Source organism: Cavia porcellus, unplaced genomic scaffold (genome assembly GCF_034190915.1).
Source record: "Cavia porcellus strain 051 isolate PalLab524CR breed Dunkin Hartley unplaced genomic scaffold, mCavPor4.1 scaffold_24, whole genome shotgun sequence".
NCBI lineage: Eukaryota > Metazoa > Chordata > Mammalia > Rodentia > Caviidae > Cavia > Cavia porcellus.
Window position 1 is genome coordinate 1,323,876 of NW_026947507.1, and position 60,948 is coordinate 1,384,823.

A 60,948-nucleotide genomic window follows, 5' to 3' on the forward strand; every position below is an offset into this window, starting at 1 on the left:
GCCTGGGCTCAAACCATGAGAGAGCCCAAACAATACCACAGACTCCGCCATGTTCTTGGTGCTAATGACCCTGACCCAAGATTTTGCAGTCCCAAAATTCCTTTCCCAGATATTTTCTCCACTGCTTCTTTGCAAAATATTTTCTTATAATGTTAAAACATATTTACACCAAATCAGTTTTAAATTCAATGTTTAAATACTTTAACCTAACATAAATGACTAACATTTTGCTAAAAATTAGTGTCTACTTGTGGATTTTCCAGATTATTATGCATTTAATTTTTTAATGTCTTCTTATAAAATGAAAGACAAATGTTACTTGGAGAATATTCCACGCCTGACCATGTTCTGCTCATTATACCAGTCTGTTGTTGTCTCTAAGGAAGAGTTGTGTTATTAAACCCAAGACTTGTGCTGACATGAAATTCATAAAGTAAACTCCCTGAATAAATACAAATTGTATAACCAACCATCTAAGGGTTATGAAATATATTGATATAAACAAATCAATTTGTCATGTGGCTTAAAAAACAAACAAGGACCAGGGAAAACACATTACCTTATTTCACAGGTTTGTGGATTTTTTTAAACTTCCTTATCTACCCATTGCCCTCCCATACCTAGGGTAAGAGGAAAACTTTTGTGCAGTATCATTACCCTTTGACTATTCTATTTGAAAAACTAAACCCTGCAGTTTTCCCTCCTCCTTACCTACCTCAGCATTTCCACAGATCATGCATGGAAAAGACATGGCTTCATCCAAAGCTCTGAAGAAATCAACTTGTTTTTTAAAAATCTGATTGATATATCATCATTATTATTATTATTATTATTATTACATTGGGAGGCACCAAAGTGGTATTGCTTGATTTAAATATTAAATGTCAGTACCATAAAATGCTTGCTGCTTTATGTCAGCCTGCTGAATAAATTTCCGGAACACTAGAACTGGTATTCATGCTGATATTCCAAACTGTCCCAAACAAGAAATTTTACCACCAACAACCATGGAAATCATGTCTGCAAGAGTTTCCTTCTCAGGAAAGCTGCGTTCATTTATCAATCACTTTCCCTGTTTTTACCCATCAAATACATCAATATATACCTATCAGCACAAAATGGTCACCATTTGGTCAAAAATGATTAAAATCCTGGAAACAGCAAGAAATTTTAAGATTTTGATCCTACCCACACTTCAAGCAACTGTCACAGATTCGTTTTGTTTCAGTATTGAAAAGTGAACACACTACCTTTCACTAAGCCACGTCCCCAGCTCTTTTCACCTTTTGAGACAAGAGTCCGCTAAATTTCTTAGGTTAAGCCCAACCTTGCCACCCACATGCCTCAGCCTCCCCAGGAGCCAAGATTAAAGGTGTGTACCACCTCACCCGCCAGTTTCTTCTTCATGGAGTCTTAAAGATTACGAGATGCTCAGCTTCCAGCCTCTGCTCTAGGAGACAAGCAAAATCATCTCCTACACAGCAGCCCCAAGACCACAACACAGCAGTGTGAAGAGCACGAGACAAAGGTCGGCTTCTAGCTGGAGCTGAGCTGTCACCTAACTTGGTCAACCTAGAGTGAACGCTTCACTTGGATTTTGATGTTTTATCCCCTTCCGTAATGTTCCCTTATGGAATGATTATGGGGGCAGTGTGATGACTTTTTCAGGCACTCTTTTACTTGATTTCCGTCCTTTCCCTTGTTCCCCCCGTTGTCTGAAAAGGGCCTTCTTTCCCATTTCCACTCCCCCTGCCATCCTGACACATAAAAGGGGCCTTTGGGGGTTTTACTAGGAAGAGGGGATCCTGGCAGTACCAAGCTAAGGTTTCAATGCAGTTCACACATGGATCATTTCCCCTGATTTGCAAGGGAACCAATATTTTTAGGAACATCTAGAGTCCGGGAGAGTAAGAATAAGGAAACAGAGTTAAATTAGAAAAGTGGACTTTAGGTAGAAAAGCTGTAATTTAATGGAAGAAGATGAGCTAGACCCTCCGCACCCTTCTGGAGGAGCAGCAGTGTGGCTTGAGAAAGCCTGGCTGTAGAACCTGCTGCTCCAGCATTCTAACTGTCTTGAGTTAAAGGCATTTAAAAAACTAGGTGCAAGATCACACTGGGTTTCCGTCTGCCTCCTAAAAGTAAGAAATGAGATTTCCAGGTGAAAGCTGCCCTCCATGAAGAAGGAAAAGTATCATTCGTATTTATCATCAAGGAGAAGGACCTGAGGCAGGAAGAATCCTCAAACCCTTCATCCCCCCATGGCAGGCACCCCTAGGGCCACGTCATTTACGATACTAGCCCAGCCCTTTGGCCTTGTTACATTTTTATAACTCACTACTCTTTGTGTAATTCTGCGTATGTGGGGAATTGGCTCCCAGTGTCAGTAAAACCCACAGATACTGTACTCAAGTCCCCTGTATAAAATGGTATAGCATTAGCATGTAACCTAAGCACATCCTCCCTTACATTTAAATGATCTCCAGATTACATATAATATATAATATGCATAAATGCTGTGTAAAGATTTGTGTTATTTGGAGACTAAGTACAAGACAAATATACTGTAACTTCCCCCTTTGTTTGATCAAAGGCTAGTTAAATCCACAAGGCTGACTACATTGTATACATGTTCAACTCTAACTGCATCTTTGAGTCCTTATCTCTTTATGAAGCCTCTCATGCCACATCAAAAATTGTACTAAGTAAATCTGTAGGTTTGTCTTAGTTACTTTCTTCTTGCTGAGACACAATACCTACCACCCACAATTTAAAGGAGGAGAAGTCTAGTTTGGCTTACAGTCTATAGAAGTTTCGGTCTATAATCTGCTGGCTCCAAGGCAGGGCAACATGGCAGAAGAGCATCACGGAGGAGAAACAGTCCATGGCATGCCAGGCAGGAAGCAGAGGGAAAGAGAGAAAAAGAGAGAGGGAGTAAGAAGCTCTCTCTTCCCTTCTAGACCATATTCCCAGTGACCCACCTCCTCTGACTAGGCTGCATCTTCCAACATCACATTTAGCTGTAAACTCATCAGTGAACTAAATCCCTGATAAGTATCATGTTGCCATGATCAGGTCATCTCCCAGAAGCTCCACCTTGGAGGACATAAGGCCTGGGGGGGGGGGGTCTAGATATAAACTGTAACAGAGTTCTTCTTCTGTTGATCTGTTTCATAGCATTTTAACTCTCAGGATGAAGGTAATTTACCTCCTCGGAGTAGATCTGACCTGGTCCCCCAGTGCAGGTATCCTGGCATCATGTCCAGTTACTGCACAGATCCAATACTTTTGAATCCATTTCTGCGTCCCAGACCTTCCCTTCATGTATCCAGATCTGCACGTTTAAGTACTTACAGCAACTGTACACCAAAGCGCCCCACAACTTTAACATATCCAAACCAAACTCAATGTCTCACCCCCCTCTACATTCCCTGACCTTCTCCCAGCAAACTGTATTTCTCCTATTTGCCTTCACTATCTGCTGACTGGTACATGATTATCAAAAAGTAAACCAAGGCTTGGTAGAGCTTTAAAAAGAAAAACTACATTCCTGAGAGGGAAGAAATTAGTGCTTATATAAAGGCTAGAAAGGAGACTATCTATGTGTAATGACTACCCTAATTTAAGATTGAAAATTAGCACCTAATGTGAACCAGCAAACAAGGCCCACTGTTTATCATCGGTGCATCATCCTCAAGGTCTGGTGCCTGGAGATCATTCTGAGTGCCTGGTCCTTACCATCTTGGGCTGATCAGAATCCTTGTCACTGAAATGCAGTGTTTAGCTTTGATAGCGCCTAGGGAGTCCTGTGTGCCTGTCTTGTTAGTGATTCTGCACCACAGTGGCTACTCTCTTTCCAGACTGGCAGGCAGGACATGATGCTGTGGGTCTTCCCAGCCAATCAGATGCTTTCTGTGATGAACCGAAAAGCAAGATAGAAGAGAGCTCTGTCCGAGGCTCTTTATCGCAGAGAGAAAAACGATGCAGATTTTAATTTTAAAATTTTAACTTTTTTAATATGCTGAAATCTAGAAGACTTGTTTTTGTACTAATTCTTCTTTTCCTGATGGGTAAAGGGGTCACCTTTCATCATACCTTATATGCAAAGTAACTCTTACAATTTAAATTTTTGTCATTTTTTTAAAAAAGGAGACAGCACTATGACATTTTTATCCATCTAGATATCTCAAGAATTTGGACATAACTTACACAACATAATGTTGCAAAAAATCCAGAACTAAGCCTCACTAACCATTCTCTGAAAGCGTGCTGAAAGTCTGAAGTTGGGAATGCCATAGTTTGGGTTCATAAACAACGGCAACCCACGATTTGCTTCCAATGGTCCCTCCACTGCTGGACTTCTGTTAATGTTACCATGTTACCAAAGCTATAACCATATGCCATGAGCACACCTAAGAATATTAACAATTATTCTTCTGATTCCGCCGGGGGATTCTCCCTTGAACAAGTTCCTCAGATTCTATGTATATCATGTCACTTCTCCCACTGCACATCGTGCTTCACAGCACAGAGGGGACCCCTGGAAAACTCCCGGGGGATCCCCTGACTCCGGGACTGATTCATGTCAAAATCACATTGCATTCTCCTGTCCCATCTTGCCCTGCCTGCCACTCTCTGGATAGAGAGGTCTTAATATTTTGATTTCTGCAAAATTAGGGCATGGTTTTTCTCTAAAAGAGAAAAAGCAGCAGCGGATAATCCTCTTGCCCTATTCTTGGGGTCCTCACACCCTGTAAGCAAAGGCCCTACCACCGAGCTACACACCCTCTCGTCTATTTCCATGCGGACTTCAGTCATTTCCTCTCATGCCTCGCCATGCATGCCCACCTCTGTCTTTTCCATCTTGCTCAGCCGCCTCCTCATCTGCCCCAGACTGATCATGTGTGGCTGCAAATACCAAATTTCACTCACATGCACTGCTTTGGAAAAACTTGAAATATGATTTTCAGTAACTAGGATGGAGAGTTTTCTTAATCACTCCACTCTCAGCCTTAGATATAGTCTATTAATTACTCCATTAGCAGTGATGAATCCCACTATGCCAGTTCCCCTCAGGAGAAGTCCGCTGAGCAGAGGATGGGCTTTCCACTGAGATCCATTTAAGGAAAAGGGGCACAAGTGTCCAAGTGGATTTCAGAATATAAAATAACACATTTACTAACACCAAATTAATTCTGTATGAGGATGTTCTATGCATTGCTGGAAAAATACCATTGCTGACAAAAATTCACAAGTCTTGGGACCAGTGGAGTCAAACTGCAAAAAATAGCTATTCACTGTAGACACAAACAGAAAATGTTTAGAATTCTACACCCAAACATTTATTTACCAATTTACTATGTCTCTATCAACCTTCAAAACAATAGATAGGTGTGGTTGGGCCCATTTTACAGTTTATGTTTTTGGGGAAGACATGTTCTCACATGTGCTAGGATCTTGCTAGGCTGGCCTTGCATTCACTTGGGTAGCCCAGACTGACCTCAGACTCACAGCAATCCTCCTGCTTCAGCCTCCCCGGTGCTGGGATTACAGGTGTCCTCTGGGTGACAAAGGTGGCTGGCAACAAATCTGATCCTAGGTCGTTGAACTCCGGCTGTGTGCCTCAGACTCTGAAGACAGGCCTCTGTGTTCCTTCTCCTTTCCCTTCTTAAAGCTGCGCGTACCTTAGATCTCCAGTGAATTCTGGAAACCTGAGCAGTATGTTCAGTTACTTGCAAATATTTACATCTGTTTTCACTTGTTTCTTTTTGTAAGAAAAGAATCCTGAACAGAAAAGTAAAAATTTAATCATCATGCATGATAAATATTCCTCTGACATGTGGGATATTAGGAAGATGAAGTTTGGCATAAGAACTAAAGTAACTAAAATATATATCCAAGAGAGACCTTCTTTTTCTGTCCCCCATCCCCACAAAGTATTGCCTTTAGAAATGAAGATTCCAAATAGTTACTCAGATAAAAATTTTATTACCTTTTCGGTCTGTTCAGAGGACAATGGCAATAGAAAGAGACTCACAAATCCTTGCCTGTGGGTTCATTACTGATTCAACAAACACTAATTAAGATACCTTTACTTTCACAGCCTGTGGGATTTTGTGCCATTAAAGCTATTCCATCAGCCAGACTGGGGTCCCAGAGAGAAAATAATTGCCCACCTGAGGAGTGCAGCAGCCAGAAAGGGGAGGAGGAGATTAAATCATTGAAACACAGCCCGGTAAAATAGAGTTACTGACAGTAATAGTTGGACACCAGAAGAAAAACTAAAATAAAATAAAAATAATAATAGGCCTCATGTTCCAGAATCCTGTAGTTTAAAAACATGACTGGCAAACTGAAAAGTTTAGAAACTGAATTCACTATTCACAACAAATTAGTGGCCTGGGGTGGGGGTGGGGGGGCTTGGTGGGGGACACATCTCAATAGATAAAGATAAAAACTATGAGGAAAAGATAAGAGACTCAGCAAATAAACCCAGCAAACAATGTATGAACAATGAGTGTTTCCTCAGGCAGGATATTTGCTACTAAGATGTGATAATGGTGTTGCATTGGTGTTGTGGGTGAGATTCATGTTGGTATTCATTTATACTCATTTCTTATGAATGAGATGCTAAAATGTCAAGGACTTGCCTTAAAATTCTCAAAAGAGAAAAAATGGGGAATGCAAGTAGGTGAGAGAAGAACTATGAGATATTGATAATTAAGCATGGATAAGGGTGTCAGGATTCATTAGTTTCACAATGGTTTATTTTTAAAAGGCAAAGAAAGGCAAGACACTGAGGCTGTCAGCAGTGTGTGGACCAGATGCTCTGAAGCCCCTACTGCTGCTAAAATGTAACTTAGTGTGCGTGCTAGACTACAAAGGAAGGGAAGTGCTCAAGAATCACAAATAAAAACACTGGATGCTTCGGTCTTGAGTTAGGAGTATATGGAGCCTACCTGTGGTGAGAGGATTGAGAAGAGCAGTTTCACTCAGGGACCTGCTAACACCCTAAATTAATGTCGTCACTAGGGTGCTAAGTCTCAGCTGCTCTGAAAACTGAAGAAGTTGCACAAAAGGAAAAAGTATTTAGAATTTCTACATAGTTTGACTGTGAGCAAAAATTCAGTTATATAAACGTGAGCACTGAATGTTAACTTCAGGAAATCAGTGTGACAATATTTGGAAAATGGGGGATGGGGGCAGGAAAGATATGCATGCGTTAGGGAGATATGGGAATTGAAACGGAGTGGAATTTCCACCTAGTATAGTGGGGAATCATTTAATAATAGCTACAGTTAAAAAGGGATGTGATGTTGTATGAAGATACTATAAAGTGGTATATCATTGTTGAAATTCTATGAGACTTGGTTGAAAAATTTGGAAGATTTACCCCCAAAATTCACACCAGCACAGCATCAGAGTTCTAGTTAAATCACATGCTTGCCAACATGGAAGAAGATTGATCTCTTTCATTTCAGCGGTTGCACTGAGTGTGTAAAGGTTTCAATTTGCATTTCGCCAAAGTAATAGTGTTGAGTATCTTTCCCTGTATTTATTCATCACAGTTAAGTGTTGGCGAATCTTCCCTCTACTTGTTAATGGGATCATGTATCCTCTTATTTTTGAATAATAAAAGCCCTTTTCATACTCTGTATATAAATCCTTCATCAGACAGGAGTCTGAGGAATTTCTCCTTATATGTGGATTTTAAGGAATCATTTTATAAGTGCTTTTGACAAGTAACTTTTCATGCTTTGTACTTTTTGTAGTATTTTTGTGTGTGTGTGTGTGTGTGTCCCTCGCAAGAAACTTGATGAATTCGTTGTCACAAAAATTACTTTATATTTTTTCTGGAGGTTTTATAATTTGAGCTATTATTTTTATGCCTACAAAATACTTTAAGTTTTCTTATGGGTGATATGAGGTGAGAGTCAGGTTTTGGGTTTTTTTTTTTTTTTTTTTTTTTATCGGTACCAGGGATCAAACTCACAACCGCCTGCTTGCAAAGCTGGTGCTTATGCCACTGAGCTAAATCCCCAGCCCTGAGAGTCAGGTTTAATTCTTCCTTAATGTGAAAATCTAATTATTTCAGCACTATTATTCAAAAGATTATCCCTTGGTCATTGAGTTACTTCAGCATCTGTGCTGAAAATCTTTTGGCCCTACCTGTGAAGATCTATTTCTGGATGGACTCTCTCTGCTGTTACATTGAGTGATATCTCTGTCAGAATACTAATATTGCACTAAGTTAATTATTATAACTTTATATTAAGCTACTTTATATTAAGTCTTACTATATATTGACTCATATAGTTAGGCATTAACTATATATAGTTTTATATATATATATATAGACTATCATTATAGTCTTACAATTTCATTTTTACTTTTCAAAATTGCTTAGACTACTAGTACTTTTTTATTTGTGAGCAATTTTTGTTTCAAAATTTTAAGTTAAAAAAGCTCGACATGATGTCACACCCACATAATCCTAGCTATAGATAGGCTGAGGCAAAAGGATTCTTTGAGCCCAGGAATTCCATATCCAACTGGGCAACATATTGGGACTGTATCACAAAAGTTACATAAATGAAAGTTTAAAAGTAAAAGACTACAAAAAGGAAAGAAGACTAGCCAAGAACATGAAGAAGATATTTTGCAATACATATAAACAATAATGGATCTTTTATCTGTAACATGTACGACGTTCCAGTCTGTTCATTGCATTTTATAAAGGACATTGGGTTAGACTGTCATCCAATGGCAAATGTCTTTCAGTGCTTCAATTCTACAGTGACAAGATAACTAAAAATCATTCCATTGTGCCCTAAAAGAATGAGCTTACCTTCCCCTCTTGGAAGCATTCAGCACTTCTTACAATTAGCACATGAACTTATGGGTTTGATTCAATTTATTTTCCAGAAGCTTACACACTTACCAAGTGCGTAGGAACGTCATCTGATGATTCCAGTTGAGCTCCACCACTGGCCCATGTTACATGATGAGAGTGAGTAGGAACATTCTCCTACAGCCTAGTGACTCTCAGCAATAATCCTAACAGAATTCAAATCTTTACTACCTAACCCTCAAGCAGTGCTTTTGCAAAAAAGAGTTGGAACAATATTATTCATCCTTTAGAAATATGGATTAATCCAAGGGTGCCAAGGTGATAACCCTTCTGAAGCATCCACCCTCTTACTCAGAGAACAACCCTCTAACCAATCTATGTGTGTGGAAGTCCTATGTCTTACTTAGGGTTCCCTGGAGGAACAGAATCAATAGAAAATACATGTATAATTATGAAAGAGAATTATGAGGTAGGGTTACATGATTAGAGGCAAGAGAGTCCAAAAAGATCTTCCACATGCTGGAAAGCAGATAAATCAGTAGGTGCTCAGCACGAGGATAAGAGGCTGCAGAAGAAGTGGGACCAAGGATGCAGCCAAGTCCAAGCTGAAGGCTTGGAAGACCACTGCAGAGTCACAGTGAGTCTGCTTTGGAAAACTGGTCATCCAGAAAAGGTCTGCTTTGGAAAAGGTCATCCAGTGAAGACTACAGCACTTCCAAAATACGGACATTTCTTCTTTTTCCTTTTACCCTGTCCAGACTACAAGCCTATTGGTTGGTGCCGCACACTCCTACAGTGGATCTTTCTCCCTCGGCTTGCAGGCGTATAGGTCAGTTGTCCTCAGAGACACCAGAACTGCGCCCCACTGATCCGCTAGTCATTTCTGCTAGCCTTTCGGGCTGACACATGGTGACTAATGGTCACATCTTATGTGCCCGGTGGAGGGGGTTCCTAAATTCTATCTGGACAGGAAACCATCTTGACATTTTTAAAGGGATCAGAATTAGATGTGATACTCATTCTGACAAGGCCCAGGGGCCTCTTGCTGTCATCATTCAGGATGAGTTTCTGATGAGAAGTCTCAGTCACAAGCAAGCACAATTCTTGAGGGTAGACTAAGCTTAATAATCACTGATAACCACAAACTGCTGTTCATAGTAAAAGACTTTTTTTAAACAAGTCGTTTCATTTGACCCCTACGTGTTACGGAGGTCATTAGTGCTATTTGCCAAATGCTTCTGCATACTCTCCTTTTCCAGCACATGACTGAGTTCACTTCCCGCTTCCTTTGTGGGACCACATGGATAGTTCTGATCAATGAGTTGTCAATAAAAGAGATGAGGGTCACTTTCAATTTAAATCATTTAGTTGCAGTGCAGGTAGAACTTGCAGCACAGGACACACTACCAACCTCCTGTCTTTGAGCAAATATGACATGCACGGTGGAGTCCTGCTAAAAATATATGACAGGTGTTGTGTTAGTCAGCTTTGCAACACTATAACAAAACATCTGGGACACTTAGTTACAAAGAGAAAGGTCTGTTTTGGCTCAAGATTTCAGAGATTCCCATCCATGCTCAAGCAGACTCCTTGCTTTTGGATCTGGAGGAAGGCAACGCATCATGGCAGGAATGTGTGGCTCAGCATGCAGGTCATTTCCTGTGGCTGGGAAGAGAAAGAGAGAAGGAGAAAAAAGGACTGGGACCCCACAGTTCCCTGGAAGGGCACATCCCCAGGAAACTGAGATCTCCCGCTAAGCCCCACTCTTAAAGTTTCCTCCACCTCTCAATAGCACCTCCCAGGAAACCAAGTGTTTAACTTGTAGGCATTTGGGGGACATTCAACACGCAAAGTACAGCGGACATCAAATGAGGATAAAAAACAGACGTATGTTTTAAACTGCTGAAATTTTGGGGTTGTTACCCCACTGTAACTTGGCTGATCTAATGTTTACTGCCACAGGCTGGAGGAGATGATACAGTTTCATTCATCCCTTTATGCAACACATGCTTACTTTGTACTAGGAATTGTACCACTTCTTGACATACAGAAATCAGGCATTATCCTTTGGCTTAGGTCTGTGACTTCAGCTGTAACAATGAGGATAAAAAACTTAACTCATTTAATTAATTTCTCTATTGGATGTGTACCACCTGTAATCCCAGCATTCAGGAGACTGAGGCAGGAGGATTGCTGCAAGTTCAAGGCCAGTCAAGGCAATATACAGATTTCAAGGCCAGTACAAAATACAGAGCAACACCCTGTCTCAAAAACTTTTTTTCTCTAGAGTCAGTTCCTCTATCTGTAAAGTAGACATATTATATACTTTGAAGACTTTTAGTAAAGATTAGTGCCTGAGATATGAGAAGACAAAACTAAACAACTATAAATATTTTCTTTTATATTTTGTGGCAAATGTTTTAGTTGAAGAATAAAAGCAGAAAATAAGACTTCAAAATCTTTAATCTTCAATTTCTGTTTTTACATTATTTTGGCTTCTGAGATGTCTTGTTGCCTATGTTCCTTTTTAACTTTAATAACCAGTACCTGTTTGTCATTTAGTTCCCTTCTATCTGGTCTAGGTAACATGTAGCATGGATTTTCCTTAGAGATGAAGCACCTCAGCAAGGCCCCTGGGTTGTCACCGGCTGAGCTGACTAGGGACAAGCACGTGGGGAACCCATCTGGGGAAGGAATTCTGATTTGTTGGGCTCTTTACTGCCTCAATTCAGAACAAAGGTAGAGAAGAGAAAACAGTTCCCAAATAATGAGGAGGATAGAGTGATAGAGTGACTTAAAATTGTAAAAGGTATACGAGTGTTCGTGAGCACATTTTCACAAGGTGACTGTGTCCCAGGAGTGGGCAACACGACACTGGCCAAGCCCCAGCACCCAAGGATGAAGCGGAGGTGAGAGTCTTCCCCACTTCCTCAGTGTCAAACAGAAAGTGAAAAGAGAAGAGGCCCATGGAGGCTGTTTTCTTGAAATAATCATCATCACCATCTCAGAATAGTCCCTCAACTGTAGAGGCAACAGTGATGACATTTGGACTGTCTAGAAAACATGCAAAATAGCTGTGAATCTACTAAATCTTTAAGAGGTGAGCAGTAATGGAAAAATAAATGTCAGGCACCCACACCTTGGAAAGCTAGTCAAGGCCAGACAGCTGTTGACAAGTGAATCTGAGGGATGAGCAGATCTTGGGTATGAGCGCAGTGCCTTCAGTTTGGGGACCTGTTGAGTTGTGGGTGCTTGTGAGGCAGTCAAGCAGGCAGTCAGGAATCTAGCTGGGTGCAATGCACCCTGACAGCATGGTGGAAATTTTGAGGTCAGCCTGGAAAACCTAGTTAGACCCTGTCTCAAAATAAAATAAAAAAGGCTAAGGTGGCTCAGACTTGTAATTCTAACACTTTGGAATGTTGAGTCAGGAAAACCAGAAATTGAAGCCCTGCCTGAATGACTTAGTGAGGCCCTTGTTGAAAAGAAGAAGAAAGAAACATGGAATTTAAAAAGGACTGGGGAACAGCTCAGTGCAAAGGCCTTTGGTTCAATCCCCAACATAAATACATACATACATACGTACTAAATACAAGCAATGCTGGCATGTAGCTCAGTGGTAGAAGCACTTGCTTAGCATGTGTGAGGCCCTGGGAAGCACAAGGTTTTAGAATTCCTAATACTGGGATTCAGGAGGAAAGAAAAGATATCTGCGCTGAGATGAAATGTTGGAGCTGAAGCACTTTCGTGTGAATGATAATCAAGTCTTTGGGAAACATTGAGCCATTCCAGATCCTAGACAATGAAAGCCAAAGTGGCAAAGAAAAGTGTGAGAATCACTGAAGTTACCCGGAGTTCTGGGTCTTCTTGATGCTGCTGTAAATGAAACTGGGAAAACCCAACTACAACCTTGTGGTGTGTCTTTGTCCTCTGTTTTATCCATAAAAGCTCAAATGTGCCAATGCCACAAGGCTGCAGAACATAAAAATTAGAAGCACTAGGTTTTAGAATTACATAGACCAAAATTTGCTCTATATATGACCTTGGGTAAGTAATTCAAAATCTGGGTGCAATATCTTCTGTATAAAGTATTTTGGTAGTATCTACAACAAATGGATACCTGTGAGAATTAAAGCTAGATAGTACATACACACACATTACAGTGCCTCAGGTTTGTGGTTTCAAAAGGTGCTATATAAAAATCTTATGATCATAGGAGAAAGATAGCTATATGTGCGACAAAAGTTTAGATCCCCCTCCATAGTGCAGATTTTTTGCTAGAGTCAGATGTGTTTCCCAGGCTCCCTTCATTTTGGTGACCATGGGCTGACCTCAGACAGGTGGAACGTGGGCAGAAGTGTTACAGCTCTCTTCCCTGACGCTTTCTTCCCTCCAGCTAGAGAGGAGGTGACCTGCAGGGTAATCTTGGGAGTCATGAGTTGGAAAGTAACAGAGCCAGCAAAGCCTGGGAGCTCACTCCGCTGAACTGTTTCATTGTCCACCTGTTAAGACAGAGTGAAATGAATCTGGGGTGTGTTGGAGTCACTATGCACTTGCGCACTGTGCATTTTTTATATCAGTGAGCTCACCTTAATGGATTTTATTATTCAGTAGCATGGCTGTTGAGCATCTAGCATTTGTAAATAGGAACCAGTGGTAGAGGATTAGGTTAGAGATTTACATTCTTGTTTGAGCTTTTTTTGGAAGGAGAAAAGTCAATAATGTTAGAAGACATGGACTATCTATCTACTCCATAAGACATGCTTAGCATACACAGCTATAGGGCACCACAGGAAGGCAAAGTGGGCTCTAAAAGTGGTACAGGACTTAGGGGTGTTCATTAAATCGCCTTCTACTTCGAGAATGGTCACCAGAGAGGAGGACAGGACGCGGTTGTCAGACGCTGTTCATCCACCAAAGGCTTTTTCACGCTACCTCAGGCATCTGGTCCTTTTCTGGGAGGAAAGGAAGAATTCACATTTGTGTTCACTGCCAATGGCTCTGTACCTCATTCAAAGACAAATATTAGCAAGGCTCTGTCATGATACAAAACAAATAAACAGAAACTACGATCAAAAAAAGCATCAAGCCTGGGCTGTTGTGGAGTCTGTCACTAAAAGACAAATTTTTGGTGGGACATGGCATAAGGACTTTTAAAAACATAGATTACAATATTCATTTGTAAGTTACTTGCACTGCAGTGTTGTAAGAATTGCTAACAGTCTTAACGAGCCATCACACACACACTAAAAACAGTAGTACTATGTTGAAACACCAGTTCCACCCACCGGGCCCAATGTCTAATGCCCAACCTCAGAAAAAATAAAGAAATGATATTTTCTTCTAATTTTTCAAATCACTGACCTGTGTCACAAGTGAAAAAGTAGGCAAATAAATTCACTGTAGTAACATAAATTAATCTGAAGGTATGCAGCTCTTTAGCCTTCAGAATAAGATTACCCATTAAGGGTTATATTTTTTAAACACACACATTCTATACACTTGTGCACACAACCTTAAATAACAACTAATTATGACTGAGAAGCTTTAAGGAAGCTACACTTTAACGCTGGTAACTTAGGGTCAGGAGAAGCACTTACTGAAATGTAAGTCTGTCTGCAAGACAGATTCAGTGAATGACATTATGCCCAGGAGGAGAGGAAGTGGTAAAACTGAAATCTGACTGGAGTAGAGGACAGGTGGGACGAATAGTTTGAAAAAAGGAAGAGGAAGGCCTGAATTTTTCAGTGTCCAAGAAGAAAGCCCGGGGGTCTGGGGGACAAGGCCTTACCACACACGAGAAAGTTCTGCACTGTAAGAGAAGGATATTTTACTAGAGTGCCCCATGCTAAGAACATACCGTCTCATTTACTTCATCAGTTTTGGTAACACCAAAAGATTATAAGCAACAGTTGTGCCCATTTAGTTATGGTATATCCATACAACGGAAATGTAAGACATCTTGGAAATATGTCCAAGATATAAGCGAAAAAGGAAAGTATAGAGCTGGGTGCACCAAGTCTTCCCATATATATACAATGAAGTGAGAATAGGAGAAATACACATGTGTGTTCCTGCAAGTGTAGAATATCTCTGGAAGGAAGCAAAAGAAGTTAGCAACCATGAATAGGAATTAAAGAACTGCAAATTTCTGCTGCATTTTTTCCCAGTGCTGGGGATGGAACCCAGGGCCTAGAGTATGCTAGGCATGTGCTCTACCACTGAGCTACACCCCTAGCCAGCTGCTTGAATGTTTTAGCATGTATATGTTTTTACTGTTACCTAAAATAGTAACAAATAGTAACTAAAGAGATAATTTAGTAAGAAATAGTAAAATCTTTTGCTTTAGATTTTACTTTAGCAATTCTGATACACACATATACACACACACATACACACACACACATACACACACACACAAACACACCTGTGCCCTAGAGAAAAAATGAGAGGATAAATAAAAATGGATATACATTTTAAATCTCCAGGTCCCTTGAGTTTAGCTTTACCAAGGCTGTTCCTAAAGTCATAACTGGCTTCACATACACATTTGTCTACAGGGAGGAAACAGGTTGGTCCGCTGTCCTCTGGTGACTTGTGGTTGTATTTTTCTTGTAAATTTATAGGCATCTCAAAGATTTGAGCATCACGATTATTATGTAACTTTTTAGCTCAGCAGAGTATCTCAATTCCAAAAGTTTAACCAGAAGGCCAGGTCGTGGGGTGCAGGGGTGGTGACTGTCCTGGAGGCACAGCTGGTGGGGTTCACTGGAGAGAAGACATCTGTAACTGACCTATCTAGAATATTTCATTGCCACCGAGATGGACAAGACAGGGCTGTCAGACGCCACATCCTGGTGTCTTCTTTTGTGTCCATCACCAATGGCTCTGTGTCTTATTTAAGGGCTACAGCATTAGCAAAGGCTCTGTGGTGAATGAAAACAAAGAAGCAGAAACTAAAAAAAGCAAGCCTGGGCTGTTTTGGAGACTGTCATTACAGATTATTTCATCAGAGCAGGCTGGCTACAGAGCCGTGAATTACAGGAGGCAGTCGACCCTCCTGGTGGTGGGAACTCATTTTTAATAAATGATAGGAAGTAGGTTGATTCTGACCTGTGACTATGAGTCACCGTATTTGAAGCCATATGATACACATCATCAAAAACAGCCAGATGACCTTGTGCATGGGACTTTTTCTCTCAGGAAAAACCAAGTGTTCTTCCTGACAGTGATACTGAGGTCTGAAAGTCTCAAATCAGATTGCCGAGGAACACGTGGGCCACTGAGAGGACCACACTAACCCAGGCCCCTTCATCCTCTAGCCAGTCTGAATCAGTGCACAGGGAGACCAGGCAGGAGAAGCAGCAGCATTTACTTCCGGCCCTGAGCTATGGTTGGGAGAGAGGTAAACTACTCTTTGGAAAATGTTGCAGCTGTGATTCATGTTGTCTTTTAAAATACAACAAATTAATACTGGGCTGAGAGCTGAGCAGTTTCTTTTTCACTATAGATTCCCATACCCTGGACCCAAACACCTTTTCCACAAGTGAAAGGAGGAGACTGTTGAAAGGCACTGGGGCTCTCCTGATGCACTGGGCTGTGGACCACCGAAAGGGAAGAGGAAACCCGTGAGCCCCAGCAGTGCAGAAGAATGGCATCCTGAGAGGCCATGAGGGCCCCTCCTCAGGGGATACTTGTCTTCCATAGTTTGTGTGCCACAGCTTCGAAGGACCGGAGGGTCCAAGGCAGCACTGGCCCACTGGCCCCCTTCCCCCGCCACCCCCCTTGTGCTGTGCACTGCTGCTTCTCACTTGAAAGCAGCACACTGTCATCTGGTATTAAAATGGAAGAGAAATGAGGAGAAGACGTAACTGTTTGGAGAATCAGAAATAAAGAGGAGTGTCGACAGGAAGGGGAGGAAAAGAACCAGCGGAGATTAGAATCTCAGGTGAGAAGACAGAACGCTCAGACCCAAGGGGAAAGCTAGGGGTAGGATGGGTATCTCACCCCAGGAGCACGACCCGATGCACACTTTATTTCTGGTCTTGTTTTTATTTTACTTTAACTGATATATGTGTGCGTGTGCATGTGCGTGTGTGTGTGCGTGTGTGTGTGTGTGTGTTTGCTTATATAGACAAGGAAAAATCTCTGGAAAAATACACAAGAAATTTATAACTGCTTGCTTTCCAGGGAGACAGCACTGGAGGCAGATATGTACCTGTTGAAGCTATATATAAATAAAAAATACAGCAAGCAGAATGCTTCTCAGCTATGAGAATAAAGAAACCAGTCTCCGCCCCATAAATAGTATCATGCTATAGGTAACTGTATGTATCAGAAGGAAAATATTCATTGTGGAGAGGAGAGCCACAGTGCTGGATCTGACAATCAGGTGTTGGCATACACATACACACACCACTTCCAATATGTGCTAGAAGATTTTAGTTTTGAGTCACAAAAATGTATTTTTTATTAATTTTGTTTTGTTTTGTTTTGTTTTGTTTTGTTGGTACTGGGAATTGAACTCAGGGTCTTGCTAGGCAGGTGCTGTGCCATTGAGCTACATTCCTGGCCCAATAAATTTATTTTTAAAATAATAAAAGTAACACATGAAATATAAAAAGGTTTTTAAACACTTGTCCCAACATGAAATTATATTGCATCAAACTACCAAATTTAACCACTTCAAGTACTCAGCTTGCCTCAACAGGATGGAATGGGGAGAGAGAAGTCACAATCTGAACCCACAATTTTGATTCTCTGAATTATTTACCATTAGAGTCTTTCATTTCTGCAGTAGGAGAGATTCTCTAGCATTACTTCAAGAGATTGACTGACTTTTCCAATCTGGGTAGGCAGATGCTGAACTTTTCCAGAAAAGAAGATGCGGGCTGCTCCATGCCTCTCCTGATGGAGAGGTTCCAACCTTCTCCTTCACCACCGATGTAATAGCTACACAAATTCTCCCCCAGTGAAATACAAATTCATCTTATTTTACTGTATTAGACTCCTAACGGCAATCTCTCTTTGGAGGGCTAGAGTCTAGTGAAGCCTGAAGACGCCAGACCTGGCATCAGCACTTCTTAGGGTGTGGTCCCCCACTAGGTCACACAGAGTACTCACAGTGCAGGGAAGAAACATACTTGGTTTCCCCAGCCGCCTTAAATTTAGAGTTGTGACACATTCCTGTAACAAAAGGTAGATTAACAAGAGAAAAACAAGCAAGCTTATCAATGCATACAGCACACACTGGGCAGCTGATACTTCAGTTCACAAGTCATTCTAAGCAGTGGTTTCAAGTCAGCCTATAAACTGTCTTCAACAAAGAACAGCAGGTCTTAGAGAAACCATGAGACAGCGGCAAAGCTGTTTCAGCCTCCCAAAGGTGGGAAAACTGTGAAGTGTCAGATTCTTCCGGCAGCAGATTGGCAGCATCTCTGAGCTGATTCTGGTTGTAAATGGAATTTACATTGTGTCTTCAGGTGGAAAAGGGTAGGGATGTAGGCAACTCTCTGCCTTCTGGGTCCCGCTTTTAGGCAAGCAGAGAGGGATGACAAGGTTCTCCTCTGAATCTAGAATGCCCTTCACTCCACAGCCTCATGTTTGGAGGCATGATGCATTGGTTTGATGGAACAGCACGCATGCACCTCCTGTTTATCCCAATATGGGGGAGCACCCCACTCACAAGCAGGGCGTCGGAGCCCAGCAGATAGAAATCTACTTACTGATGCTGTCAGGAGACTTTGAACAAGATTTTTAATCTCTCTAGTTATGTATTTCCTCATCCAGGAGATAAGGATAATAATATTTTCTTTATGGAGTTATTGTGAGCTTCTAATGGGGGAATATTTTAAAAACCCATTAACCCAATTAATGTTACATAGTGTACACCAAATAAACTAATTTTTTATCATTGTCCACCAGAGTAAAAACAAGACGGCCCCTCATGGGTAAACAAACATTGGTCAAAGTCTTTAGGGACCCAAAATCTTGTATTCTGTGTCCCTCCATTCTGGAGCCTTGACTCTCTTATTCAGGAGCCAGGAAATGACAGGTGATGTTTTTAGTTCTATTCAGTTTCATCTTTCTAACCCTGTTACTCACAACACCTTGAGTGAGGAAACAATGCACTGGCATAAAGGAATGGATTTTATCACTTAGGATTGGGCTACATCACTGGTAATTTGTCCTTAACAATGTAAAGCTGCTGGATATAAACATTTTTTCCCAACTTCAACCTGTGAAGCCTAGCAAAGAAAAAGCAAAGCTTTTTTTTTTTTTTTTTTTTTTTTTTTTTTAATTCCATTGGTCAATCCAGGCAGGTGGCGTACACTTGTAGTAAGGGTCATTTGAGCAGACAAATCAGGATCAGCCTGGGTAATATAGCAAGGTATATAAGAAAGAAAGCAAAAGAGAGAAAGAAAGAAAGAAAGAAAGAAAGAAAGAAAGAAAGAAAGAAAGAAAGAAAGAAAGAAAGAAAGAGCGAGAGAGAGAAAAGAGAGGAGAAAAACGAAGAAAAAGAAAGGTAGAAGAGGGAGGAAAAGATAAAGGGAGGAGAAAAGAAAAACTATCGATACTGCTTTAAACATGTTGAGGGCCGCTACAATCTAAGCAAGTGACTTCAGAGGCCTTGAGAGTTCCCAGACCTTTTTCCAAATTATTGTGCTGAAGGTCTCAAGGTTACAGAATTCAGAATTTTTTAAAATGGGAAACAAAGCTCACTTCCTATATCCCACAGCAGCTAGAAATATCAGCATGTAAGGCACTTGTGTTCAAAATGAAGGCTTTCCCACCAATACGAGGACGGAGCCATGCAGGTTGGCTACATTCCAATTTGCTTGATCTGCTCTGTAAATTCTTCCACTGTGTCCCTAAACGGAGTCTATGAGAATATGTACTATACTCCCACGGGGTTTTCCTCCCCCCTTCATTCCCACCCCACCCTTACCAAATAACAATAACTTTTTTAAAAAATTCAGAGGCCTTGCATTTGAGTGATAGCTTTTCCTAAATGTAAGCTGTATCCTGTTTATTTTGCGATAGAGAAATTAGAATGAAGTAGCTCAGGTCATTAATACCAGTCAGCATTGTACTGAATGAAACAAGGAATGTAGCTCTGAGAGCAGGTTATACCTTCAACATCAGAACATGGGAAGAATGACTCAAGGAGAAACACGCACAACCCAAAGGTCCAAGACATTTAAACCCAGGAAAAATGTTTTGAACTTTTAAATTAATACAAATCTGCACACAGTGAGCCAGCCACCTGCAGGAGTGTGTTTAAAAGGCAAAGCAGGTAGTTGGAGAAGGGAAGAATCCTGGGGAGCAAGGACCCTGGCTCAGCGGTACCCCCAAGTAATCCACTGGTAGCGTGACCATACATCCCAGGTTGCCTGGCACAGCCGTGGATTATGTCAGCAGCCCCAGTTTAAGGAATGGCACCTCCTCTGTCAGCCCCGCTGTTAACTCGAAGTCGTGCCTTAGGCAGGATAAACTAGGTTATTCTGTGATAATAGAACATGCTCATCCTGGGTTCTGTTCACTTCAGTAATCCAAGAATTCAGGATAAAGCAATACCCACTACCTAGAATGCTGCCAGTCACTGTGCCCTCAGGGAGAGAGGTGTGGAGGGTCTGAACTGGCAATTACATGCTCTGTGTGATATGAAAACTGGCCTGATTTGCCAGGGGCTGTACTAGTTTAGCATGTAAAATCTCACATGCTAGGGAAACCAAAAATTAGGATTATTGTTTATCTTAGCTTTAGGTCAGATTTGATGCAACATTTCTATGCATCATTCAGTGCCCAGATCTTGTCACATGACTGCACAAGGGGGACAGGGAAGTGTAATCTGGAAATGTGTCCAGAAGTGGAAAGATTCAGAAATATTTGGCAAGCAGCATGAGCAAAATCCTTTATCATAAACTGGTATCTAATTGATAAATCACTCTCTTATGAGTTTTTCCTCCTCACATTTGATTTTGAGAGAACTTGTCTATATGTGTCTTAGTCCATTTTTGCTACTATAACAAAAGATCAGTGATTAGATAATTTATAAAGAGCAAACATTTATTTAGCTAATTTTCTGGATGCGGGAGGTCCAAGATCCTGGCATAAACATTTGGTGAGGGTCTTCTTGTTGTATCATCCCCTGAGGGGGCAGAGGGCAAGAGTTAGAAAGAGCTCAAGCAGCTTTTAAAACAAACTCACGCCCACAATGATGGCATTAATCCATTCACAACTGTGCAGCCCCCTCGACCAGAGCATCTCCTTTTGGGCTTCACCTCTCAAAATTGTTGCACTGAGAATTCAGTTTCCAACTCACAAATGCTGGGCACACATTCAAATCACAGTAAAAAACAAACTCCAAATTTAGGCCAGTGTATTGAATTCTTATCTCTGGGCCCCAGTATGCAGGAGCTATGGGGGTAAGTAAGCTTTAAAACCTTTCTTCAAAGAGTTTGAATTTAATAGGAAAAATAAGGCACTAACATTAGAAGATGAAACTAGAATAACCTACAAAGGACTGAGATGGTAAGAGTAAGGAAGCATCGTGGCCATTTGACACACTGTTCGGGAGAATGACGCCAGGGAAGTCACACTCGCCATCAGAGACTTCGGCATCCACATTCAGCCCTCCAGAAACTCTTGCTCTGCTAATCAAACACTCTATCAAATTCCACAAACCTGTACATTTTTAACTTATTCTCAAGGCTTGGTGCTACATTTAAATGTTACTATTATCCTGGCCTTCATATTTGCCAAGCTTTTTACAAAACAGAGAAAAAAAATCACTCTTACATCAATAAATATTGTTGGAATGCTGTAGTGTTTTATCAGTATTGTTTTTTCAATGCTTTTACCAAAACTCCAGTAATCTAGAAACCTTCGATAAGAAGGTTCTACTTGTAAGGAAACGTTAATACTGATGTATGGGAATGTTTTGTCCTCTGACAAAATTCTTAATAAAAATGTCTACAAGCCAACATGTAGTTAACAGGGGACCCGTCCCATGTGCAAATTGACCAACTCGGGAGGGACAAACAGAGCTAAAAGAAAATGGTTACTTCATGTTTGTCTCTCGATAGGACCAGAAGTATGACAGCAGTAATTGGGTGAGATACGTTTTACATTCTGTCACCTGGTCAGCTAGCAGGTGCTTCCCCACCAAGGTTCAGGGCAGTGAGCTTGGGAGACAGGACCTACAGAGGGAGAGGCTGATGCTCCTCCGTGACTGACTGTAGGATCTCCAAAGAATCTGTCACGAGACACTTGACAAGAACTGGAAAACATCACTGGCATCACCTCAGCTTGTAGGCTGCAGATGAGTATGGAATGGGAATCCACTGCACAAACCATGAAGAAAGGATCAAATGCAACTGGATAAAGGACTGACACTTGTTTCAGAGCTGGTGTCCCTTAGGAGAAAGCAGCAGTGGCCCATGCTTACAATCTCGCTCTGTGTTCTCCCTGTCACCACCTTGCTACTCCCAAACAGCCTTGTCATGTCTCCCCCAGTCGGGCCGCCCCAGAAACACAGTAGTGGCTTGAGAATGGGGCTCCCAAGGCCAGCACTAACATACACAGCCTGATTATCTAAAAGCTTCAGAGAAAATAATCCATTCGCAAGCACTTCATGGTCCCTAGTAGGTGTCATGCTAAGTCTGAGTGTGACTTCTTCCTACGGTCACTGCCTCAGACTTTCAGGACAGACAGAGCAAAGGGCTGGCCCCAAGTGAAAGGGGCTACAAGAGACTCATGAGACAAGCACTGTTCTCGATAAGACACTTAGCTGATCCATCAAGAGTGGGGGAGAATGTAATGGAGATGGGGCCTCTGTAGCAAAAACAAACAGGACGGCAGGGAGCACTGCAAAAAATGTGGTGGCCAAGTTTGCTCATTCACTCAGCAAATATTTATTGACTGTCATTATGAGCTTTATGCTTGGCCCTGGAGAGCTAAGGAGAGCAAGACAAGCTGCAGGCTCTTGTGACTTTGCCTTCCTGGGGGGAAGGAGGGGGGACAGGTAGGAAGGGGCAAGCTAATTAAAACATTAGCTGTAAGGCTAGAAAGAGAAAAAAGCAGAATGACAGGGTCAGGGAGCAGAGGGATCTGTAGACGGTGGTCAGAGGTGCTGGTTGGGAACCAAATTCAGAGGTGGCAGCCACGGGCAGTCATAAGGACTGTCTAGGTCCAAAGCAAAAACAAGTACAGAGATGGAAAAGGAGATTGGAATGGCCCAAGATGCCTGCTTGGAGTCAAATTCCTATTCATTATTGGTTCACTAATAGCCAAAATGTAATAATTTTGAAGGGACCTTTAAGTATACCCAAAACTTACACAAAAGGGTGGGGGGCAATGGAGATAAACACCCATACTTCACACCTGTGTACTTAGAAGGCAGGTATGTAAAGAATTTTCTCAAGAAAATACCACCATCTCCCCAGCTACCACCCTCTCCCCAAAAAGGTTAGGTTTCATGAGGTACAAGCCAAAGGGACTAAAAAGAGAAATGTTTTATAACTAGAGAAGAAGAATTTTAAAAGTTGTCTAGTATAACTCTTTCTCTTCTTCCATTTTACAGATAAATAAAACAAGCATCAGAGCATTTAAGTTGCGATCTAAATTGAGGACCAAGCTTGGGAACCAGAAAATACTCCCCCCTCCTGATTCTAGATTTAATACTTTTGTTAATCTTTTGTTTTGTCATTTGCTTGTTTCAAGAAAAACCCAAGCACTTAACCTACATCAGTCGCCTCACCTAAGAAAATATATACTATATTCGTCCATTTCCTTTTAATAGAATTACAAATAATAACAGGACCCATAAGAGGCCACCGATGAACAGTCTTGGGGTTTACTAAATTACTTGCATCTCTCTTTATCCTGCTTCATACTCACCGAGTGCTTTCCATTTCTGTGACCAAATACCTGACAAAAATAACTTAGAGGAGGGAAGAGTTCGGGTTGTGATTTCAGGCAGTGGTTGGCTACCCGCATTGCTTTGGGGCTGTGGTGAGGCAGAAACACCATGGCAGAGGACATGGTGGAGAAAAGCTTCTCGTGGTGGTCAGGAAGCAGAGAGGGAGTGGAAAGGTGGGCGGAACCCTGAGGGAAGGGGCTGGGGACCAGGCTGCGCTGCTTGTTTCTATCATATCCCAATAATGCTGTGAAATTCAGTTCCACCAGTGGGTTGTTCCACTGCTGAAGAGCCATGTGACTCAAGCACTTCCCCAAAGCCCATCGACTACCAAGCCTTCAGCACAGAGTGCCTTTGGGGGGATTTTTGGATCTCAGTCACAATACACCTGGTGGCACAGATCCAACACCCGCTGTCAAAGGCCTCAGAGCGTAAATGTGGCTGTGTGCTCAACCTCCTGCTCAGCAAAATTGAGCAAAAAATAAGGTGGGAGAATCTGACCCCCAGGAGAGGATCTTCCCCACCGCTGTCTTCAGATGGCAGCATCCTATTATAGCTGCAAACCAATTTGCCTTGAGGGAACTGAGAAGCCATTCCGAACTTTTCCATACAGAAAATGTAGAACATACTTGACCTTGAGAACTTCTGGCATTTTTCTGTTCGTCATTGAGACCCTCACAGCCTGGGAAGAGCCAGTGTCACACAGATTATTTTAGTACATGGAGTTGCCATGCTGAAGAGTACAAGTACTCCACTGGGGGAGAGGTCGGGCCCAAACTGTGCTCAGACTGAGTTCTGTTTAGTTCTTTGGTGGGAGGCAGGCCAGCCTTCTGCAAAAGCTCTCTGGGTTATTTTATAAATGCTTCCCTTCAGAGCCCTGACTTCTTCTGTGTAATTAAAGCCACCAAGAAGCTGTATGATTGAAAGCCCCTTTTGTTTAGGGTTGATTTAGATACTCCTCTGACACACTCTTGCTAAATCTATAGCTCCAGCAGGAATCGTACAGGGAAATTTACTCGTAAGTCCCAGAACCCAGCAAATATGACAAAGAAGAAGTGCCACCTGGCAGATTGTTTGCAAAACACTTCCCTTGCATTTGTCAAATCCTGTTTCTCTGTAAGTCACCTAACAAGAGACCTTGCACACACCTTCAAATCAATTGTAAAAATTCCCCCAAAGCTTTCTTTCTTGGTCATCAGGGGCAGGCAAATATTCAAACCACTTGGGAGTAAGTGTCAAACCCTATGGCTTGCCCAGGCTAACTAAGTGAAGATAAACTGTTCTGGGCCACACATAACCTATGTAATACAGTTAGTGTATATTAGTAACAAAATTTTCTGTTTAAAAAATATATTTACTGCAATAACATTTGAGAGAGAGAAGCCTTCAAGCCACAGCTTGAACATGCCTAAAAGTCTTCTAGGTAGAAAATCCAGATTCAAGGAGGAAGACAAATTCCTCAGTGTTGAAGACTGAATTATAGCATAATAAAGTGAAGCCAGAAGGTTCTAGAATTTCTACTAGTCGGTAAAATAAAGCCAGTCTTTTGTTGGTAAAATGCATAGTTTAGCTTCCCTTGGAGTTGTGGGGAGATTTAGAGGAAAGGGAAAGAGAAGGCCCCACATGTGCCACGCTCCAGGCTTCAGGGCCAGGGCCAGCCTTTAGGGATGGATGGTTATGCCTGCCACACACCCACCTGAGAGAACAAGTGTGGACTTACAAAGCTCAGCAGTTAGTGGGAATGCATACAGAAACTTCCAGACAAAAATCTAATCAATATCAGAAAAGCGCTCAGTAAAGTACCAGACCTACTCTATTTCAAAGCAAAAATGGTTTATTCTCATGTGAGGTCCCAGGTCTATGAAATGCCTTGAGACTTTATAGGGGTCTTGGATGAGCACTGGACAATTTAGCAACACTTTCTTGCTTCGGCTTCAGCTTATGCGTTAATTAGTGACAGTCATACCGACTCTTGGGGGTAGAGATTCACTCCACACCTTGCCTGTCACCTCTCTGTCTCTGTCCCATTCCTCTTCTCTGCCTCATTCCAGCTGAGCTAGAAACAAGTGTGGCCCATCCCCGGCCTCAGCTGTTCCAGCCCCTCAGCAGCTGACTGCAGGAGCTGGTGGCTTCTCAGCTGTTATTCTCAGCAGTCCTTAGGAGAAATACCAGAGCTAGAGGCCTCCAGTGCACACAAAAGTTGTTTTACCAAACCAATGTGATTTTGGACGAAGAATTTACAAAAGAGGAGTCTGCCTCCCCAGGTGAATGAGAGGTCTCTGCAGTCCCCACATGTGGGAAGTCTCAGCACCTCCTGCTCACAGCAAGGTTTCTGGAATTCTCTCCACCCAAGGGTAAGGGATGTCCTCATGAGTCCCTCAGTGCTGCAATATGATAGACAAGGAGGTAGGTTCCATCCTCAAGTGCCTGTTGTCCCAGAATCTCAGGGGGAAAAGTCTCATGTCAGGGAGTCTAAGTTCTTGAAGTCAGGTTCTCCACCTCTTAAGTGGTGATGGTCAGAGCTAGTCCTACGTCCTCTCTGCACTCGCTCTCTCCACAGCTTCAGACTGGTCATGCTCAGGAAGGAAGATTTTACTTAAAGAAAGCTATCTGTAGCCATGCGTGTGACACATTCCTATAATCCCAGTACTAAGGGGGGCTGAGGGAGAAGCATAGAAAGTTTGAATTTACCTGGGTAATTTAGAGATTGTACAAGACCTTGTCTCAAAATGAAAAGTAAAAAGGAACCAGGACATAGCTCATTTCCAGGACAATGGGGCGGGGGCGGGGAGGGCTACAACTCTGATGTGTTGGAGAAATTTAAATTGAGCAGTTTCTTTTCAGATAAAGTGATCACTTTCTCCATATTTTTATACTGACCTCCTAACATAGCTTGGTACCTGACATTCATCTTGGGAAGTTGTTTTTCTAGTAGTTACATGTACTTTTCTATTCAAATTTGCAATTATTTGTGCAGATGAGGCTGAACACAGTCTGATGACTTGAAATCCTACATTAAGTTTCATGCATGCTCTACTTTATTTTCAAAGCAAATAAATGTTACTCCATTTAACCCTCTCATCAATAATCTGAAACAGTAAAAGAATAAACTCAAATTCAGGTGTGCCTTCTCTTCCAGGAGTGGTACAGGCTCAGGGTTTCTGTTTAGCTGATGTTTACCATTTCAGTAGCAACGTACCCAGATTCTCCAAAATATGATCCCACCCACAAGACCAAACCCCGTTTCCATCCATTCAGTGGAGCAACTTTACAACTTAAAGATCAAATGCTCTTCACTCTAGGCTTCCTCTCTGTCCTCCATCAGGTCAAAAGAGTATACCGATTGCAGAAACAGGAACAAGAAGAAAATAGTCTTCCCGGTGGCTTTTCTCTTGATCCTAAACATGCTCATTTCTTCCAGTGCTCCCTCGATCTACTGTGTCTAATCCCACATGATTTGTTCTAATCACACTGTGTTCTAAAAATTGGAGCAGAGCTCTGGCTACCAGAATAGTGCTGAAGACCACAGTTTACCTTTGTAGTTACCTTGTTCACAGCAGATGTGTTCCAGTGGACGCTCACACCCGAGGACTGCACTGAACCCCATAAGCTACTGCCTTTTCATCTTAACTAAGCACTTCTTGCACACCATAGCCGCAGCTTTTGTGGTTTGAGTGGATCAGCAAAAAGCAGTACAGATTTCTTCTTCCTTTTCACAATTTCATGTTAGAAGATTAATTCCTAGCATAGGTCTTAGCAACCTCAGCATACCATGTCTTCTTTTCTTATTAATTCAAGACTTTCATGTTTTTACTTAAATTCTTTTAGGACTTTATGACTATGAGTTCTATTTTGTATGTCTGAATTTCCAGCATCATTATTCTTGCACTTGGGCCATTATGTAAACTAAGGGTCACTTAGATACTACCGCTATGATACAGAAACAGTTGATCTGATAACAAAGGCAGCTACTAAGTAACCAATGGGAAGGCAGCATATACAATATGGTTACATGAGAAAAAAAGGACAGAGAGAAATTTAATCATACTATTCAGATTATCATGCAATTAAAAATTATGATTCCTTAACATGGACATAGTTGCATATACCTATAAATACTAGCTACTCAGAAACAGAGGCAGAAGAATTGCAAGATTGAGGCCGGCATTGGTGACTAAATAAGAACCTGTCTCAAAAAAATAAAAGAGGGCTGAGAATGTAGCTTGTGCAAAGTCCTAAATTCAAACCCTAATACCCTACATACACATGCACACACACAAAACTTATTTCTGGAATTTTCCACTTAACATTTTCAGATCACAGAACAATTCAAACCACAGAAAGCAAGACAGGATAACTTATGGAGGTTTACTGTCTTCACAACTGTGAAATGAGAAGAGTCCTTCAATACATTTCTGGAATATAAAGAAATGAATTTGGGCCACAAAGTGTTGGGTATGCAAAGGGAATCACAGGTCCTGGAAAGCAATGCATGTGCAGAGAAAGAGAAGCACTAGAATAGGAAGACACAGAACCCGAACCCGAACCCGAGGGCTGTCTGACCTGTCTGCTGTCGGCCTTTTCCAAGGATGCCCGACTGAGGCTTCCTTGAATGACAGACTGTAAAGCAGTGTTAGGGGAGAAGTACTTTGCCAGGAGTAGAGGAAGCAGAAGCGGACAGATTGCCCACCACACTGGCTTCTCTTTCTTGGTTCTACTCACAGTTTAAGAGACCACTGAGATCACTGGAAAATGTACATAAACTTCAAGTATCGAAAAGCAATGAAATGTGTTAAAAGAGTAGTTATAAGAGAGGAGAATGCATGGTACGCACAGCAACTTCACCTCTGAAAATTTATTCTAACAACTAACTGGACACATGCATAAATAACCATATGTGTACGTTTATGTATGTTAGCATTATATACAGTAGCAGAAACATACAGGGAAATTGCTATTAGCATGTCAGTTAAATGAGTAGTGTATATCTATAAAATAAAATATTGTGGAATAATTTTTAAATGATACTGTAAAAAACAACGAAAAGATTGACCGTCTATATATACTGACATGGTCAGATGTTTATAGAATGGTCAATTTAAAGCAAATTAATTTTCCAAGTGGTATTTACAGTAAATTCTATACTTTGTTTAAAAACATGCAATCTGCTCTTTTGTAGAAAAACTATTATCTATACATCATATTTAGAAGGTTATGAGCACACACTGAGGTATTAATAGGAATTATTGGTAGGTGGTAGAAGTCTTCATATAAAAATCTTATATATATATTATATATAATATATTATATATCATATGTAATATGTAATATATTACATATATATTTATATATTACATATATAAATATGTATTAAACATATAAAATATATATGTAATATCTTTAAGTATATATTATATATAATATCTTTATATTATTATATATTATATAAATCTGTAATATCTTTATATAAAAATATCTTTATTGTCTGAACTTATCATAATAAACATAAATTAGTCATAATTTCACACACCCCATCAATTAATTTCTGCGTATACAAAAGTGAAGCCCAGACCTCCTGGCACACACACACACTGCACATCCCACTGATGTGATTTCGCCTATCTGTCCTTGCAGCCTGCAGCAGCCCCGCGTTGACTGGGAAGTAAATGTCCTAAGGACTCTCCTTCTGTCTGCAGCAGTTTAATGGCATAGGCTCGAAGATTCATCATTTTGGTCTCTCCTCAAAGGGAAATAAGAACAGCAAGTGAGTCAGAGAAGCTACATGTAAAGAGAAACAAAATAAGCCCCAATCGCAAATACACACATCTTCACTTGGATGCTATATTATTTTTCCCTGGAGTTCAAATTTGGGTAGATAAAGAACAGAATCTGAAGGCAGCCTCTGGTGTCAGGTATAACAGAAAATAGATAAAGCAAAGTTTCACTTAAGGTAAAACAAACAGAAAACAAGGTCTTGTGACATTTGATGAGAATGTTGTCTTTCTCTTCTTTTCCTCAAGCCTTGATACCAAGCTGTTTAAATGAAGGCTTTCATAGGGGTTGATGTACGATGGTCTTGGTTATTGTCCCAGACGGACAGAAAAAGCCTTCCTAAGGGGTAAAGGAGGCACAGAGAAAAACGGGAAACAGAAAGCTGGAGGAAGTCTGCAGTCTTCGAGGTTGGATGGGGCTTTTTGGTTTTGGGTTTTTGTTGTTGTCTTTGTTTTTGTTTTTCATTTTTTACCTTAAAAGTGGAGATACTGCCATTGACTTTGGGTCAGTCAGCTTTTCATTACTGTAACAAGATACATATCAATGTATAAAGAGCAAAAGATTATTTTGGCTCACACTGTGAAGGGTTTAGTCAGTGACTGATCCCGCAGCTGTTGATCCTGTGGGAAGACAAAGCAGCATGCCCGGGGTATGTGTTGGAGCAAGCTGCCATAATGGCTGGGAATCAAAAAGGAGAAAGAAAGAGACCCACAGCCACAGTCCTCTTCAAGGGCTCTAATGACCTAGAATCTTAATCACATCCCACTTCTGAAAGGTTTCCATCACCTCTCAGTAGTGCCACCAAGACTTTATTATCACTTGGGCCTTTGGGGAATGGTGAAATCCAAACTATAGCAGACTCCAAGTTCTGAAGTCCAGGTACACGGAGGGCCCATACTTTAGTGGGAAGAACAGAGAGGCGGGTGTGAGTATACAACAATGAATTGCCTCTCTGCACAGTGTGTGAGAGCCAATGATATCATGCAGGTGTCCTTAGGGAAGAAGGAAAAGATTAAAAAAAACTGTATTTGTTTCCAAATGTTCTCCAGCAGGTGAGGATCTGTTTGGAAACCAGGCAAGGTCTGGTACAGGGGAGACTAGATCGGGCCCGATCTGGGGAGGCAGGGCTGCCCTGCTGTGCCCAGGGTAAGGCTCTGGCATGCAGTCTCAGGTAGAGCTCTGTGGCTTTTCCATACCTTGTGGCTAAGGGATTCATCAAGCAAAGTGCCCTCACCTCCCCTAGGTCAAAAGTAGGAGTAGAGGAGGGGAGGTCTTTCAGGGCAAGGAGGTAGTCGGGAAGGATATTTCCAGCTGTATTTCCCTCCCACCTTCCTTCCCACTGCTTCTGCTTCCTATTCCCCGAAAGAAACCGCTTCCTCTCTTTTTTTCTTAATTTTTAAAAATTTTAAAGATAATAAAACCCAACCAACAAAACAGAATAAAGCCAATCAAAACAAGGCAGTGAAAATGGCACAGAACTTTGAAGCAGGACACTAGGAAAACAACAATGGCTACCATAGTCTATCTTGTTATCTTCACAATAGTTGTTCATTCCATCAGGTGTAGCAAAATCAAACCAAATGGAATAAAACTAAACAAAATAAAACACTGAATAAAGCAAAGCAACTAACTGAAACAAAAGAAAACAGTGAGAACAGTATCTCAAAAGCAAGTGAGGAGGAAATACCCCATATTTACTATATTGCATACTGTTATCCCCCCTTAAGATGTTCAGACCAGCCGGCCTCAGGCCTGCAAAGTCAATCAATCAATACAAACATTCAGTTGCTTTTTGTACCTCAGTTGCTATCAACTCAGCCTGATCTCCAAACCAACCAGTTGCTTACTGGGTGGAGGGGTGGGTGTTATCAGCCTGCGCGCCAGTAGGCTCTCGGGAGGCGCTATGTGGCTTTTCTCTTTCTGGACCCTGCTTGACTTTGCAGCTTACCAGCCAGGCTGGCTAGCTGGCTTCGAAGCATCTTCCTCTCTAGACAACTGTTCTGACCCCCAAGCCTTAACCAGCTGGCTGACTGGGTCACAATCCTGAGCTCTTCTGGTCAAAATTGTAAAATTGCAAAATCAGCTTTTTAAAGAAAAATGTTCTTTAATTAAGTTCAACTAATGGTTTGTGAAAGCCAAACATTCCCAGAACCATGTGCTACAACTTTAAAGAACAGCTTTTATTTTACCCACTGTCTGCGGCTCAGAGAAGTGAAGCAAGGTAGCCAAGGTCACATGGTGTAAAAAGTGATGGAGCTGAGCTGACAACCCAGGTCTCGGGGTGCAGTGTTCCCTCCATCATCTGCTGGCATGGTGTGTGTGTGTGTGTGTGTACACAACGGCCGGTGCGTGAAGCTTTAGTTCCCGTTCGCTTTTAAGGCATCCAAAGACCCTCAGCAATTCTTGGTGATGCTTAGCATTCTTAACATCACCCTGGGTTGGATCCCCAGCACTGCAAAATAAATAAAGTAAATAAATAAGAAATGAGAAAAAAAAAAGGAAAAAATACTGTGAGGAAAACATTGTCAAAAACCTTCGAGATCTCTCCTTTTGCTGATTTACCTTTTTATATGTTAAATCCTAGAAGGGGACATTCTGGAAGCTGGGAATTAAAGCTCCCATAAGAATTAAAGAATTCTCCTGGTTTCCCACAGTTCTCCCTGTTTCCCTTCCGGCTTTCTGTTTCTGTCCCAGCATGCACCTCCTTTTCACTCTCTGGATCCTTTAAGAGAAAAATGCATGAGAATTAAGGTCTATGTACCCGTAATTATGTGCCTAAGTGCACGTGCACACACACACGCAACTTCCATAAAAACAAAATACTTCTAGTCTATACACCAGAGAAAGTTAAAGGCAGAAAATCAAGAACCAGTAACTTTTGAAGGTTGTTATTTAACATTTAAATTGTAATGTACAAATCAGCACTAAGGTGTTTATGACTTAGCACCAAGGATGCTGGAATCATTTTATTGGTGACCTAAATGAGTGATTTATTACAGAGGTCATTAGTTAGAAATATTACAAGACTCCAGTGCCATGTATATGTGAATTTAAAATGTTGGCAGTGTGAGCAGGTCCACCCTGCACTGAGCCCTAGTCTCCTGTCTCTCCCCATCCCGGTGGACTGCCCCTCCAGCCCAGGTGCCCCCCACACAGTGCCTGCCTGAGAATGGAAAGCAGCCTGGGTGTACAAGCTGCGTGACTCTTTTGTTTCAACTTGCTAGTAGTGAACATTTGTGCAGCTGGCAGAATGTAGCCTAAGGTTTGCCTTCGTGGCCATCCACCCCGGAACACAGCCGTGGGGGCGGGGACCTCACCCCACCGCCCCGGCTCTCCACTGTTGCCTGTGATTCTGCCACTTGCTGAGCAATCAGACTGATTTAGGTGCATCAGCAACAGCTGGTGAAGGGCAAAGCCAGGCTGTGGGGTCAGCCCGATCCTCTGCGAAGCCTGTGGACCTGATGCCTCTCGAGAGAATGGATGAAGCCAGCAAACAGCAGCAGTTGAGGCCAAGTGTTCCATCAGTCAACAAGAGAGGAAATAATATTTCTTATTGACTGAACTACCTTTAATCTTTAGGATCTGCCATAAAGTGAATCCTTATAAATCCTCCTTATAGCAAAACCTCTTAAGATTCTTTAAAGGTCAGGCTGAATATGTAAGTTCTGACAGGAAATAAATGCTGTTTGGCCTGAAATGTATACTTAGCTATCTTATGTGAAATTCAGTACAGGGGGTCACAGAAATAAGTTTCACAGAAATAAGTCCCTTTGCAAAAGGTCAACTTTAATTCCAGTGTCCTGGGCCCAGCTAGGGAAGAACACCCTTCCCTGCATGTGCCAGAACTCCAGGTAGCAGCTTTTTCAAGCTGATTGTCCTACTCATCAAGAAGAAGGACTTATTTTTGGACCTGAAAGAATGAGAATTTCCCACCCTTCAACCAATCCTCAGAAGGCCTTTAACAGGGACATAAAACAAAAAATCTTCCAGATTTCTGTTCTTCATTTCAACCAGGTATGTTGCCTTGAAAACACTTCTGAACTGGACAAAAAAGGAGAAAACATCACAAGTAAGAAAATCACCTCAATGAGAGTGAACACTGAACTGTAGTCTTTAAAGCAAAGGAGATCTGTGCAATAGACATCTGGAAAGTGTCCCCGGAATGCACAGAGAGTGGCAAGATCAAGGGAGATTGTGCTTAGAGTTTGTAATATTAGCACTGCAGGCTTCAGAGCTGGGAAGGTTCTTGGTGACTGACTGTCTAACCCACACTTTCATCACGCAGATGAGCATGAGTTCTATGTCCCATCACAGGAGAGGCAGAATCCAAAGACTGCAGGAGTTTGGGATCTTAGTTGGCTTTTTCCAGTATCTCTTACTAGAAACTAAATGGCCTGGGATCTCCGGTAGATAAATACTTCTAGATCCTTTTATAGAGTCCTCTGTGTTAAAGAGCCACACTGAGGTCCAGCCTGCCTGATAAGCCTCCTCTTCTCTATTCTTCTGAGGTTTTTCATTCTTGCCTGAAAGGACCTGAAGTTCTTCAGGTTTGTCATTTAAGGAAATGGATTCATCCTTGCCTGAAACAAACAGACTGAAATGTAGCTTTGTTTTTTTTCTTCTTCTCCTCTTCCTTCTTCCCCTTCCCTTTCCCTTTCTCCTCCTTCCCCTTCCTTTTTTCCCTCTTCCTCCTCCTCCTCCTCTTCTTCTGCTATGCTGAGGGTCAGACCCAAGCCTCTGTACATACCCTACCACTGAGCTTTGCCTCCGAGTCTGCCTCCAACATTTTTGATCTCTTGTAGAATAAGCTAATCATCCCAAAACCTATGAATTCCCGAGGGCCTGATTGTCCAGCTGAATGAAAACCTGTCCACCACTGTCTTTATCTGATGCCTTCTGAGGCTCTGAAGGGTCAGCCGGAAGCAGCGAGGGAAAGTGAGAGGCCACCTGTCCTGGGTGTGAGGATGGGCTTCGGGGCCCTCCAAGGGATTCTTCATACTACAGAGCAGCAGTGCTAAACAGGGTCTATCGGTGCAGAGGAATAAAGAAGGCGCTGTGGGGCTTGAGGAAAAGAAGGAGAGCCTGGCATATTCTTTACTCTGGAAACTGAATCTCTGCCCCTCACCTCTACGCCATCCCCTGGACCTTTTCCCTAGCCGTCACTACCTCTCTGCTCTGACATGAAAGATTTGACTTTCCAGGAAGCAAGCCTGAACCGAAAGCCAGAGGACCGAGCGATTTCAACACTGCACAGACTGGTTACACCTTTTCTGTGTTTCATTCTTTCATTCTACCTAAATACTCCAAATGCTGACCACGTTCTGAATCCTGAGGTGTAGGACACCTCTGCTTTCCCTGCAGATACCGCCTCGCTGCTAGCCAGCTGGCGAGGATTAATTCTTACCCTTCATCTCTTCAACCAGGCTTGGGCACCTAGGATCTTCCTTTTCCTTATTTTTATCCATTTGACAAACACTTGATCACTTACACTGCTTGAAACATGGCAAGAGTACTCAGGTAAACCAAATAAGCCTCCATCTCCATTGTGTGTGAGAGAAGATGCTCATATAAAATAGAATACCCATCAGGGTCTCTTCTGGTTTCTAGCTATTGCGAAAATGTACCTGCCTGGTTCGTTTTGTGAACACATGACTTCATTTATCTTGGTTAAAAACATTATCTAAAGGTCCATTGTTGGGTGAATAGATAAATTGCAGAATATTCATTCAACGGAATATTATTCAGAAATAATGAGGAATGGATTACCAAGAGTTGCATCCACGTGGAAGCATTCCAAAAACATTTTGATGGCAAAAGAAACAAGGCACAAAGCAGTTCATTCTGTATGATTCTATTTATATAAAGTTCTAGAACAGACAAAACTAATCTATGGTGAGAGAAATTAGGACAGCAGTTGCCTGTGCCAGGGAGGACTGACTGGAAAAGATGCGTGAGGATGTCCTATCTTTTGTCTAGCTGTTGTCTGCACAGGTGTACAAATTTGTCAAAATGTACCACACTGCATGCTTGAAAACTGTTTATTACATGTAAATTATGATTTAATAAATATGTGACTAAAAATCACATTGGCCCGGTTTTATTTACATCAAGAGCAGTTACATATGAACTTGCGATTTGTTGTATTATTTTTGTACTTTTGCGCATGATCAGGATGATTTACAATAAAAATATTTTTGAAGCTGAGAAGCAAGACATAAATATAGCACAGTAAAATCCCAAGGAATCTCAGCATTCATTTAGTCCATTTTCCCAGTGAACTTGGGTCCCCTTTAGTATGTACGGGTGGGGGCTTCCTGACGGACTCAAGACACTGAAGGGCAGCACTTGCTGCCTCCTGAGCAGTGATTCCAAACCCAGCGAAAGCAGCAGCAGACAGCCACAGGGCAGAGGCTGCAGAGGACATGCAGCAGGGCAAGGGAGGGCTGCCTACCGCCTGCCTTCCTGGATCAGGTCCACCCCAGAGCTACCAGGGGCTGCTGGGAGACGTGAGCTCAAATAAAAGCTGACCCTCTCCTTGAATGTGGCAGAGCTGCAGCCAGGAGGTGTGACTCTGAGCTCTCATTTTTTCTTCTTGGCCTGAGATGTTCTTTGTCTCCCAGCACTGACCTAGTTCCAGGGCTCTTGGGTGGGCTGGTCTAGAAAAGAGCAAGAAGGGGCACAGCCCACCCAGAACCAGATGGGTCAGGTTAGAACCGGGAGGTCGGCTGGATACCAGGCCGCTCGCTCCCCTCCACCTGGGAGACAAGCAAGGTAAAGAGAACATTCTATAAACTGTAATGTAAAACATGAAGCCTTCTTAATGGCAACACTGCCCACAGAGCAGAAGGTCGGGACATGTTAGCTGTTACACAGCGGGGCAGCCAAGCGTCTCTGCTCACTGTACCGCCACTAGGGAAAGCAAAGCTCTGAGGACCCTGTGAGCCTCGCTGATTTTGTACCACCTTCTCCCTGAGTGGGACCAGGCCTAGGGACAACCTTAGTCACTTAGGTTTTAAGGCTTCCAGCAACAGAAAACATCTCCCGTCAATGATGCCTGTATAAGCCTTGGACAAATGAAGCCCCTAACTCAGAAGGACAGAAATCGGAAGCCATTTGGGATGTGAGTAGCAGAATCACACTGATGGTCCCCTTGATACAAATCTGCCCCAGTTGTCCTTGTGTCTGCTCCAGCCTGGGGAGGATCCACTGCAGCAGGCACCTTGATTGACAAACCCAAAGTGATCCAGATTTCTTCTACAAAAAATCATGGTGCTGTGGCAAACAGGAGCGCTGGGCTTTCCCGTGCCCAATCTAGTCCACTGCCCGAGATGTCAGCTCTGTATTCTCTTCTGCCACAGGGCCTTTGTCAGACAACGGAATATCACAGAGCAGTGGGGCATTTGGAGCCTGATAGGGGCAGTTACTCTGTGGCAGCCGCCAAGTCACCTCCTTCAGTCTCCCCACATGGTCTCTAACAGTCCACAGAGGGTGTGGGTGATGCAGACTTTAGAACCAGTTTTCCAAGACCCCAGTCATTTGTGATTGTCCGCTAATGTGAGTGTCCTATTTTGGCCCACCCTAAGCTGGAGTTGAGTGGGGGGTTTTCCCTGAGCAAACTCAGGCTGCCTCTTTCCAAGCCACATCTGTCTCTATCTTGCCCAGCAAGCTCTGGTCTCCCTTGGCAAGCTCCTCCAGAAGCTGATCTCTAGGGAAACCCATTCCTTCTGTGGCCTTGATGGATGCCTCCACAGGTGAAAGAGGCCCACAGGCCTACTTGGCCATTCGCCTTACTGGAATCCTCCCTGGCTCCCACGGTGGCCAGGACCAGGAAGCAGGATAAGGTAACACGGGCAGGCAAGGTGGGAGGAGGTGGAGGGGCAGCTACAGGACACAGGATGAGGCCCTGCAGCTCAGCCACCCAGCTTCAAGCCACAGAGAACTCTTGCTCATCACCTGCTAGACCCATAGCTCTCCGGCTTGGGTTTCTTTTTGTTGTGCTGACTGCTGTGCCTCTCCTGCCCAGAGCAGCACCTGACCCGTTGACAGGCACAGAGGATAACTCCCAAGAGGTACTAACACTGTTTCACTTTCTTTGCAGAACCACTTTTGGTATCTCCTCTCTCAGTGGCCAGATCTGCTTGTGGGGAGGAGCTGGAAAGCTTTCCCTTCTGTTCAGCCACAGACCCAGCCAGGCAGCTGGCTGGCTGAGGGTGGGTCAGGAGCCCCAGCAACTTTGGCACGGGGCCCATGGGGTTGGGGATGGGCTGTGGCCAGCAGCCCCTGGGGGTGGCTGCTCCCCAGCGACTGCAAACACACAGGTGTCAGCTGAGGAGCTTTGGAGGAGGGGGCTGGTTATGCAAGACAGCAGAGCTGCGACCAAAGAACAGCTCCCCACAGAGCTCTCTCCCACACTAGGTTGCTCCTGAGCCTATTTTTCTTCCTTTGCTTCCAGAAGATGAAATAAAAGAGAGACAGACAAAGACAGAGAGAGAGACCAAGTTTCTGAGAGAAACTCCATTTATCGGGCTTAGGAGACAAACTTTTACCATACCTCAGGCCCTTCGGCAGCTGGGCATGAGCCCCACATCTCCGAGCATGGGGGACTGTGCACTGGAGGTGCCATGCTCCTCAGAAGCACCTTGTTCGGCAATGCTGGTTGCCAGGCCCCTTGTCAGACCTGGCATGAGGCCCAGAGGCCGGGCATCTTGATGTAACCTGTCCACTTATTCCTTCCGGCCCCTCCCTGCCTTCCCTTCAACAAACAGCTCCACATCCCCAGAGTCCTTCCCGTCTGAGGCAGGCAAGCTAGCAAGCCACATTCCACGCTGTCTGTTGAGTTTGCCTCTTAGTGTGTCCCCAGTTATTCTCCAGGTGACCTCTGCACCCCAGGACAGCTGGGATTGTCCCTCTTGGGATAAACACTGACTGCGGGTTTTCCTGCTCCACACTGAATCTGCTGTCCCTGGTTTCAGGACTCATTTGGAGGTTTTATTGTTGCATTGTTTTCAATTGCAGCACTTTATTACAGCACCGGCAAAGGTCAGATTCCTGAAACTGGTGAAGACTGGCAGCATTTCCATGTCGAATGTTACATTTTACAAATTTTGTTTTTTATTTACATCTACATGAAGAAATCGAACCACAGTAAGAGAAAAATGCAAAACAGCTTAAAAAGTATGTATCAAGTTGTAGCATACTGTGCTCTTCTGCTCAATTTACTATGCCTACTAACAAGCAAACAAAAGACAACTATCCTAACAAACTCACAGACTGTCAGAAACAGACTAAGAACCCTCATTTCTATTCAGGGGCAAGGAACAAAACCAATTAGAGACAGAGGTTGTAAACCCATCAAAGTCAACAAAATACTCTGATCTACCTGTTGTCCTTTGCTCATTTTTTGGTACATACTGACTGATACATTTGATTTTCAATGATAATTACAATGGATTCAATGCTACCTCTATCCTCAGGCTAGTATGAGGCTTTTCTAAGCAAACCTGGCTTAATGCTCTCTGTATACTAACAATCCCCACATTTTTCTCTCACTCTAAGTGATAAATTTATATCACTGACTAATGGATAAAAAGGGATTTTTGTCCCTCATCCCTTGCTCCTCTTGAAACAAATTCCTAAACAAAAGCCTCCTCGGTGGATTAATCTGGTATTTGGGTATCTGTCATTATTTTGTTGTCCTGCATGAGTTTTTACTAGAAGATTTCAATGCTTGCTCTGTACTTTTCTACTGAGGTCCTGGAGCCCCCAAATATGTATTCTTCCAGCATGGGATGCTCAATTCCAAACACTGTAATTCCAATCAAGTTAAAAACTCAAATTCATTTCTGCCATACTGTTGCATCACAGCCGTCCCTTCTCTGGCTCAGTCATCTCGTCTGTGTTCCTCTTGGTGTAACTGTTCTGTGGTCCACTGCACTATTTCATTCCTTTCTTTCTTTCTTTCTTCTTTTCTTTTATTCTTTCTTTCTTTCTTTCTTTGAAGAGAATAAAACCAAATGAAATAAAACAGAATAGAGTCAATCAAAACAAAACAAGGAACGTGGTACAGGACTTCAAAACAAGATAAAAGGAAATCAATAATGGCTACCATAATGCCTCTTGTTATCTTCAAAATAACTGCCCATACCGTCATAACAGCAAACAAAATAGAACAGAATACAATCAATCAAAACAAAGCAATGAATGCAATACAGGACTTTAAATAATAGAAAACCACAGTGGCTGCCAGAATGTCTCTTGTTATCTTCAAAGTAGCTGCCTATACAATCACACATAATACAATCAAACAACACAAAATAGAATAAAATCAATCAAAACAAAACAATGAAAGCAATACAGCACTTCAAAACAAGATACTAGGAAACCAATAATGGCTACCGTAATTTGTTATCTTTGAAATAGATGTTCATGCCATCAAACATAATAAAATCAAACAAAGCAAAACAGAATAAAACCAAACTAAACAGAACAATGAAAACAATACAGGGTCTTAAAACACAATAATAGATAAACAGTGGCCACTGCCTTCCTTTTCACTTTTACAATATTTGTTGTGCATCTTGGATCTCACTAACTCCTCTAGCTTTGTACACTAGGGAGATGTCACAACGCTCACCCGTGTGACTCTGAATCATTTCATCCACGAGCATGATCTCAATTTGCACCCACTTACCTCTAACAGCCTTGAGGTTATCTTTCTTTATAGCTGAGTAGCTTTCCATTATATAAAAATGCCACATCTCTCTTATCCATTCTGCAGTTGACGGGCTAGCTACGCCTGCTTTTTTCTGGTTCCCTTTCACATAAAGCATTTTCCCCTCTCCTTTGACTTTCAATCTATAAATTTTCTTTCGAGTTAAATATGTTTCTTGTATAAAGCACATTGATGAATCCTGTCTCCCGATCTACTCTGCCTATGTTTCTTTTACTGATGAATTCAGGTCATCTGCATGAATGGTTATGGCCAACGTGCATTGGCTCGTCTCTGCCAGGCTATCTTCCTGCCCCTGGATTCCTACTTTTCCCCTCCATTCAACTGCTTGCCCCAGTTGGTGACCTTCCTCTCACTGTTCCTGGAACCCTGGTCACTTTTCTCTCTCTCTAGAATACACTTTGATATTCTTTGTATGGTTGGTTTGGTAGTTATGAATTTCTTCAGCTGTTCTTTGTCATGGAAGTATCTTGTTTCTCCATTAATTCTGAAAGAAAGTTTTTCAGGGTACATCAATCTGGGTTGGAAGTTGTTTTATTTCAGGACTTGGAATACTTCACTCCAGCCTGTTCTTGACTTCATAGTTTGTGTTGAGAATTCTGTCATGATTCTGGTGGATTTTCCTTTGTAGGTGACCTGTTTCTTCTCTCCAACAGCTTTTAATATTCTGTTCTTGTGCTGAATTTCCAGGATCTTGATTATTGTAGTCTAGGTATAGATTCATTTTGGTTATGGCTAGCTGAAGTTCCATACGCCTCACATATCTGAATCTCACATCATTTTCCCATGCTTGGGAAGTTTTCTGCTATTCTGTAGTAGACTTTTAATGTTATTTGTGTTGTCCTTCTCTTTTTCAGTCATACCTATTATTCTTAAGTTATGTTTCTTTGAGTTGTCTTGCAGCCATTGAATTGTTACTTCTGGCTCCTTATTATTTTTAAGAAATCTTTCCTTTTCAATTTCAAGCTGCAAACCTGTCTTCAAGGTTTGAAAGTCTATCTTCAGTTTCTTTCAAGCAGTTTTGCCTGCTTTCAATAGAGTGTTTCATTTCCTGGCTATCTCTTTGAATGTTGCATGCATCCTAAATCTTTTTTATATTGTTCATTCAAGATTTCCCCTCATTTTCCTATGCTCCTCTTTTTTTAATCCATGTATTCTTTAAAGGTGCTTAGCCATTCTTTTATTATGTTTTTCAGTTCTTCTTTTACCTGAGATAGCATTTCTGCTCTAATTTCTTTTATAGCCTCATGAAGTTTTTCTTTACTTCAGTTGCTATCACTTCACAAACTTCACATTTACAACTCCTGGACTTGCTGGATTGCCTTTTGCTTCTTCATCTTGATATATCCCTGGGTTCTTGTGGACAAGTGGGTAGTGGGGTCCTAGGCACTTCCCGCATTGGCTACAATTTCTCTAAAGTGAGAAGGTTTGGTTCTCCTGGCCAGTGCTGGCTATGGGTATCTGATCGTGGCCAGTGGGTATGCTGGTGCGGGGATGGGTACTGCTTTTCCCAGCCAACATTGGCTCCCAGATGGCTGGTGGAGTGTGTATGGGGGCAAGACTGGTTGCTGCCTCTCTGACCTGAGTTGTTTGCCCACAGGGAGCCTCCACGATGGCTGCTGGACTGCAACCGCACATACTCCAGCAGCCACTGTAGAGGCTCCTGGCCCATAACCAACTCAGGTCTGGGAGGTAGCAGCAGCCCCACACCCACACACGCACTATCTCATTTCTTGACTGCCATTCTCAAGAGAAGATTAATCCTTGTGTGATTTCCATGACATACGGCCTCCTCAGCACTATCTGGAAGCCTCAGGTTTGCCCAGGGGTGTTTCTGCCCCACAGCCCCAACTTGCGCCTCGTTTAGATATGCAGTTCTCTGGACCAATATGCTGAGATGTGTCATTCAATTTCTGGAGGACTCCACTACACAGTGTCAGACACAGGGCCCAAGGAAATGACAGGGCTGCTAGATCAGTGTCTCCTGTCTGTCTTAAGGGTTCGATCTGCAGCAGGGGCTCCCTTTCGATGCCAGTAACAAGGCTACTGCCCAGGAGTGGTGTGTTCTGGAGCTGGCGCTGGGCAGGAGACTGCAGCATTTGTTGATAACCTTCTTGTTCTTGTCGTTCTTTGCTATCTAGTGGGAGCTTTTTCATTCTCATCTTCTCTTATTGTTCTGTCTGTTGCTGGTTCTAATGATTCGCAGCAAGTTGGGACAGCAGGGCACATTTAGGATCCCCAACTGCAGTGGATTGCCTCTTCCCATTAGCATGACAAATGGTAGGGTTTCTGTGGCTCTGCCTCTCCTTCCCCAGCACCCCAGGCGGCCTCTTCCTCAGCTGGCTTTTGAGATGCGGAGGAATAGTAACATCAAGCTGGCTCCCCTCTCGTGCACTCACACTCTGTTACTGTAGGTTTCCCAGCATCACTGTATCCAGTGGGAAGGAAGTTCTCTTCATCTACACAAGGCACATGCTTCAGTCTAGCCTTTAACCAGGACCTCAGCATGCTTTCCATGAGTTTCATTCTCTTTATTGGAATCTGAAAGATAACTGATATTCTCCTCCTCTTCTCCCTCTGCATCCTCTTGATCTGAACTGCCCTCTTCTTCTGACTCCTTTCCTTCACTTTCATCCCAAATTGTTCTTCTATTTCGACTCCCCCTTCTCCTTCTCTTTCTCTATCTCTTTCCTCTTCCTCCTTTTCCTTTTCTTACTCTTTCTCCTCTTCTCCAACATTTCCTCTTCCTGACATGGAATCTTTTGACTCTTTGTCATTTACTAGGTCTACTTTTACTAATTATTCTTGTTCCAAGTCATGTACCTGCCTGATGGGTTCATCCAGAGTATTTCAGAGCTTGGTCTTTGTCTTAGCAGTTCTAGATATCACACAGTTGATATCAGTAGGAAATGGATGGTCTTTTGTCCAAACCTCCATGCTTTTTTCCCACCAAACATAACACTGAAAATATACAAGGAAGCAATCAAGTTTGTGTTTATTTGAACTTCTGTTAAAGTACTGGCCATGAGTATCCAGAAAAGAGCATGTTAGTCTGTCTTAGTTACTTTTCTCATGGCTAAGACAACATATTCAATGCCCAGAGTTAAAGGAGAAAACGATTACTTGACACACAGTTTTTAAAGATATCAGTCCATAGTTGGCTGGCCACAAGGCAGGCTGGCCCAGAAGATAAGGATTGCAGAGGAGAAACAGTTCATGGCAAGCAGAAGGTAACAAAGCAACAGGGGTAATGACAGCTTCTTCTATCCCCTCTGTCACATCCAGGTTTTTGAGGGCAGGTAACATTCACCCCCTTAATCTGAGTGCCTGTGATCCTAGCATTGAACCATATCCATTCCAGCCAGCATCACACACTGGAATGTGGTCCAGCCACTTCTGAAAAAGCCCCACCAATAATCACATGAGCCTTTGGGGGACATCTAAACACTAGCCTAACATAGTCTAATTCTGAAAAGAAACTCAGGAGAGTTCAGTGAACTCAGAGTCATCTGAATTAACACTAAGTGAAATAAGAGACTAGAGTTCTCAAAATAACAGCTGATTCCATTATTCAGGAATTATAAAGTGTCCCCAAGAATTTAGTACTGCTGATACACCTCTAATTAAATTTAGGTTGATTAACCTCCATTTCCAATCAAATGCTTTAAAATTCCTTCTATGATATGGATTCCAATATCCTTTTGGTAGCATACTGCTCCCACTAAAAGTTTGGCTATATAATGAATACCACTGTATTTCACATCCCAGATGTCTATCATACAATCCGTAACAAAATCTTTCACTTCATGGTCCTTCCTGGGCAACTGTCACATCAGTCTCAAAATCTTTCTACATCAATCTCAAAAGGACCTTAGAAAGATCCTTCTACAAGTTTCCAGACATATTGCTGAAAGAGATGTTTCTTTCTCACTGTCCTTCGAAGGTGGGTCACAGTAGTAATAAACATTTTCCACCATTGTGATACATCTTATGTCAAGATGTATTACTTGTTTCTTTCTCGTCATTTGCTCCAAAAGTACACTGATCCTCAAGTACAATTCTGGAGATCTAAAAAGAAATCATCCACATATCTCCAGTAGAGTACACATTTCAATATGATGATGGGAAAAGTTTAACAAGCATCTTCAAACCATGTAGCACAAACATCTTAAATTCTCCAATAAATGAACAGTTTGGTTCTTTTTTCAATATTGATCTGCTCCTTTTTTGTTCCCTCAGCATGAAACAAAGATCCTCTGCTACCTCAGACATGAATGGATACAGTGTAACATTCAATCTTGCATAAAATGGTAGCAAATCCAGCTTTTGTCTAGGAACTATAAAGAGGCTAGTAGTTTGTTTTTGTGTTCATGTCATGTAAAAATCCATTGCTGACTTGTCTGTCAGATCTCGGTTGAAGCAGTTGGGCAGCTGCTAGAGGAAAGTACCTACCATGAACTTGAGATGAGATCCAGTGCTGGCTTCTGCATCTTTTTGTCTCTGTTCATCAGGAAGTTTCTTTGTAAGAACTTCAACTTCATCTCCACCTTCTAATTCCAAGGTGTCATTATTAATTTCCAGATTTGCCAGCTCAAGTTCTAATCCATCAGGGCTTGATACCTTCTAATCTAGAATTCTGAGGTTCCTTTACCTCTTCGGAATCATCTTTGTCAGATTCTTTGTTCTGACAACTTTTTTTCATTGTCCTTAAACAGGATGGCTGAAATGAAAGCTTTCAAATCAATAAGGCTCTCGTGAAATTTACAAGAGCTTTCAGCTTCCCATATACCACCTTCCACATCAGAATCTCCAGGCTTACAAGGTGTGAATATATCAATCTCAGGCCCATACTCCTCTGGTATTGGTTTATCCTGAGCAGATTTTCATCCAAAAGGTCTGCTAAGGATTGAGAATTTGCCAGCAGCTTCTGATAAAACATGGCAAATTCTTCATGTTATTTATGTCTATCCTTAGTTCTCCCTTACAATGTAGAAGATGCCTGCTTCTTCTCTCACTATTTTGGAGTTCCCTGTGGTTCCTTTTCAGATGTCTGGTCAAAGATGTGGAATACTCTTTCATTCAGGAAAGACTGTTGTTTCTCTGGGCTAATTATCTCACTAGGAACAAAACTCAAGTTAAACTCTGCAGCACTCTTTACTCTCCTAGATTCAAGTCCAATGAGATCATCCTCTGAGTGGTGGCAGAAAGATGAGTGTAGGATTCTCAGTTGACAGTAATAACATCTTTTAGCTGTTCAGAGATTAAGGAAAGACCTTCCTTGTCAGAGAAAATCCCAACTCTGCAATGAATCGCCAATCAGTTCTTGGCTTTGATAATGTTAGGAGTTTTCTCCTCTTTTATTGCTTCAGAATGTTTTTTCCAGGCCTGAAGCAGTGAGGGCACAGAGTCAGCAGAGGAACACAGGTGCTCAGCACAGTCCGCATCCGGGATGTTTAGTTTGGCTTCCACAGGGGAAGCTGCAGCCTCTGCTATGCATTTGCTTACAGTTAGTCCTTTAAATCATGGGACAAGGCACTGTCTGTTGTTCTGTAATAGTTTTTAGTTCTTAACAAAGCAGTGTTTTTCTTCAAACTTGAGTCCAGGTGGCTAGGGAAATTTTCTGGGGCATTTGGGTTTTACAGTGAATTCTTTTCCTAACTGATGTCATTGCCAAGCTTCTTAATGAAGCCGAAGGGATTCTTCTTTCTCTTTGAACTAAGCAGGTTTTCACTGACATTTTGCCAGCTTGCCTTGCTTTTGTCTCTCTTCCCCTTTGTTTCTCCTCCTCTTCCTCTTAATTCTTCCTCTGCCTTCCCTGCTCCTCCTCCTCCTCCTTTTTCTTTCCTTTTCTGCTTTTTGCCCTCAGGACCTCAGTGCCCTCTTCCTTGGCAGTGATCTTACAGTCCTCCTCTGCTTTTTCCTGATGCTCACGGCCCACTTTTCACTGCAGTCTTTCTCCTTGTTGCTCACCAAAGATTCTTTTTCTTCTGTGCTAGCAGCTTTTTACTATCAGCTGACATTATGTGATTCAGAATCATCTGTTGTCAACTTTAGCCCTGGACTTCCCAGCATCAAGTCAAACGTTCTGGCCCTCCTTCCTTTATCTCTTAGAAGCTTTTCATATTTAAGTGCAAACAATCAAAAAATACTTTCCAAAAACTGCCAGGAGTTAAGTACCATGAGGACACAAAGAGTCACCAACTTATCCACTCAGTTCGAGCCACAGAGCTTTGAGTCAGGCAAACCTGCCTCAGAATTCCTGGTCCCAATCTCAAGCAGTGACTGAGGTCCTCAGACACCACCCCACTTTCACCCTGATCTTCCTCACAGCCATTGCTCAGATGGGGGTCCCTCTGTTTCCTGCATAGATTGCTGCCAAACTCTTGCACTTTCTACGTCCTCAGGTTCTAGAAGTATGTTTTATCAAAACAAAAGTTAGATCTATCACTGCAGGAGCTGGAGGCTGCTGATGGCCCACCTCACTCCTCCGTAGCATTGCGAAAGTCAAACTCACAGAATCACAGAGTAGAAAGATTGTCGCCAGGAGCTGGGCAGTGGAGAGAGGGGATGGAGGAATGTTGCTCCGAGGGTACAAACTTTCAGTTAATCAGGAGGGAAAAGTCTGAGGCCTCTTGCACCTCATGATGGCTATAGACAACAATGTAGCCTTGGAAATTGCTGAGAGTAGATCCTAAGGTTTTTGACCACAAAAGAGACGAGTATGTGAGATAATACACACATTTATAAGCTGATTTAACCAGTCCGTAATAGATGCGTGTTTCAAGACATCATATTGTACACAATAAGTATATATTTATTTATCTTATTAATTCATATGTTTAAAATTGCAGTGTTTCCTCTTGTCTGTGAATAAAAAGTTCAAGGCCACACGGCTGTTACCATGTGTGGCCTACAGCACGGGGTCAGTCAGGATCTCCCCATGCCACACACACCCCTGGAATTGTTCATCCTGTGCCCTGATTCTCTCTCTCTTACCAGAAGTAACTCCCAAGAGCACCTGGTGACTACACACTTCACTTCAAAGCCAGCCCAAAGGCCACTTCCCTGAACTTCTCCAGAGTTCATCTTTGTCTCTTTAGGCTCCTGTAGAACTGAGTTCTATCCTTTATTAGAACAGTTAGCGCTTGGAATTGTCATTGTTCAAAGAATCTCAGAGTTCCTGCCTTATTTGTGTCCTATGTATTAGGGATTACACAATATGGAATTGACCTACTACACACAGCAGCCCCCGAACTCAAGGAGTCATCTCCAATTTTCCTCGACCTTTTCAGCAATCAGTAATACTGGGCAAAAGAGTAGAAACCAGTCTCTCTCTCTCTATCTCTGTCTTTGTGTCTGTCTCTCTCTGTGTCTCTGTCTGTCTCTTTCCCCACCCCAAGGGGATGGAACCTAGTCCTTTACACTGAGCTGTATCACCACCAGCCCCTTCTATTTCTTAATGTCGGAACAGGATCTCCCTAAGTGACTCAGTTGCCCAGGCTGGGCTTGAAATTGTAATCATTCTGCCTCAGTCTCTTAGAATACTGGGATTATAGGCACGAATCTGCATTCCATTTCATCAAAGGCACCAATGAGCAACCCCCATATTGTTAAAAGCAGTGGTCAGATCTCTGCCATGGTCATCTAGAGACAATTACTCTTTCTCATGATCTTGTGCTTCTGCTGGCTCCTAGGACACAAAGTCTCCTGGTACCTCCCATACACACACACACACACACACACACACACACACACACACACACAGTAGCCTCAGACTTTTTTTCCTTCTTTCTCATTCCCCATCCTCGGAATGGCTTGGTACCAGGATGTCTTCTCTTTTCCATTGACACTAGCTCTCTTTATTACCTCATCCAGATAACAGCTTTAGGCGCCACCCCTCTGTTGATTATTCCCAAATTTATAACTCTTGCCTATTCTCCGGATTTCATGATCATTCTGACTTTGGGGGAGACCTCGACATTGTATGGCACCAGATATGGTAAATAAGGTGGAACCTATGGCTCCTGTAGCCAGCTGTGTACTCTACATCCCTGTCCTTCCTCTCAATCCTGTTAAGCTGATGTGCTGATCCATCCCTACCCAACCTCTTTTCTCTCCATCTCAGTCTCAGCTCCTGGTTCTGGTGTGTGCAGCCCAAACATCCCCAGCCAGCTTTTAGCTCCAAGACATCACCAAGTCCTATTGCTTGCGTTTCTACACAGATGCTGAATTCTATGACTTCTCACCACCCTGGCCAGTCTCACCTGGGCTGTTTCACTAAGCTCCTAGCTTATTTGTCTCCTTTGGCTCCTGTCTTCTTAGGGTCAGTTCCCTATGCTGCAGCCTGATTGATTCTGGGGAACCTAAGTCAGGTCAGGTCACTGCTTGGTATACAACACTCCAATCGCTTCTATCTCACTTACAATGGGCCCCTGTGTTCTGACCCCATCTCCTCTCCAGCGTGATCTCCCTCCCTCCTCGACCTGACTTCAGCCACACAGGCCTCCTTGCTGTTCCCAGTCGGGTCAGGTACACTCCTGCTGGCCTGACTGAGGCAGACTCCTCAACCTAGCATGCTCCCCAGAGGATGCCTGGCTCACCCCTCCACGACCTTTGAATCTTTTCATGTCTTTCCTGAACCACCTGTTATTAGACAAGGAGTGATCAAAACACATGTGAATGTTTAAATAAAAACTGCATTACAAAAAGACACAGTGCCATTGATCCCCCCAAATGCCTTCTCCGTCCTTCACACACACTTATCCACTCCCAGCTTGCCACTTTCTGAAATGCTTCTGGAAATCTTTTGTGTCTTTATGACATGTGATCAAAAGTATGATGAACATTGTTGCTGAGTGCCATTCTATGGAAAGACAGGTTCATAAAAACATCATAGGATGTTCTCATCTACCTTATTTACCATATCTGGTGCCGTACAATGTCGAGGTCTTCCCCAAAGTCAGAATGATCATGAAAGGTAAACATTTTGAATGGATTCAGGACATCCAGACAGCCACAATAGTGCAACTGAAGACATTCACCAAAGAGGACCTCCAGAGTTGCTTCAGAAAGTAATCAGAGGGATGGTCTCCATCCCTCTCTGTGTTTCAAAGGCAGAGGGAGTCTTCTAGGAGGGATTAATGGCAGTGCACCTTTTACTGTATTTTTAAATGTAAACATTCATTGTGTTGTTCAATCACACCTCATATTTTAATTTACTCTACACTATTCAGTTTAACCTGCAGGACATTAAGTCCACACCAGTACCTTTACACTTTAATTCTAGGGACATGTCAGCCACAGTACAGTGGAGAACATACAGTTCAGCTGGATCCTGCTGAAGAGCCACACTCTGAAGGACACAGCTCTGAATTCTGTTATTCACATCTCAAGCAGCTACCAGAACTTAATCCCCAACCTGTTCCATGGGAAGCTGCTGGTTTGAGAAGATCTGAGGTTACACGATCCCAAAGAGGACATGGAACCTCAAAAACGGAGAAAGATCAATGGGCCTGGAACTGGCTCTGAGTCTGCTGTTACTAATATTTATTTGGATAGTGACCATCATGAGCAGAAGCAAGGGAGACATGTGCTTTATTCCCTGATAGGACACAACGAGGGAGTGGTTCACTACCTCACCGACTGCAAATTTCTTAAAGGTCCTGTTATTAATAATGAAACAAACTGAACACAAGCAAACAAAAAGACAATCTTGCCAAATCCTTTTATGCACCTGTAATCCCAGTGCTTGAGAAGCTGATGCAGGAGAATGACAAGTTTGAGTTCAATCCAGAAAACTTACCAAATTAGTGAGACCCTGTCTCAAAATAGATTGAGGATGTAGCTTGAAGCAAACAAATCTCAGAATTGTGTATATTTAGGCAGGTGTGGTGGTACATGCCCATAATTCCAGTGCTAAGGAAAAGAAATCAGGAGGATCATTATGAGTTCAAGGCCAGCCTAAGCTACAAAGTGAGTTCAAGGCCAGCCTGAACAGCACAGTGAAATGAAATCCTGTCTCAACAAACAAACAAACAAACTATATATATATAATATTGTATCTATTTACATTGTTTATAGGATCTTCTGTTTTTAAATTTTAAACTTCTTCCCATGGTCTTTATTCCTCTGTGTTTATCTTTCTCAATAACTCATCAACATCTGGCATATTATATATACAAATTTTTAATTGTAACTTTTGTGTTATCTAATATTTCTGTCTATCCATAGATAACTAAAACTCCATGGGGCCAGCAATTTTTGTTCCTCTCTCTCTCTCTCTAAATATATATACATACACACACACACACACACACATATATATGTTTGTGCATGGGTATGTGAGGGTGTGTGTATGTGAGAGATTTTTGTTTACTATCACAGCCTGTTGCAGATAGTACTGCCTGGTATAATAGCAATGGCTGTTTTTTGTTTGGTTTGGTTTTTAACACAGCATCTCCTATGTAGTTCAGGCTGGCCTTGAACTCATGGCAGTCCCCTGCTCCAGCTTCCAAAGTGCTGGAATAACAAGCATGAGCCACCATGCTCAGCAATATTTATTAAATTAATGAGTAAAACAAGACAAGAAAGTGCTTCAAGAAAATAGACATCATACTAAAGGAGTTCAAAAGAAAACAATAAATTTTGGCCAGAACATCAAGCAAACAAAATTTTGCTACGTTATGGAATAAAGATAACCAGGGTAGTTTGAATTTATAGACATGAAATTATCACAAGCCAGACAAGCACGTCAGTGAGACTCCTTAAAAAGAAAGCGAAAGGATCAGATAAGATGTGAAAGAGACATTTGTGTCAGAAGTGAAGACTAAAGTCTCTCGAGATGGGTTTTTGATTCTGGTTTCGTATCACTGAGGCATGAGGCACCTAAACAGAGCTGGGACATGCGTAAGTCTGTTCTAGGAGTGAGCTGGGAGTAACACAGGGGCCAATTCGCATTGTGTGTGCAGCTTAGCAAGATTTCTAAACTGTCTCAAGACGTCCAAGAGCAGGGCACATGGGACAGAAAGAACAGCATGAGCCAAAGTATTCGGGAAAGAAAGCCTGCATTCAAGAAGGCACCTGACTCCAGGAGTGCAGCAAATAGTGACCCCTGTCAAGGGGAGGGCGACGTTAGGAGGGGTAGAGGTCAAAGCGCACACCCGTGGATGTGGCAGGCCACAGAGGGCCAGGAAACACTTGTCGCAAGGAAACAGAATCAGAATTGTGTGACTGAGGACAAAAGCACTTGCCAAGAGGCTGGTACAGTATTCTAGGTGATGGCAAGTCAACTACAACAGCTAGGGACGGTGAGACAGGGAGACGTGACACCAGGGAGGAGGTCAGAGAAGAGGGCAGGAGAGTTGAAGATGGCTGTAGGAGAGGCTGTGGTCAGCCCGAAGTCTGCTGACACGTTAGCTTCCCCATGCTGAGTCTCCCCCAGGGCTCAGCCAGGAAGCAAGCCAGACACATAGTGACGGGGTGGTGGTCTATGGGGGTTTAGTCCATCTGGTTGAGCTTGCCACTGGGTGGGAGTGGGGGGCAGGAGGCCAGGAGGTGCAAATCCCTGTGGTGAGTGGACAGCGTGGTCAGTTGCAGCATGTCTCAACAGCATGATGGATCATTCTGGAAGCTGAGAACCAGAGAGTCCAACCAGATGGAGCAAACTGTCTCCTATCCAGGAGGTGCAAGTCCAATGTGCAGCACCCAGTCCCACCCAACTTACCTCAAGAGTGTCCTGGTCACCAGACCAAGCCAAAAAAATGAGATTTAGGCAGTAAGAACTCAGGTCCAGGAGACACTAGTAAAACTAGGAAATGAGGGTGAAAGCCACTGGGCCACAGGCAGACCCAGTCTGAGCCTCTAGCCAACACAGGTCCTATCAGCTTGTGGGCAGGGGTTCTAGGTACATGACCAGGCTTGGCTGAGGGGTGGAGGTGGGGTCTAGTGTCTCCACAGGTACAGTGGAAGAGGCTGGAAAGCCCATGTCCAATCCCACGTTCCCTTCCCCAGCCCTCAGCACAGCCTCAAGCACTTAGGCCAAGAACTGACCAATGACTTTATAACCTTTGTCTACTTTCTATTTTACTGGGAGGACAGACTTGCTTCTCCGTCACTCTTCTTTTGGTACCTTCTGGAAAGAAAGGAACCCACAGTGAAACGGTAGGGAAAGGGCAAACCAGGAAGACAGGACAGACTCTGGCCACCGATGGGCCCATTCATTCTCACACAAGGCCAACACTGAGTGTGCTGTGTGCTGCCCGTTGCATGGTATCCTTATCTCCACTCCTGCAGTCCTCTGCTGGAGGGTATTGCCCCCAAGCACAAGGGAGCCCCAATATGAGTGGGGCAGGTGAGCGATGGAGAGATGTGGGGGTGGTCTCAGCAGGCACTGGATCCAGGGCTCTGCGACACTCCTTGAGATTATGAAAGTCCTTCCCCTACCTCAGGGATGTGCCACACATACTCTCCACTAGAGCAAGGAGAGGGGAGCTCTCCCAGCTGACCTGGTGCTCTCACCCTCTCTGACTCTCAAATGCTCTCAGCAATTGCTTTAGACTCTCCTGACAAAGGAACTGGCCACCTCCCCCACAGCCTGGGAAACTGCTGATCACTGGCAACCAACAGCCAGGACAAGTGGCACTGGCCTGGGCCCTGACCCAAGGCTAGAGCATTCCATTTCAGTTTGAAGCCACTCTAACATCTTCCCCACACCCCTGCTCCTTGACTTGAGGTGAGTTGAGGGTTAGAGGCGCCCAGCAGGGAGACCATTAGGGAAAGAGCCGCTGTGAAACCATCTCAGCTGTTCTTGTGGGAACCTGGAGGAGCAGAGGGGATGAGGAGACCAAGGTCTGAACTGGAAAGTCAGAGGTGTCCTGAGGTGGGCACCAGCAGGTGACGCTGGGAACACTGCTCACCTGACCAGAAGGAAATGCATCATCTGATCTCTGGATGGCATGTCCTTGGGAACCTCAGAGAGGTGACTGCGCATTCCTGAGCCCAGAGTCCAACTAGGAGACTGAAATAGGCATAATGCCAGGCTCTTTCACACCATCTCACTGAATCTTTGGGCTTACTCTTAGGTGGGAAAGCCCATAATTCTCCATATTTCACTGAAGGGGAAATTAGAGCCCAGAGGCATTAAATAACTGATCTAAGGTCACACCACCAAGGAGAGAAAAGCTGGGTCCAAATTCAGGTTTGGCTGCCCCAAGAACCCAGGCTGTCTGTCTCTTGGTGAGACTAGAAAGAAGAACAATGTTGAGGAATTCAGGCTTCTTGATGGGGAAATGATAGCAGTTAGATCTTAAGATACATATGTGACCATTTCACTGGGTAGTATTCAACAGCAACACTCACTCTATTTTTGATCACACCTCATAAAGACCCTTATGAAGGAAAACGGCAGAAATGACAAGTGTGTTTGGAGAGAGAAGGAGTATTTTAAGAGGGATGAATGACAATGTATCCTGTACTTTAATAAATATTTTTAAAATTCTTTTAAAGATTCCCATGTGGAAGTCCCATAGCCAGTAGCTCAGAAGGTGGAGTCTTTGAAAAGGTAATTAAGCCAAAATGACATCATTGGGGTGAGTCTTAATCCAAAATGACTAATTTCCTTCTCAGGTCACAGGCACACAGAGAGAAGACCACAAGAAGACACAGGGAGAAGCTGGCTTACCAACCGAGAAGGGAGTTTAAGACACCAATCCTGCCACCATCTTGATCTTGGACTTCTGACTTCTAGAACTGCATGAAAGTAAGTTTCTATTGTTCAAGCCACCCAATCAGTGGTAATTTGTAATGGTAACCAAATACACTAATACAAACTCCCACTTTGCGAAGTGTTGTTTTCCAGACATGATTTCAGAATATTTATAAGCAGTTACATTCAGAATAGAATTCCACTCAAGAGACAGGTAGGGAGGTTGGGGTATTACCGAAATCCCCCAAATCCCTTAACTAATATTCTTTTTTTATAAATCTCTGAACGTGGTATATATCTGTCAACTCCTTTTTCATTGTAATTCTCCTGACAATTACTACCCTCAGCCTCCTCTCAAGACTCAGAGGAAGATGACAGAAGGCAGTGGGTTACAGCACTGACCTTTCATATCCACAGGACTAGCTGGCCTTTTGGGCACTGACAGGTGGGACAGAGGCACCTGTTGGTAACCTGGGTGACTGTAATGTCTCGTGAAGTGTAACGTGTCCACACTGGGGTGCTCCCTCATCAGTGAGCACCCAGTGATTATTGAGGACCATCACATGATGCTGGACCAAAGAACTTTGACAACTGAGAAAACCAGACTGCAAAAAAAAATCGGCCCCTGAATTTTGAAAGTATTTAATTTCAGTACATCCTGTCATGAGTGAACATGAGTAAACACCCACAGAAAGGGTGAAGAAGAAAGCCCCTTTGAACTGCGCGGGGTGGGGGAGGGAGGAAATGAGAGGCGTTACAGCCACGAACCCAAGGATAGAAGGGGAGGCTGGAAATGAGTGTTTCAAAAAGCAAAAGTAGCCGGGGGTGTAACTCAGTGACACAATGCATTCTTAGTATATACATGGCTCTGGGTTCAATCCCCAGCACCAAAAAGAGAAAAAGAAGAAATAAATCTTACATAGTACATCTTCTGAAATATAATTGGGGAATTTTGTTCAAGAGAAAGTGTTAGGTCAAAGCTGCCTTGCAGGGAAGGTTTAAGCCTGTCTCCAACATTTTTCTTGATTTGTTAGTCAACAGTAAAAAAGGCACCGGAACAGGAATGCTCCTAAGGAAAAAAAACTTCATTTTTAGCACTCTGCAATTTGGTGGTCTTCAGACTTGATAAATTCTAAGTGGAAATCTTGATCATTTTTAGAACCTATTTCTGTGTTTTACCCAATCCAAAGACCATGAAAGCAGTGTGACAGGCATGGTTAAACCCTCTGTCTCTCACCTTAAGCAATGACAGTGAAGTTATGCTGTCTTCAAACACGCAGAAAAAGCTCTGCTCTAGAATAGCCCATACTGACATATGTGTAAAATATATAACGGCATGCTTTGTTTATTCCATCTTTACTCACATGTATAAAACAGAAGAGGAAAAAATATCTCCGTCTGACCTCATATTCTAGGAGAGAATATGTTCTAACCACACTTCATTACAAGTGTGAAAAATATGCCTTCTGAAAAGGAGAAACTGCGTATGTATGTGATATTTGTGCCCCGGGCTGGGAAGTGACCCGTTAGCTTTGGTTTTGCTCTGAGTGGCCGTGGACCCATACTCACACTTCAGTGGGACTGTCTTCAGGAGTCTCAGCTGAGCAGAAGCAGCTAGTCTGCTCAAAAATTCCCACAAAGCACACAAGAGGATTAAGCCTGACAGTCAAAGCAGGATAAGAAAGTATAAGAAACTCTTGGCCTCATGAGGGTGCAGAGGGAGTTTTGGGACAGTTGGCCAGCAGGTGCAATAGTCAAAGGTTGTCTGTTGGGATGGGCACCTCCAGAGACTGAGCCAGAGTGCTGAGTGCCCAGGCAGCAAGTGTCGAAGCCATAGAAGAGGAACTGGAAATGGTGGTCAGCAACAGTGAAGTGTGGCACCTATACATCATTTGAAAGAAAGTCTCAAACACAAATGGGGTGAAGAGACCAGAACGGTGGGCTGGGGCAAGGGTAGATTTCTTGGCATTTCCCCTGAGCATAAAGTCACAGTAATAATAGGTCAACAGACATCTGTTCCAAGAGTTCTATGTGAAGCTCTGACCCCAGGGTTGCAGAGTTTTGTCAAAATCCAAGACAGGAGTTTCCAGGGTTGCCAGGCAGAGAACATGGTTGGGGTTGTGAGTGAACTGGCTGCAGTATTTTCAGGGCATTTAATTCTACTACAAAATAACAGAAAAATAATTCTAATCACGAAAACCACATAGAACACATGAGTGTAGAACATAGATTTTTAAAAAGATGAAAGAAGTGGTTTCTCAAAAAAGTTAAACACAGAGTTAATCAAATGATCCAGCAATTGTAAGCCAGTGGTCATAGAAGCATAATTCATGATAGCCAAAATGTAGAAGCAACCACATCATCATGGTCATCAAGCAAGTGAATCAGCGAAGTAATATACATGTAATATTAGTCAGCCTTAAAGGAATGGAATTCTGAAACATGCTACAACATGAACCTAGAAAACATTCTGGTGAATGAAGTAAGCCAGACACAAAAGGACAATTACTGTGCAATTCCACTTAAATCAGGTACCTAGAGAAGGCAAAATAATACAGACAGAAAGAACACAGGATGCCAGGGACTCAAGGCCAGGAGAAATGAAGAGTTATTGTTTAATGCATCACACATTCTGTTTGACACAATGAAAAAATTGTGGACATGGATAGTAGCGATGGTTATACAACATCAAGAATGAATTAGTACTACCACATTGTACTTAAATATGCTTAAAACGGTGACTTTTATGTTGTGTACTTTTTTGAAAAGGATGAAGATGTTGCTGGTGGACAGAAAAGACAGAAGGGCCAGGTCATACAAAGAATGGATTGTGCCGCATCTAGTGAGACCGCTACGTTATCCCCAAGTCAGCCTCCATTGGTGACACCATTAGGCCCTCATCTGGCCTGACATATGCTTTGCCTACACACAGAGAAACCCATGGCTGCTTAGTGAGGCGCTATTTGACTGGGCGTACTCGCCTGTCATTTTTCTGATGGAGAAGACTGCTTCGGCTCCAGGCAGTTTCCTCTGCAGACCTCCTTGTTCAAACCTCCATGTTTGTAGCATAAGTAGCCTGTGAATAGGAAAAGCTGGAGTGCTCAGATGGACAGTGAGGCACTGGCCATCAGGCAGTGGTTCTTCCCCTCATTTGCACCCTAACCTGTGTGGGTTTGCCTCCCTCCCTCCCATCTTTCCCCTTGGAAACACTGGTGGTTTTTAAGTGATTCAATCAACCGTGGGACCTGCGCACCTTAATTCGGTCTGACGGCCTTTTTGTAATCACCACTGCATCAAGGACGTTTCTCACACAGTGCTGGAAAAGACAATCACTGTGCAAGAAATGGTAAGAAATTAATGTGAAAGGCAGTAAGGGCCGGAGAAAAATTAGAAGAAAGGAGTGGCCACAGGTTTCTCTGAGACCCTGAGATTTGTGCTGGGATTATGTGGGTGGTATGAAGCGGGCATGGTGCACAAGGTTATAATCTCAGCACTCAGGAGCTGAGGATGGAGGGTTGCTGTGAGTTTGAGGTCATCCTGGACTACACAGCAAGACCCTGTCTCCAAAACAATCGCAATAAAATGTGGTTGGCATGGTGTCAAGTCAAGGGGACTGGGAGAATGGGGCAGCCCAGGATGATGGGAAGCAGCAGAAAGAACACAGAAGCTTTTCATGTTACGTTGACCAAGAAAACACTCGGGCAAACAGCGAGGCCAGCCGCTGGGCCAACGGAGCAACCTGCCTTCACGACACAAAACCCACCTGTGTGTTCCAATGAATTTTTAATTTTGCCACCTACATTTTGTAGAGAGAATAATGGATGAACCAGAAGTGGTCCCTCAAAAATATCTCTTAGCTTTTGTTTTAATTTTATTTTACCGTTCAGTGCAAATTTACTTTTTTGCATGTTTTAATTTTATTGGTACATGTTAGATACATGTAATGATCATGTTTATCATAGGGAGTTTGTCCCTGTACATCATATAACTTGCTTCTTTTTTTTCCATTCCTTTCTCCTCCCTTCAACCCCAATTCCCTTGCTTATTTACAAAAAGTTCGTTCCCATTTTTGTTTCCTATGCCCTTCCCCCCTCGTTCCCTTTCTCATTTGAACATTTTGTTCCCATTTCCCAGTATCTATTACACATTTTAGCCCTCATTTATACTTTCACTTTCTCACGCCAGACAGACAATGCAATATTTAAACACGTGCACCCCACTTAGTTCACATTTTTTTAACATTAAAAAAATTACGCAGGAGAAAGGAAATAAGTTTTGTTGAATGAAACATTGATCTTGATGCTGTCAGTAATATACCCACTAGAAAAATGGGGAAATTGAAGGTCAGAACTGACCTTCAATGACCAGGCTGGTATCAAAACCCACATATGTTAGGCTGCACATCCTGTGCCCTTTTTCAAGGTGCCAAACTAGAGCAAATCTAGAGAAAATACGGTTCAGACCCAAAGTGGTATCCAGGTGGTCCTTGGGTCATCTAGAAAGGAAGACAAATCTTGTTACTCAGTTACTCAGTGAGGAGATTGAGGGTGCTAGAGTCTAGGAGAAAACACAAGATAAATGGGTTAGGGTCTAGGACACACTACAACATTGAGCGCCAAGGAGAGAAGACAGAGAAATGAATTAGTTAAAAATAGAGCCAGCTGGGTGCTAATTAGTTAACCTCTAATGAATGAGATAAAGAGCAGGATGCAATTACTGGCTGCACAGAGGGACCCAGGGTGTTTCCCTCCGCGGGTAAACCCCTGTGGGTCATCATGCTAACTCAAACTGAAAACGTGTAGAATCTAATTTTTTTCCATAAAAGAATACAGATCGTTTTACTGAATTTTTTTCTATATCTATTTTGAAGACTGCATAATTAAGAATCCGAGTTATATGGAAGATTATGTCTTACAGCAGAGACGCAAACCCTCAGAGGAGAGGCTCCCAGGAACAGTAATCCAGGCAGGGCCTAAGTAACTGGGGCTGTGGTTCACTGCAGAACAGCAGCCTCAAGAGGCTCCTTTGATGCCTCCACACCTGTGCTTTTCCTTTTTGTCTTTTCCAGGGCTGTTTATCTAAGGATCCCACTGAGCATGCCACAACCACAAAAAAGCAATATTTCAACAGAAATGAGTTGATCAGTCTTGCACAGCATCAAAAGCTATAGTGATCTGAATATAAAAAGTCCCCCAAAGCGGAGTGGCTGGGGAGGGTGGGGGCTTAGCTGCCAGCCAATGAGCTTTTAGAAGGTGACTGGATCATGGTGAGGTTTCTAACTTCATCAGTGGATTAGCCCACTGATAAACTGTTAATTGCATGGCACTTTGAGGAGAGAACAGGAAATAGGACAACTGAGGAGAGCGATCACTGGGCACAGTGCTGGGGGCTGCGTCGGGTCCCCACTCCTTCTCCTCTGGCTCTCTCACCTTCTGAGCTGCCTGGCTGCTATGAAGGATGCACCTTTCTTCTGCCCAGCTCTTCTGCTGTGTGTTTTTGCCTGGGCACAGGCCTGGCAGCAAAACAGCCAGCCTGCTGCAGACTAAAACTTCTGACACCAAGAGCCAAGAAAAACCTGTAGGTTATTTTCAGGCATTCTGTCACAGTGATGGAAAGCTGACTAACACAGAAGCCTTCTACTTTTTTTTTCTGAATTGTTCATTAAAGTTGGACATCATCGTTTAGAAACTGTGGGTAGGCGGCCACTTCCTTCTGTGGACCTGAAATGCAGAAATGCAGGGGCTTTAGAGTTTACAAAGAACTACAGGGCTTCTAAGGCTGCTCATTAGCTAGATAGGGCCCGCGTATCAGGCATCGAAAGCTCACGCTGAAAGCTCTGTTCTTCCTTATACTGCCCAGGACCCAGTCAAGCTGCACTATAATTGCAGTGAGTATTAACTGAGCCCTATATAATAAGACTTCAACTGGGTCAGGACATACAAGAGAGAAACAGGCAAACACCTGGTGGCCAGGACACATACTCCCTGCACTTACTGGGCAGCTCTGGGGATTATGTCCAGGGCCCTCTGCAGAATCATGGTGAACACCCCAAAGGTGACAGGGGTCTGGCAGTGGAAGCCTGTCAGCAGCATGCCACAGGCCTCCTGTCACTTTGTGTCATTTATGGCTTTACCAGAGAGGAAATAAACCCCCACAACCCCAGATTTTCTCCTCTTAATGTGATTTCAGGTCATTTTATTGTTTTCAATAAGACAAGCTTTAGTTAAAACACTTGTAAATGTGCTCCTATGTTTTCTTTTTATAAGAATTTTTATTTAAATAATTTCACAAGGTTAAAGAAATCCTTCTTGACCTCATATTCTGGTATTTGGTCTGGATAATATGTGCATGGTAGGATCTTTGTAAGATGATTTAGAGATTCTGTTGTCTTGACGAAAAGTAAATCATAATTACACAAATTTTTCTAGTTTTACAAGTGGTAAAATCAGGGTATGGGACAAGCAGCTGTCTTCAGATGACAATGAAAGTGACAGCTAGGTCCATACCTGGGTCCTCTTGCATCTAGGCTGGCTCTCTATCCATGGCATAGATTTCCCACAGAGCCTTTGCATCATCTTGGCTCTCTTGTAGTTTCAGACAATTGCTCATCTATTTTTAGCAGGCAAATTCACTGGGGAAGCGAGATGCTAACAAGTGAAAGGAAAAGCACATAAATACAAGGGCAAAATGACAGAGGGGAGACAACAATTAAGGATGAAAGGTTTGTAAGAGAAGTCGAGGACAACACGGCAAGCATAGCATTTCAGTGAATGAAACCCACTTTATTCACGACAGCCCTTTTCTTCCACAGTTCAGGTCCTTCCCTTTGTGCATCTCCAAGACATCTTATTTGTTCTTTTCCAATGGTATTTATTAGATTTTTCTCTGCAGCAACATGCACTGGCAATCACAGCCTGGCTGGGCCCACCAAACTGTAAACTCTATGAAGGTACTGTCAGTGTTTGGGATAAATTTGTTTT

The 60,948-nt window shown here is 42.8% G+C and overlaps 2 long non-coding RNA genes and 1 pseudogene across 2 annotated transcripts; all 3 read right to left on the bottom strand.

The window, feature by feature from the left end:
* Positions 1-31,543: 31,543 nt before the first annotated feature.
* Positions 31,544-39,905, bottom strand: LOC134472637 (uncharacterized). The gene is made up of 3 exons (XR_010042530.1): positions 38,089-39,905; positions 32,100-32,259; positions 31,544-31,989 (listed from the first exon to the last, which is right to left on the bottom strand). It is a non-coding gene; the product is annotated as an uncharacterized LOC134472637 (long non-coding RNA).
* Positions 39,906-39,968: 63 nt separating this feature from the next.
* LOC100731343 (regulator of nonsense transcripts 2-like) lies at positions 39,969-46,762 on the bottom strand (annotated as a pseudogene).
* A 9,345-nt stretch (positions 46,763-56,107) lies between these two features.
* On the bottom strand, positions 56,108-60,611 carry LOC134472638 (uncharacterized). The gene is made up of 2 exons (XR_010042531.1): positions 60,475-60,611; positions 56,108-59,688 (listed from the first exon to the last, which is right to left on the bottom strand). It is a non-coding gene; the product is annotated as an uncharacterized LOC134472638 (long non-coding RNA).
* Between the last annotated feature and the right edge of the window lie 337 nt (positions 60,612-60,948).